Source organism: Narcine bancroftii, chromosome 2 (assembly GCF_036971445.1).
Source record: "Narcine bancroftii isolate sNarBan1 chromosome 2, sNarBan1.hap1, whole genome shotgun sequence".
NCBI classification, from domain to species: domain Eukaryota; kingdom Metazoa; phylum Chordata; class Chondrichthyes; order Torpediniformes; family Narcinidae; genus Narcine; species Narcine bancroftii.
Genome location: NC_091470.1, coordinates 18,797,477 through 18,869,565, shown reverse-complemented (window position 1 = coordinate 18,869,565; position 72,089 = coordinate 18,797,477). Strand labels below are relative to the sequence as shown.

The 72,089-nt window shown below is 43.3% G+C and overlaps 2 long non-coding RNA genes across 3 annotated transcripts in view; both read right to left on the bottom strand.

Annotated features, from left to right (window-relative positions):
* The window catches only part of LOC138752258 (uncharacterized), a 41,385-nt gene extending 23,527 nt beyond the window's left edge, over positions 1 to 17,858 (bottom strand). Inside the window, exons 1-2 of the long non-coding RNA XR_011350454.1 lie at positions 17,819 to 17,858; positions 11,207 to 11,268 (exon numbers count right to left, since the gene is read on the bottom strand). This is a non-coding gene — a long non-coding RNA (uncharacterized lncRNA). The remainder of the gene's footprint in view (positions 1 to 11,206; positions 11,269 to 17,818) is intronic.
* A 13,925-nt stretch (positions 17,859 to 31,783) lies between these two features.
* LOC138752257 (uncharacterized) lies at positions 31,784 to 57,647 on the bottom strand. Of its 2 annotated transcripts, none has more exons than XR_011350452.1 (3): positions 57,419 to 57,647; positions 51,713 to 51,772; positions 31,784 to 32,007 (listed from the first exon to the last, which is right to left on the bottom strand). It is a non-coding gene; the product is annotated as an uncharacterized lncRNA (long non-coding RNA). The 2 variants fall into 2 exon arrangements; XR_011350453.1 differs by having other exon boundaries at positions 57,514 to 57,646.
* Between the last annotated feature and the right edge of the window lie 14,442 nt (positions 57,648 to 72,089).

Sequence of the window (72,089 nt, the reverse complement as noted above, 5' to 3'; positions counted from 1 at the left end):
ATTCTGCCTCATCTGCATGGAAAAGAATCTCAGGGTTGTATGTGATGTGACATATGTACTCTGACAATAAATCTGAAATCCAATATCTGATCTACCAGTTGCACCACTGTGCCTATTGAATATGTAACATGATCATTTATTGATATAATCATTGAATATACCAAAGGCAAGGAATGATAGATATTTAATCTGCAGAAGAACCGAGGGATATTGGGTGCTATGGCTGACTCAATTAGTCATGAACTTATAAAGAGCAAACTAGAGTAGCCAAAATCTATTGTCATGAACATGTATTACAAAATTTGTTATTTCACGGCAGCGTTACAGGTGCAAAACATTGCTATAAATTGGTGCAAAATAAGAGGAAAGTGAGGTAATGTCTATTGTTCATTGTCCATTCAGAAATCTGATGGCTGAGGGGAAGAAGCTATCCTTGCGCTGCTGGGTGCTTACCTCTGGCTCCTCTACCTCCTTCCCGATGGTAGCAGTTAGAAGAGGGTGGTGAGACACCATTTCTTATGCTACTGTAATGGGTTAATGGGTTGGCATAGGGCGTAGGAGTAGTCAACATGGTTTTGTGCGTGGTAGATCATGTTTAACAAATCTTATCGAATTATTCGGGGAGATTACTAAGAACATTAATGAGGGGAAGGATGTGGATGTTGTCTATATGGACTTTTGTAAGGCATTTGACAAGGTTCTGCATAAGAGTATATTTTGGAAGGTTTAATCACTAAGTATTAATGTTGAAGTAGTGAAATGGATTCAACAATGGTTGGATGGGAGATGCCAGAGAGTAGTGGTGGAAGATTGTTTGTCAACTTGAAGGCTGGTGATTAGTGGAGTCCCTCAGGGATCGGTCCTGGGTCAATTGTTGTTTGTCATATATATATTAATGATTTGGATGATAGGGTAGTAAATTATAATTTAATAATTTTTATTGAATTTTATATATGCATCTATAAAAAAACTGTGAGAAGAAGAAAAATATGCTGTACAGGTACAGAGTAATTACAATAAAAATGAACATCAAACCTAATAATAAATAGACAGAATTCAATGTTATATCTTTTGTTCCTGCAGAAAAAAACCAAAAGACTGAAAGACTGTAACGAACTGATTCCAAATCTATAGCCTCTAAACTAAAAAAAAAGAGAAAAGGCCGTTGGGACACTTAAACCACCAAAAGGGATACAGTAACAGTCCGTTGGTGAATTGTCTTAATGTAAATAAGTAAGTTGAGGAAAAGACTCCAAACGCTTTGTATGTTACATACAAAATAGTAAACCACTGTATTATTCATTAAACTTTAAAATATTCCATAAAAGTTTGCACATTTTATTAAACTTAATTTCAGTTTTCAAAACATTACATCTAATCTTCTCGAGGTTCAAGCATGATAAGGTTTGGGTCGTCCATTGTGCATAACTGGGAGAGATAAAGTCCTTCACCTCAGCAAAATACACAGAGTAGTAAATTGGATTAGTAAGTATGCAGATGATACAGGTACATGATCCTTTTTCCGGAACCCTTGGGGGATAGTGTGTTCTGAATTTTGGACTTTTCTGGATTTCGGAAAGCCCACCTGAATTGTGCTGCCTATCCACCCCCACCCCCTTCCAGTCACCCAGCAGTCTCCCACAACGACCGTCTCCCCCAACCACGGTCCCTCGGCCGCCCAGCCACTTGCCTCGGCCGCCCGACTGCCTGCCCTGACCGCTGGTCCCTCAGCTGCCCGGACGCCTCCCCGACTGCTGGTCCCTCAGCAGCCTCCCCCAATCGCCCATCCCTCGGCCGCCCCGCCCATCGGCTGCCTCCCGCAACCGCGGTCCCTCGGCCATCCAGCCATCTCCCCCGACCACCAGTCCTTTGGTTGTCTCCCCTGACCACCAGTCCCTCGGCCGCCGGATGTCTTCCCCCAACCGCTGTTCCCTTGACCACACAGCCGCCTCCCCCAAATGCCGGTCCCTCAACCGCTGGTCCCCCGGCCGCCTCCCCCGACCGCCAGTCCCTCGGCCGCTTCTCCCAACTGCCGGACTCCACTTCCCCGATTTTGGAGATTTCTGGATTTTTGGTGTCCGGATAAAGGATCATGTACCTGTACTAAGATTGGTGGTGTGGACAGTGAGGAAGGTTTTCAAAGTTTGCAGAGGGATATAGGCCAGTTAGAAGAGTGGGCAGAAAGATGGCAGATGGAGTTTAATACTGATAAGTGTAAGGTGCTATGTTTTGGTAGGAATAATCGGCAAAGGTTAAATAGTAAACAATTGCGGAGTGCAGTAGAACAAAGGAGTTTAGGAATCCTGGTACATAATTCCCTGAAAGTTGAGTCACAAGTAGATAGGGTGGTGAAGAAAGGTTTTGGTATGTTGCCCTTCATAAATCAGAGTATTGAGCACAGGAGTCATGCTGAAGTTGTATAAGGCATTGGTGAGGCCAAATTTGGATTATTGTGTGCAGTTTTCGTTGCTAAATTATAGGAAGGATATCAACAAAATAAAAGGTGCAGAGAAGATTTACATGAATTTTGCCTGGATTTCAGGGTCTGAATTACAAGGAAAGATTAAACAGGTTAGGACTTTATTCCCCAGAGAGTAGAAGAATGAGGGATGAGCTGATAGAGGTCTTTAAAATTATGAGGGAGACAGACAGAGTAAATGTAGATAGACTTTTTACATTGAGGGTAGGTAAGATACAAACCAGAGGACATGGGTTAAGGGTGAAAGAGGAAAGGTTTAGGGGGTTCGTGAGGAAAATCTTCTTCACACAGAGGGTGGTGGGAGTGTGGAATGAGCTTCTGGCCAAAGTGGTAGATGTAGACTCGATTTTAATATTTAAGGAAAAGTTGGATAGGTATATGGACAAGAGAGATGTGCAAGGTTATGGGCTGGGTGCGGGTCAATGGGACTAGAAGGTGTTCAGCATGGACGAGAAGGGCCAAACTGGCCTGTTTCTGTGCTGTAATTGCTGTATGGTAGAAAAAGATGACTCAGGGAATTGTTTTCCAGCATTTATTCACTCCCTGCATAAAACAACGTAACAACAATTTCCTTCTGGGTTTTCATCGTTCCTGCACCTTTGCTCCTTTAGCCATGTGAACGGGAGTGTGGGGAACAGGAAGGGAGGGGCTTAGGGGGTGCAGAAGAGGTGTGCACTGCAAAAATAGTTCCCACCAGAAACATTATTAAAATAACAGTAAATACAAATAATTCATTGAGATAAAATTCACAAATACAGAATGGGAATAAAAATTATTAAAACACATCTTAACTCATTTACTCACAAGAACTGAATTCCCATGACAATGTGGCATGGTTCTGAATTTTATGAATTTCTCTGCAGTTGTATTCCTTGGGTTTGTAACACTCTGATACCTGGTACCCCTTCAACCATTCTTGAGAGCCAATCTCCAGCAGTCTGCCACCCGGTGTGCAGACACCACAGTCGCTAGCAACCCACAGCTTTCATATGCTCCTTGCCTCGAGTTGCCAACAGCATGTTGCCTATATGTTCTACAGCCACAGATCTGGTCACTCGTCCCCCACCGTGGTCACCCTCCTTTGGGTCGTCTCCTCTGCTTCTCCTTCTCAAACGGGGGAGGGGGGTGTTCTCCCCATTTTCTAGAGCCCTGCACCAGCCCTCCACTTCCCAGGAATCGGTAACCCTTCGTGGCTTCTGCCGATTATAGACACCAGCATCTTAAGAGCAAAACTACCATCGGCTCCATTAACAGACTGTTTAAAGCCTGTATGGAGCCAACAGTCGGACAGCATTTGGACTACGCGGGAGCACCATGTCTCTGCTCCCTACTCTACGTGGGTCCGCACCAGCATTGCTGTTACAGCAGCTCCAGGAATTCAGAACAGAAATAAGTCCAAAATGAAAATTTAATTTTAAAATAAATTGATGTTAGAAATAGCCAGAGAATCATACAGCACAGAAAGGGTCCCTTCAGCTGAGCTCTTTGCATCTACACTAATCCCACAATCCCGCATTAGGACCCCATCCTTCTGTGCCTTGTCTTTTTACGTGCCTGCATGAAAGTCTATCTGATTCAACCACCTCCTCCAGTAGTTCCAGATATCAACCACTCTCTGTGCAAAAAATACTTAACCCTCAGATCTCCTGTAAAACTCCTTTCTTTCTCCTTAAACCAATGACTTCTTGCTCTTTGTTAATATCGCTACTATGGAAAAAAGATTTTGACTGTCAATCTTATGTATTTGTCATTAAATCGCTTCTCGGCCTCCTCTGCTCGGGGCAAACAAGCCCATCCTGCCCAATCTCTCCCCAAAGTCCTCCAATTTGAAACAAAAACAGGAAGTGCTGCAAGTACTCACGGGTCAGGCAGCATCTGTGGAGAGAGAAAAGCAGAACTTTTCAGGTCACAGATGATCAGAACTGAGTTGTTGACCTCTGATGAAGAGCCGTTGACCTGAATTGTTAACGACCTCTTTCCATAGGGATAGTACCAGGTTAGGACAACAGGCAAGGAGAGCAAAATATCTTGCTTCATCCGGGACAAGGATCCATACCTCATTAAATGGAATAATAAATCATGGAACAGCATATAAAATTTTATAAAAGGTAACAAGCTAACAAAATTCAAAGAGGAAGAGAATATAGATGATAGAAAAGGGTAGGTTTTGAGATGAGATTGAAATTGGTGGTATAGTGGACAGTCAAGAAGGTTTCCCAAGATGCAGGAGGACAGAGATCATCCGGGCATTAGACAAAGAAATAGCAGATGGAATTGAACTCGGACGAGAATATTGGGGGCAGCAAGGTTAACACAATGCTGTTACAATGCCAGAGAAGTGGGTTCGAATCCAGTGCTATCTATAAAGGATTTTGTATGTTCTCCACGAGTCTGTGTGAGTTTCCTGCGGGTATTCTGGTTTTCTCCCACCATTCAAAAACATACCAGGCTTGTAGATCAATTATGTGCAATTGGGCGGCACGGGCTCGTGGGCTGGAAGGGCCCGCAACCATATAATATATATTTACCTCCTCTGGACGCTGTGAGATGAGCATTTCTGTGTGTTTTTTCTTTTAATTCAAAGGGAATAGGCTGGTTATTTCAAAAAGGAATCAGAAAGAGATCGAGTGAAAGTGCAAGCAACTGAGGTTTGAAGAGGAATCTGCAGCTTGAAGAGTTTGCACAGTCACGGACTGTGAGTCTGAGAGCCTCGCTCTGCTGTTGCAATGTCTCAGCATCCATAAACTCTGAGTTCGGCTTCATCTCTGGGTCTGACTTTGCAGCTACATGCAATAAGCATTCAGGGTATTTGTGTCTGCAGCTTTTCTGTTTGATTTGTCTCACCAGTTCTCGCATGTATGCCCACCCGGTTAATGAAATGAGGAAGGATTTGGGGTTCAGTGGCGTTGCAGTCACTTTACTGGATGAAGTGCATTAGGGTCAAGTGAAACACAAAAGAATACAGGTGCTGTGATTGTAGTAAAAGCCCAGAAATGCTGAAGGAACTCAATAGGTCTCACAGCATCCATAGGAGGCAAAGATATTGTATAACCAATGCTTCAGGCCTGAGCCCTTCTTCAAGGTATGAATAAAAAGCAGGTAAGTTCCTGAATAGAAAGGGAGAAGGGAAGACAGGGCAGGGGGAGGAGAGTCAGAATCTGCTGTTCTGCGCATAGAGGCGAGGGTGATCTGTAGGGTAGGTTAAGAGCAGAAGTCAGAGTACCTCCGATCATGATGGGGGCTAAAGTGGGAGGCCTGGAAACGGAGCTGGAATCCACGTGGCACAAGATGGTGGTGGAGACAAGTCGGCAGGAAGGACACATGGCTGTGGAAGCGAATCTGGATGAGTACATGGTTGCAGAGGTTCAGAGCAGCAGGGATTACAGATGGGGAGCAGGGAGAGAGAATCCCACAGAACCTTTGAAGAGTGGAGAATTTCTTCAGTGTAGCATCCCTCGAAGAGATTTCACAGTGGAGCCACTCTTGGTTCATGAGCAGATTATTTCCAGCAGCTATCAGACTCTTGAATCTCCCCTCAGTACACTAATCGTGCTTTATAATTATTCACTGTTTTTGCACTAAAATGAATGTGAATATTGATTATCTACCTTAGGCATTTATTGTCAATGAGTTTACTATCATAGTTTTTCTTTACAAATACCCATTTGGCTACTGCAAGTAAAAACTTTGGTGCATATGTTCGTTGGACAATGCGTAAGACAATGTGTAAACTCCTCATTATCATTTTGAGTAACTCGGGAACTGGAGATAAGAGTTCATATCCCCCACTAAGACAGCTGGGGAGTTTACATTCAGTTAATGAAGTCAATCTGGAGTTGAAGCTTGTCTCTGTAACAATGACTGTGTAAGAAGCCATCTAACACACAGCGATAGGGTCAACTCAACAGATTTCGGAAATGGCGCGGCCAATCACCAGATAAATGTTTGCTCTAAAGCCCATTGTCTTCTGAGTGAATAAGCAATACCGTATCGTGCCTTCTAAAGCATTTTATAGCGAAACAAGCTAGTTTGAACAGAAAACGCAAAAGACCGGCAGAGTGGCACATGTGGTGGAGGCACTGCATCACACCACCAGTGAACCTGGTGCATTCCTGACCTTGGTGCTGACTGTGTGGTGTTTGCATGTTTCCCTGTGACCGCATGAGTTTCTTCTACATGCTCCAGTTTACTCCTGGATTCCACGGGTGAACACATTGGTCAGTTAATTGACCTGTTTCCCTGCAGTACCACTCTATCGTGTGTGCACTGCATAATAGCACAGTCAGCAAAGAGATAACAATCAATGGTAACAGTAACATCACAAAAATGCTGGAGGAACTCAGCGGGTCACGCAGCACCCACGGGAGGTAAAGATTTAGAATCAATTTTTCAGACCTAAGCCCTTCTTCAAGATATGAGTAAAATGCAGGCAGGGGCCCGAATAAATAGGCTGGGGATGAAAGTGTAAGGGGTGAAGCACAGGCCAACATGCAAAAGGTGATCATTGGACATGGGTAGGAGAGGAAAGGTGAGAATTGTATTTGTGAATGCAGATCTGGAAGAAAGGAGACATAGGGATAGAACAAGGGGAAAAATGGAGGGGGGACGGGGTGTGATGGAGAAGCTAATAGAAAGTGGAGAGTCAATGTTAATGCCATCTGGTTGGAGGGTGCCCAGACTGAAGATGAGGTGTTGTTCCTCCACTTTGTGGGTGATCTCAGTCCGGCAGTGAGTGAGACCATTGACAGACATGTCAGCATGGGAATGGGGTAGAAATGGAAATGGGTTGCCAGTGCTAGATCCCCGCTTCTGCAGCAGATCTGTGTTAGCGGTGTGGATTGCACTGAGAGCCTGGGGACCTCTTCAAAACAAAACCATCTCATGTGGTTTGTTTGCCTTCTGGACACTAGGAGGAAATCTTATGAAACAAGGTTGACAGAGCTAGGGCTTTACATTTTGGTACAACAAAGGAGAAGTGACTTAATAGGGATATACAAGATTATGAGGGGCTTAGATAGGGTGGGCAGCCAGCACCATTTTCCCAGGGGCAGCAACAGTAAATACGGGAGGACATCAGTTTAAAGGTGAGAAGAAGAAGTTTTAGGGGAAATGCAGAGGTCTGTTTATTGCTTGGAGTGATGCCTGGAAATGCATTGCCAGGGGTGATGGTGGAAGCTAGGACAGTGCAAACATTCAAAAGACAGATAGGCACATAGAAGTAAGAAAAATAGAAGGTTATGGATGTGAGGGAAGGAAGGATTAGATTGTTGCGGAGTAGTTTTACATAGATCGGCACAACATCATGGGCTGGAGGGCCTGTACTGTCCTGTAATGTTCTATGTACATTAAAACCCCTGACATCTTGAATTCAAGCAACTGGCCATCTCAAGCAACCAGAAAATTTAAAAAAAATTGAGGAAAATAAATAAATAACTTTAAATAAATGTGAATAAATAAAAATTTTAATACATTTAAAATTGTAAAAGTAAATGTTCTCTGAAGTAACACTTAAACCTTTGAGATGGGAGCAAATATCAGACTTGGTCGGGCTTTGTTTGAATAAAGTTGTGTGAAACAGCAATGGCGTCGCCCAGGATGAAGAGCGGGTTGGTGCCGCTCGCTGTTGGGGTGACTCTCTTAACGTTCCTCCTTATCCCTGTTTATTAGTATATTAATAAGGTTTTATCTGTGGACTTGGGGGAGGGGGATTTTAATTATCTATAATGTCATTGTTCATCTATCTATGGCTCCCTGGAGGGGGTGAAATGTTTTCAAAGAATGTGACTGAAATGAAGTAAAATTCTTTAACCCTTTGAACTCTAGCCATTTTTTAACATTTCATAAAATATACTCCAGACTGGGTCCATGTGTAAACCTTTACAGTACAAACACCAGCTGGTGATTTGGTACAAAACCAGACACAGAGTGTATGCCCTTGTTGGTCGTCCCAGAAAACCAGAACACAGATTCCAAAGGGTTAACGTTTATATATTCATGTAAGTGAAGTTTGTTCAATGTAGATTTTATCTTTTAAACTGTTTATTCTTAATGCAGGGATAGTAGTTAGACATTGTAACAGTGAGTCTAAAGCAACCAGAAAACTTGCTTATCCAGCATCTATCAATCCTGTAGGTTCCGGATAGCATGGATTTTGCTGCATTAAGTAAGCATTGCTGGTACATAGGAGATTGCACCTCAATACCCCTTCAGCAATCCCTGAGTACGGACAGACCGTCACCTTCAGCCTGAGATCCTGAAAATGGAACCTTCGCCTCAGCAGTGGTGCAGCTCGCAAACGTAACACAGCTGCACCGTCAATACCACTCATCGACCCTAACCCCAACACTAACCCTAATGAGAGCTACTTGAGCAAAGATAGTGACATTGCGCCTGCCATTCTGACTGCAGCTTTTGATGCAGAATGCATGCAAATTTCCCCTGAAATAATAGAGATATCTGCTGCCATGGCAATGCCTATTGGTATGTGCATTTCTGCGTTATCTGGCAAAAACAGAAGTTGCAGGATATGAAATTGGGATTTCATCATTTCCCCACTGAACTGATTCATATCTTCTTGGCTGAATTTGATTTAAATCCCTGAAGGGTAAAATGTTATTCTTCATTTGATCAAAAATTTAGTTTAGGGCAGAATTAATGAGTGGAAAATATAACCAGTGCTTAGGATTTTTTTGTTTTGTGGTGAATTGCTCAGCCACTTAGGAGAGAACATTCTCTCTGTATCGGAATTCTAAACTCAGGAAGTTGATTTAGGGTGATTTCACCAAAGGTGCCTCAAAGGAATTGTTTAACCGTGAATTGCCTGCAGTGCAAAGTATTACAATTCAAACCAGCAATGACAAGACAATTCAAAAGGGTTAAATCTTAACTATATATATATAAATTAACAATATAATATCTTAACACAATTAATCCCACTATAAGTGTCTATAGCAAATATAAATAGTGTGTATGTGAAAAACCCAGACCATTACAGTCTGTACTCAAAAGGAAAAATCCCCCAAAACTCTAGGTCAGTCAGCCCAAAAAAACAGTCCACAGAATTCAATCTAAAAGTTCGGTGTCCAAATTCAGTCCCTTAACTGATAACAAAGGATGTCGTATTGAATTTTGGAGAAAGAAATGACTGATGGTGTGTTGCAGTAAACTTATGAATCCTCACTTATGAGGCATGTTCACTTTGCACAGCTCTCCAGCTGCCCTCTGCTCAAGAGGTAGGATGCAGGATGCTCAATGTCATCATTATTCTCTGTAACAACACCGCATCCACAGCTTCATCACTGGCATCCGCAGCTAAAGGAAATGGACTCTCTAAGTCATGTGACTTGAGCACAAGTTGGTGGCATAAAATGGCCTTCAATTTTACAAATGCTTCTTGGCAACATTTCGACCAGACCTATTTTTATCCCTTCTTAAGAAGTTTGGTTAGAGGGAATGTAATAGCTGCAAAATTTTTACAAAACTTGCGATAGTAGCCAATCATTCCCAGGAATCTTTGAGGAGTTTTCTTACTAATTGGAACAGGGAACTCAAAGAGAGTCAAAACCTTTGCCTCAACTGGTGCTAACAGCCCGTCCTACAACAAAACCCAGATCAGTAACAGTCACATGACCAAACTCAATTTTACCTAAACTAACTGTAAGGTTTGCTTTTGAAAGTCGATTAAACAATTCTTCTAAATCAAGGACATGCTCTCCCTATGTGACACTAGTTATAACTAAATCATCAAATGTACACACCTGTGTGCTTCAACCCGAATTACAAAATTAATCATTCTTTGAAATGTCCTGGAGCATTCTTCATTCCAAAAGGCATGATATTGTACTCATACAGCCCAGAAGAAGTTACAAATGCAGAAAGCGCTTTACCCCTTACAACAAGTCAATTTTAGTAAGAAATGTTGCCCTCTCCACCTTGTCTATACAATCATCCTCTCTAGTCAGTGCAAAACCTAAAAGCTTAGGCACTAAAACACAAGGTGAACACCAATTTGAAGTAAACTTTCAATTTCCTGATCTACTAATCTGCACTTTTCCATATTCATCCAAGAGGGTAGCAACACCTACATCAACATTATGATATGCTATGGAAATTCCCTGAGGTACATCTGGAAGTAAATTCTCAAATTATAAAAGTAACTGTTATTTTATTTACTTTCTGAAGTTTGGAGATGAGCCAACTTTGTTTCCAAGTCCTGCAAAACCAGGATATTTTCCAACCTCAGACTTATCAATTTTTGTGACCCATGACCTTCTCTGAAAATTGTTTTATTTGTCTCTTCATTATCCTGGTCGATAACCATCACCTCTGGTGAAGGTTTAGTTTCGCTGTGAGACATCTGCTCAAAATGTGGCTTGATCATATTTACACGACAGCCCTCAGTTTCTTATCTGCAATTAGGGTTTCAATAACATAAGTGACCTCATTAATTTTAGACTCAATTTCAAATGGTCCTGAAAACTGAGCCATAAGAGGATTTGAATGTGTAGGAAACAGAACTAACACTTTGTCAGCAGGTTTCAATTTTTTCATCTTTGCCTTGCAATCATACCAAACCTTCATCTTCTGTTATGTGGCCTTTAAATTCTTCTTTGCCATTTTGCAAATTTTATGCAACCAATCCTTAAATTTAAAGACATAATCCAACAAATGTACATGCATATCATTATTAACCCATTGTTTCTTTAATAAGATTACAGGAGCTCTCACCTCATGTCCAGAAACCAACCCGAATGGACTAAAACCAAGTGAATCTTGGACAGACTCCCTCACTGCAAATAAAAGCAAATGAACTCCTTCATCTTAATCCTTTTCATTCTCAAAGCAATAATCATGTTTTTTCAGGGTCAATGGAACTTTTCCAAGGCCTCTCAACTCTCTGGATGGTATGCAAAAGATACAATCTGCTTAAATCTTAATTCATGAATGACTTGTTGGAATAAGCCTGACAGAAAATTACTCCCTTGATCTGACTGAATTTTATAGCAGGCCAACCAAGGTGAAAAACTTTAATAAAGCTTTCACAATTGTCGTAGCTTTAATGTTTCTCAGAGGAATGGCATCTGAAAACATTGTGGCTGCACACATTATTGTCGACAAATAAAGATTCCCAAACACTTTTGAGAAAGGCACAATGAAAGCAATGTAAGGGTGGTACTTTGGGCCCTAATTAGGTTTACCCACCACCTGACAAGTGTGACAGGCCCAGAAAAAGCTTTACAACATCCTTTCCTAAATGAGGCCAATAAAATTGTTTCATTATCTCATCCATAGTTTTCTTTACTCCAAAATGACCACCGAAGGTTGTACTATGAACTAAAGTTATAAATTCATCCCTATAAGCTTTAGGGATCGCAGTATGCTGTACTACTGCCCAATTTTCATTGGCAGGAACATCCTTTGGTCTCCACTTCCTCAACAATACTCCATCTTTGACATAATAACCCATTGGCACTTTCTTAATTTCCTTGTCAGAGAGAGCCTTATTTCTCACCTCAGCAAGATCAGGATTCTCATTTTGCCTTGCCATCAACTCCTGTCTGGATAGCGACAAATCTGTACCCTTAGGTTTATTATCTGTGCTTGGGTCCAATAAAGAAGATTGCTCAACTTTTACCAGGTCATTTCCACCTGAATGCTATTTTTGATTATCACCGACTTTATTTTCCATTAAATCATTTTTCTGCATTGATTTTTTTTAAAAACATTGCCCTTGTTATAGCACAAGCTGGGTAAATATCAGAGTCACTCTCTGTTTCACCAATGACTAGCTTAGCTGTCAGGAACAACCTTACCCTCCACCAAGTCATTGCCTAACAACAGTGAGACTCCTTCCACTGGAAAATTTGACCCAATTCCCATTGTTACAGGTCTATTAACCAAGGCTAGTTTTAATACTATTTTGTGCAAAGGAATGGGATCAATATCACCTCCGATACCTCTAATCAAATTTATTTCACCAGTGTCACTTTCTTCACCAAATTACAAAACACTATCTAACACAAGCAACTGAGAAGCCCCAGTATCTCGCAAGATTTCCAAATCCTCAGTCACAAAAGGTTGGAATACATCCCTAATCTTATCAGTAACTTTGAATCCTCCTTGGTTTCTAAACCACTTCTCACTTTGACTACAAGCATTCGGTGCTACCTCCTTTTCTCTCTTTCATCACAGGATAACTCACAATCACATGACCAGCCTTCTTATTGTAGTGGCAAAGGGAACCTGAAAGTTTTTTTTTTACCAACTTCCATTCTTCTTTGCTCCTAATACTAATTCCAAATTTATTCTCCACCTTACTTGGATTATCCATAGTGTACTTCTGAAAAATTTTGCCTGACATCCACTTAGGCTTATGTGGTAAAGCATATTCATCTGCTAACTTAGCTGACTCCTGCCAAGTTTTCACCTCCTTCTCATCCAAGTATGCTTTAATATATTCAGGAACATCTTTTAATCTCCTCAATTATTATCGATCGATTATAATCATTGTTTACAGTAATCTGTTTAAGATTGGCTTGTTGATTTTGTAAAATTCCTGAACTTCTGTCTGGAAGCCTCTGGAACCAACTCATAAGCTTGGAGTATAGATTGCTTTCACATTTCATAATGATCAGCTTGCTGGGTGGTAAGGGCAGTATAAGCTTGTTGAGCTTTTCCTTTAATTGCATTTTGTAACATAAGAGACCATTGGTTTTGTGGCCAATTTAAATTCACAGCCACTTTCTCAAAGCGCTGAAAATATTTATCTATCTCAGTTTCCTCAAATGGATGAACTTACCTAACTTCTCTACTGGCCATAAACCCCTCACTATGACCAAGAATTTAATCTTGGGTCTCTTCTTCTGTCATTTTCCACTCTAATCTTTTCCAGCTCATGTAGTCTAATTTTCTCATTTTCTAATCTCTTCTGTTCCATTTCGATGTCCAATTTCTTTGTCTCTTGGCTGCATCCAATTCTAATCTCTTTAATTCCAGCTATATTTGCGCAGAAGTTTTCCTCCTGGGAAAGTGATCTAACACTTCTTCAAACTCTCTTGCTTCTATGTTGTATTTTGCAATTTTCCACACTGTCTCCACCTTTTTCATTTGTGGTTTCACTGAAGCAATTGCCAACTCATTGTGCTTTTTTAGCCATTTTCGAATGCCAAAAATCCATCTATATCCATTGCTGTTGGTTTGTTTCTGTTGATTTCTTACACACACACTAGTTTTTAATTATCGTTACCAAAGAAATTTCCAAGGCCAGACTGGAATTCCATCAATCACCAAGCTCCATCTTGTTTCAGACTTAGATGACCGATCACTAAACAATCAACCTCAAAGATGGTCTTGTAGGATTTGTTTGAATCCCAGACGATCCCCCACTTTGTTACGTCTCAAACCAGTAACAACAGAAGACGCAATTCAAAAGGGTTAAATTTTAACTCTATATTTATAAATGACTATTAACAACATAATGTCTTAACACAATTAGCCCCACTATAAGTATCTAGAACAAATATATAGATAGCATATATTTATAAACAGTGTGTATGTGAAAAACCCAGACCATTATAGACTGTACCCAATATTCAAAAAGGAAAAATCCCCCAAAACCCCAGGTCAGTTCGTTAAGTAAATGAGTCCAAAAAACACAGTCCACAGAATTCAATCTCAAAGTTCAATGTCCAAGTTCAGTTCTTTAACCAATAACAAAGTACGTCACATTGAATATTGGAGAGAGAAATGTCTGATGTTGGATTCCAGTAAACGGATGAATCCTCACTTACGAGGCATGTGCATTTCACACAGCTCTCCAGCTGCCCTCTGCCGCTCCAACTGCTGCTTTCTGCTTCACAGCTGGATTCTCTTTTTGTTCTCAAAAGTTCCAAGCACTCAGCTGTACCACAAGTTGCAGAGTGTTCTTAGCAGAAATCTATCCTTTATAATGCCAGTCCATAGTCCAAAAGGTCAGTCCATGGTCCATAGCAAATGAAACACAAGGGCTCAAGACTCTCTATTGCCAATAAAACCTGAGGTGTGGTCACTGACGTCATGTAGGAGACATGTTGGTCAGATACACACAATGGATTTCTCCATGACAATCCATAGAACCAAAGAACATTGCAGCACAGAGAACAAGTCTCTTGGCCTTTCGAGACTGTGCCAAACTATTATTCTCCCTTGTACCACTGACCTGCATCTGTCCATACCCCTCCATACCCCTCTCATCCATGTACTTGTCCAAAATTTTCATAAATGTTAAAATTGAGCCTGCATTCACCACTTCAGCTGGCAGCTCGTTCCACACTCCCACTACTCTGTGTCAAAAAATTCTCCCTAATGTTCCCCCTAAACTTCTCCCTTTCACCCTTAACCAATGTCTTCTAGTTTGTATCTCACCTATCCTCAGTGGAAAAAGCCGACTCTATCTATGCCCATCATAATTTTGTACACCTGTCATTCTTCTACAAAGTGATAATGATTAGACTATCTCATCTTGAGGTGACGTTGGTTGGCTGAAAGGCGATATTTTCCCTGCTCTTCCTCAAAACAATCCCATGATATTGTTTCCTATTTCCTCCCACCCATCCTCCCCCACAATGGTCTTCATTTTAACATCTCACCTGATAGATGACAGTGGAACTTAGACACTGCCTCAGCACTAAAGTGAGTTTGATATCGAAATGACCTGTACTAAATCACCCAGGGAACAAGGGAAATATTAATGGGAGCAGAGTGTTCTTGAAAGAGACTCCATTATATGAATGCATTTTGTTCATGAAAAATATGATCCAGGAGTACAATACAATCATGACATGTTTTTCTTTCCAGTCATTGTACTGTTGAATCAATCCATCTGCTATTCATACTTCCTCTTTAAATAATCCACCCATGAAGTGTTTGAGAGGCTGTTCCATAAGATCCAGTGGTTTTAGAACCTTAAACTACACTCCTTTTTCACAAAGATTTTGCAGTGGCTGGCAAGTATTTCATGTTACATCCTTGAACTGTTTATTGCAATGCCTCTGTAGGGGGTGCAAATGGATTCTCATGTCTGCTCCTTTTAATCCAGGATAAATTAGGCAATTGCATCACCCAAATAATTCCAAAATAATAACTTGTCTCCCTAAATTGCCAACATCACTATTGGCAATGCTAAAACATTGATACCCCTATGGACGCTGCAAGTTCCTCCAGCATTTGTGTTTTTACTACAATCACAGCATCTGTAGATGCACAAAGGAAGTTCTGGGCCAATTGAAATTGATCCAAAGTGTGTCCTAGAGTTTAAAGAGAGGCCAAAGTCCATTCTTCAGGATTGAACAGTGTAAGAGCAGGGCAAGGCTCACAAGTACTGCTTTAACTCCTAATAGTCTGCAGGTTGCCTGTAAAGATTTTAAACAACTATTTTGAGACCTGAAAAGATGTTAGGTCAACATCTTTAAAGGTTTCTTTATGAAAAGTCCCTGGGTCAAAACCTGGAATTCTCTTCCAAACGATATTGTGGGATACTGTCACCACAAGAACGTGGCTCATCTCCTCTTTCTCAGTATGACAATTGAAAGAAGACAATTGAAAATTTCTACAGATGTACCATGGAGAACTTTCTGCCCGGTTGTATCACTGTTTGGCATGAAGGTGCCAACACTCAGGACAGGTAAAACCTCCTGAGGGTTGTTAACTCGGCCAGTGACATCACAGACACCACTCCATGAAGGACATTTACGAGAAGGGGGTGTATTAAGAAGCCAGCCTCTATCCTCAAAGGCCTGCACCACCTAGGCCATGCCCTCTTCACTCTGCTACCATCGGGGAAAAAGGTACAGGAGCCTGAAGATGAGCACACAGCGGCACAAGGACAGCTTCTTCCCCGCTGCCATCAGATCTCTGAATGAACAATGGACCACAGAGAGTACCTCACTGTCTGTTTCTTTGGTTTGCACTAATTTTATTTATTTTAAAATGTGATTGAAATAAATTTTTCCACTCTGATGCTGTTACGTGACATGTTCATGACAATAAATTTTGATTCATACAGCCCTTCCAGCCATAAGCCCTTGTAACCAAAATGCCTCAATTAACCCACAAGGCCCGTAATTTCTGAGGGTTGGGGGGAAACCCAAGCAGACCTGGGGAAGAACATGCAAACTCCTTATAGACGGGGCCAGATTCAAACCAAGGTTGCTGTACTGTAATAGCGTAGCACAGAAACTGAAATCATGGAAAGTTTCATTCCTGCTGTCATCAGGGCTCATCTTTGCCATTTGTCTGAATTCCTTTAATACCCAAAATACATTAATCTTGATAGAACATCAAGCAGGAACAGACCCTCCAGCCGACAATGTCTGCAACGAGCATGATGTTTGTTGAACTACACCTCTGCTCTTTGCACATGGTACATCCTTCTATTCCCTGCATATTTGTGCGTCTATGTAGAAACCTCTAATGCTGGCATCTTTAGTGCTTCCACCACTGGTCCCAACAGTCCATTCCAGGCATCTACCATGCTCAGTGTAAAAAAAAATGTCTTGCTCATCTCCTTATGATTCTTCTACCCTCCCTCCTCCATCTTAAACTCACATCCTTAGTGTATGAAATTATTACCCTGGGAAAATGATTCTGTCCGACTACCATATTATGTCTCCTCTCAGCTTCTGACACTCCAGAAAAAACAATCCAAGTGTGTCAAACCTCTCCCCATAGCTCATACCCTCTCAATCAGGGGACATTTTAAAAAATTCAGACATGCAGCATGGTAACAGGCCCTTTCAGCCCATGAGCTGGTGCCACCCAATTACGCCCAATTGACCTAAAGCCCCGGTATGTTCCGAAGGTTGGGAGGAAACCGGAGCTCCTGGAGGAAACCCACACAGACACGGGAAAGACATACAAACTCCTAACAGATGTCGGATTCATACCCAGGTTGCTGGGGCTGCAGCAGTGTTTCACTAACTGCTACGCTAACCTGGTAAATCTCTTCTGTACCCTTTCCAAAGCCAACCACACCCTCCCTTGTAATGGGGGTGACCAGAATTGAGCATAATTCTCTGTGCGGCTGAACCAAAGTTATGTACAGCTGCAACATAGCTTCTTTACTCTAAAAGCCCATCTTGAATATATTTTATTTTTGAATATGTTCAATGACAAAGATGTCAGTAGAGAATTCCAAAGATTCACTCTCCTTTAGGAAGAAGAAATTCCTTCCCATCTCAGACTTGGATGGCCAAACCCAAACCACCCTAGCCATAGGAAACACAATTCCCGCATCAAACTTTGTAAGAACTTGTTATGTTATGGGGTCAGAGTTGCGGTTGGTGCCCCTATTCCAACACTCACCCAGTACCTGCCACATCTCCTCAGCAGGGGCATATCTAGGGTATGGCAGGCATGTGATGTGCCTGTGACACCACAAAGGGGGATGCCACTTGAAGGTGGGTTCTACTTGAAAGGGAGTTCCATTTGAAGGGGGGCCAGGCTGCACCCCTCCCTCTGTCGTCCTAGCATTTTCTCTCAATTATACAATGCCAAACACAACATGGCGGCCACCAAGTCCAGATCTTGTGAGATCTCCTTGTCACTGTGCATTTTTACACATTGGCTACCCCTGCCATGTAGAGCTCGTCGAAAGAACCAAAGACTTGTTGATCCAAACCAAGGCTTTTATTAGCAAAAGACCGGAGCTCTTCACAGGTGGCCGACCAGTCCGGAATGATCCGACCTGGCTAGGGACACAACCCTTAAAGGCCCAAACAATAGGTGTGGCTTAGCTCTCAGCCAATCGCTGTAAGCACAGTCTAGATACAGTAACTATATACACTATGTACATTGGTGATAGATCTGTACTATCACATGCCATAAGCGCTATTTTGCATAGATACGTCCCTGCTCCTCAGGGCCTTATCAGTCAATAGACAATCCTCAGCTAATCAGCACAGCAAGCTCCCATAAATGACGTAATGATAACGAGCTGTTCTTTTTCTGATGTCAGGTGGAAGATAAATAGTATCCAAGAGAATGGAGTCAAAATGGTGCCCAAAGTGCAGCACAGCTCCCCCTACACTTCCTCCATCACAGTTCTCCTGGGGGGGGGGGGGGATGGAAGGAAGGAGAGAGGAAGAGGATTGGGACCTCTAAATGCGCATTGCACTTTGTTTTAAGTCCTCAGAGGTTGACAACATTTTTCTAGTGACTCAATGAGATGTTTAAAGTGCAAAATAGCTGCTTTTTGTTAAATGATGATGTAATTGCACTCTGTAGCACTGCCAAACCTTTAAAAATCACTCTCAGTGTGTTTGCGGAACAGTCAGTTTGATGCAATGGGAAATGATCACTTAGGAATCTAACAAAACTGCCGCATGAATTTTGGCATAGCTGTCCAGGGACATGCCTTCTGTACAATCACAGCAGCCACCATAAGTCAGAGTCCTGGAAGCCTTCAAAAATAATGTTTTTTCCATCTCTTTGTTTATGTTCAATCTCTTATTTTCTGCCTCGTCTGCCTGAATCTGCAGTCTCCACTAATCAGCTGGGAACTCCTAAAAAATCAGTGTGCACCAGCCATTTATGATAATATTTGTTTCTAATGACCTTGGTGATGAATTTATTCTTATCCTCCTTGGAGTTCAGAAGAATGAGGGAAGAACCTCATAGATGCATTTTGAACGTTGAAAGGCAGAGTAGATGGGGCAAAATTGTTTCCCAGGTTAGGGGAGTCTAGGACAAGGAGGCACAACTTCAGGATTGAAGGGAGCCTATTTAAAACAGAGATGTGAAGGAATTTCTTCAGCCAGGCAGTGGTGAACCTTTGGAAGTTGCTGCCAAGGATGGCTATGGAGGCCAAGTTGTTAAGACAGAGAATGATAGTCAGGGTATCAAAGGTTATGGGGGGGAAGATAAGGGAGTGGGGCTGAGTGGGAGAATGGATCAGCTCCTGATGGAATGGCGGAGTAGTTTTGACGGGCCAAATGACCTTTCTATCTTACGGTTTCTCCTACCTGTCTTTCCACTTCTATTATACCCTATCACCTCTAGATCCTCCTCAGTTTCTACCTCATTCACAAGCAAAATAACACCTTTTTACTTTCATCTCGATAAGGCGCCCCCGACCCGCATCTCTGCCAATGGATGCCACCTGACCTTCTGCGTCCTACATTGTTTATGTTGGTTACCTGTTTGAGAAACACCTTGATTTTAAAGTTCCCAATCTTATTTTCAAATCTTGCAGTGACCTTTAGTCCTTCCCCGCTCTGTGATCTCCTCCCCAGCCTCCCTGGATGTCAGCCATTTCTGGCACGCAGCAATTACAGCCAGAGCAAAGGGTGCCTTGGCATAAGCTCAGGAACTCCTCGCAAATCACACTGCCTCTCTTAATTCTCTTAAAATCTGTTCCCCTGACCTAGTTATTGGTTCTTTGCCCTTACAATTCCTTCTGTGGCTTATTCCTGGCTGGTATTTCAGGGCAATTTTGTTATTTTACATGTGAAATATAAATGGAAGTTGTTATAGCCAAGGAGTCATGTAGAGAAACATCATAAAAACTGACCCTTCGACCCACCAAATTCATGCCAATCATCAACTTCCCATCTATACTAATTAACCATAAGATCATAAGACAATAGACATAGAAACAGAAATAGGTTATTCAGCCCATCAAGTCTACCCCACCATTCAATCATGAGCTGATGCATTTTTCCACTCAGCCTCACTGCCCGGCCTTCTCCCCATAACCCTGGCTAATCAAAATCCTATCAATCTCTGTCTCAAATACACCTGGCCTCCAGAACTGCCTGTGGCAACAAATTCCACAGATTTACCATCCATGGCTGAAGAAATATCTATGCATCTTTGTTCTAAGACGACACCCTTCAATCCTGAAGTTGTGCCCTCCAGTTCTAGACTCTGTCCATACCTTTCAAACATTCGAAATGTTTCATTGAGACTCCCCCTCCTCCCCTCATTTTCCTAAATTCCATTGAATACAGGCCAAGAGCTGTCAAACGCTCCTCATATGATAACCCTTTTATTCCTGGAATTATCCAAGTGAACCTCCTTTGAACCCCCTCCAAAGTCAGCATACCTTTTCTTAAATGAGGAGCCCAACCTGCTCACAATATTCCAGGTGAGGTCTCACCAGCACCTATCATTCTACATCAGCTCGCCCTAGATTCTATCACTCACCTACACAAGAGGGACAACTAACTGCAATCAATGAACCAAGCAGGGCACACATCATTAGGATGTGGGAATAAACTGAAACTTCTGTGGGAGGAAACCGAGCTGGTCACAGCAAGAACTCACCGACTCCACATATCAGCACCTGGGTCTCTGAAAGGAAGTGGCTCTACCTGCTGCTTCACTCTGCCACCCCCTTGAATTGTTATTTGTTGGTCTCATGCTCCTTCTATGAAGATGGTTGATCCACTCACCCACTTCCTACAACTTCCAAAGCTCCTATTAGGAATTATTATCAATCAAACTAGGTTTTATAAGCTATAGAGGGTGTGCAGCGCAGATTTACAAGGTTAGTTCCAGGGATGGCGGGGTTGACATATGCTGAAAGGCTAAAAAAACTGGACTTGTATCCAATGGAGTTTAGAAGGATGAGGGGGGACATGATTGAGGCATACAAAATCATCAGGGGGATAGACAAGGTGAAGTCTGATTACTTGTTCCCAATGATGGGGGAGACGAGGACTAGAGGGCATAGTTTAAGAATACAGGGTAGCCCTTTAGGACGGAGATGAGAAAACATTTTTTTACCCAGAAAAGTGTGAATCTGTGGAATGCTCTGCCACAGAGGGTGGTAGAGGCAGATTCGCTGATTATGTTCAAAAGAGAGTTAGATAAGACTCTAGTGGGCAAAGGAGTTAAGGGTTATGGGGATAAGGCTGGAAAGGGGTACTGATAGTAGTGATCAGCCATGATCTGTAAAATGGTGGTGCTGGCTCGATGGGCCGAAGGGCCTACTCCAGCTCCTATTGTCTATTGTCTATTGAAGATAGACAATAGACTCGCCAAGGCAAATAGCGCCTTTGGAAGACTACACAAAAGAGTCTGGAAAAACAACCAACTGAAAAACTTCACAAAGATAAGCGTATACAGAGCCGTTGTCATACCCACACTCCTGTTCGGCTCCGAATCATGGGTCCTCTACCGGCATCACCTACGGCTCCTAGAACGCTTCCACCAGCGTTGTCTCCGCTCCATCCTCAACATTCACTGGAGCGCTTTCATCCCTAACGTCGAAGTACTCGAGATGGCAGAGGTCGACAGCATCGAGTCCACGCTGCTGAAGATCCAGCTGCGCTGGGTGGGTCACGTCTCCAGAATGGAGGACCATCGCCTTCCCAAGATCGTGTTATATGGCGAGCTCTCCACTGGCCACCGTGACAGAGATGCACCAAAGAAAAGGTACAAGGACTGCCTAAAGAAATCTCTTGGTGCCTGCCACATTGACCACCGCCAGTGGGCTGATATCGCCTCAAACCGTGCATCTTGGCGCCTCACAGTTCGGCGGGCAGCAACCTCCTTTGAAGAAGACCGCAGAGCCCACCTCACTGACAAAAGGCAAAGGAGGAAAAACCCAACACCCAACCCCAACCAACCAATTTTCCCCTGCAACCGCTGCAACCGTGTCTGCCTGTCCCGCATCGGACTTGTCAGCCACAAACGAGCCTGCAGCTGACGTGGACATTTACCCCCTCCATAAATCTTCGTCCGCGAAGCCAAGCCAAAGAAAGAAGATTGAAGATCTACCGGGACCAATGCCTGAAGAGGGCACACAAAATCAGTGAACCGGTGCGGACTCGAAAGGCCAACATGCCCTGTTTCCGCTCCGTTAATGGTTATATGGTTATATGAAAGGTGCCTCAGTAGAGGTCTACAAGGTTATGAGAGACACAGATAGGGTAGACAGCCAGCTCCTTTTTCCCAGGGCAGGAATATCAAACACCAGAGGACATCTGTACAAGGTAAGGGAACAAAGTTTAGAGGGTCAGGTTTTTTTTAAAATATTCACAGAGTGTCTTGGGTGCCTGTGTTGAAATGTAGAAAGTTCTGTTTATCAAATAGCTCCATAAATTGTTTTGACTACCGATAGAGTCAATGAGCTGTCAAAAGGCAGCCCATTCATAAATCAGTTTCCCACCCAAATGCAGCTGATTGAGTTACTACCTGTTAGACGCAACGTATACTGTCAAAGGCTGGGCTGCAATAAGTATCTAGCAGCACTGAGGATGACGTCACTCAGGCCCTGGATAGCAGTGCTTTTGTTCAGAAGTTTTGGCCACCATTGTTAACTTCAATAATTCAAGATTAGAGAGAAATGGGAAACCTACTCATTTATATGTGTTAATTGGAAACCAGAAATCAATCATATTGGCAGGGAACTGATACTGATGTGTACTAAGAGCAAACCTTCCAGATTTTTGTTGATTTTTATGTTTTTGGAGAAAGGATGTCCCTTAATTATAACTTGGAAGTACGATTAAATGACTGACAACAAATCATTTCCCTAGCCCTAGGAAGAGGATATGCAAGTTGTAACAATACAATAAAAGAAATGATATCCAATTTGTATGCAGGGAAATGCCTTAAATATTGTACCCTGTGACTGTGTTCTTTGAATGAGACAAGACAGTCTTCATGAGGTGACTTTGTCTACCCAACACTACAGACTGCTCATTCCTGATAATGTTACTCAAATAAAGTCTGTTTGAATTTTACTGTGTGGCCTGGTTGTACTTTTTATATCTTGACATGGGTGTGGAATGCATTACCAAGGGTGGTGGTTGACGCTGGTGTAATATGGACATTTAAAAGACTCAGATAGGCACATGAATGCTAGAAAAATAGGTTTAGATTCTTAAGTAGCTTCAGAAAGGTTGGCACAACATTATGGGCTGGAGGGCCTGTACTGTGCTGTAATGTTTTATGTTCTATGTAAGTCAATGAGCACAGGGTTAATGGTGAATTGAACAGGATGTGTGTTAAACCTATGTAGCAGTCTTGGTCAATTGGGTGGCAATTTATATCAGAGGTATTTAATGTACATTTTTTGGATTTTCCAATATTCATTATTTCCCTTCCAGAAATATACCACTTCCTTTGAATTACTGAAGGCATTGCAAGGAATCTAAAATACCCTCTGGCCATTGCTCAATGGCAAGCTTTCCATCAAGTCAAGGAGAGAGATACATTTCTCCTTCTCAACAGAATAATCAGTTCAGTGGGCTGAGCCATTCTGAGAGACCTCTAAAGTTCCTCGACACAGCTCAATTGGCTGAACCCACGACAGAGTTAACACACGGGATAATTTGTAAATGCTGTTTGTGGTTAGCAACCGCGGAGAGTCAAGATTATTGTCATCTGATTGTACAAGTACAACCCAACGAAAGAGCATTCTCCAGTCCTCTGTGGAAAGCATGCAGACACACAACCAGACGTAACACACCTACAGACAAACAGTGCATACAGTATGTGGAACAATGCAAATAAATAGATAGATAGATAGATAGATAATGTTTTGTACATACGAGAGTCTCGGATGGTTCGTGTGAGCAGTTCCTTTGGTCGTTCATCATTCTCACTGCCTGTGGGAAGAAGCTGTTCCTCAGTCTGGTGGTGTTGGCTCTGATCCTCCTGCATCTCTTCCCCGATGGGAGCAGCTGAAACGTGCTGTGTACGGGATGGAAGGGGTCCTCAATGATTTTGCTTGCCCTCTTCAGACAACAATCCTGGTAGATCATATTGATGGGGTGGTGGGAGTTTGGAAGAAGACTCCCATGATCCTCTCTGCCACCCTTAAAGTCCTGTGTATTGACCTCCGATCCATTTCTCTGCAGCAAACATACTGGGTGAAGAGAGCTGCATTCAAACCAATATTGTCACATGTGATTGAACCTCTTGTTATTTTGAAGGATTTAGCTCACTTGCAGGTTGGTGCATGTTAAACCTGTTGCTTGGATATATCCTATTTAGACATGTAGCTGGCAGATAAACCCTACAGGAGACAGATGCGCTCAGATGTCGGCAGGCAAAGTAAAATTTTCAGGGGATTTCCTATTGCCAGTGTGTCTTCCCTACCAAGATGTCAGTCTACAGATGGGACAACTAAACTGGAAACCACACCACCTGTTCAGTTAAACAAGGTTCAGTTTGAGGAATGGTGTTTCCTTCTGAGATGCTTTTCTGAACAAACATTACAGAAGGTTAAATTCACTGGCCCTGTTTTTAATCATGTGCATTTTCCAGGCTGATTAACAGCTAGCAAGTCTCTTTTTCCCAAGGGTAGGGAAGTCTCGAACTAGAGGGCACAGGTTTAAGGTAAGGGGAGACATTTCAAAGGGATCTGAAGAAATAAGATTTTCTCACAGAGGTTGATGGTCATATGGAACAAGCTGCCAAAGGAAATGGTAAAGGGAATCACAATGTTTAAAAGACACTGAGTCCGTACTTCGATAGGAAGAACATAAAGGAATATCCCACTCGACCCCAGAATTATTCTTGATTATTGCCCTGTATCTGAACACACTGAGCACTTTAAAATTGGCGCCTGGGTCGCGGGCTGACGATGTCATTGCCACGTTATCAGCCCTCCCCTTTGCAGGCACTTTCAATGGCATTCATTTCGTGCAGGAGGTGAAGCGACTACACTCCACCTTTAAGTGTACCCCCCTAGGTGGATGGAAGCTGGATCATATTCCAGAAGTCCATCTGCCTTCAGATTTTTTATGAAGGTAAGAGCAATCTCTGTCTTTACATTTGCCTTTTTTTCTTCATGTATGAGGATGATGGCATCTTTCTCTGCAATATTAAGCTCGTCTTTCTCTGCAATCTTTAGCTTGAAGCAACTTCTGTGTATCCACTGCTAGGAGGAGGTTTATCTCACCCCTTAACAGAAGAATTTGCTGAGCAATAAAGGGCTCATCTACTGCTATTTTCATTTAGTAATTAATTGCAGGTGAAGCCATGGATTACAAGCAACTGCACGTGGAAGTTAATATAAAAAAATTGAATGTCAATTGTGTAATCTACAATTTAAATAATGAGTTTCTCTTGTAAGGCATTTAACAAATCAAAGAATTTAGAAATCTTTTCTGGCCTCACAAGCTAACATTACTTCATATAAAAACACAGAAATATTGGAGGAACTCATCCGGTTTTGTAGCGTCCATAGGAGGTCAAGATTCATTTATTGTCGTGTAATAAAAACAGTGCAATATTGCACGGAACTTGTTTTTGTCTGCCATAAGCAGACAGATTTGCCATCGGCAGAAATTGGTTGAAGTGCCTCTTACAGTCAGAAAAGGAGAAGCAAAACAGAGTCCCTTCAGCATCCCCAAGTATTTGTGCATTCGCCTCCAGGCAGCCCCGCTGCACCCCTGCAGCCACACAGAGTCCAGTCCGCTCTCCGACCTGAACCTCCAACATGATCAGGAAACCCTCAGCACCCTCAGCACTCTGTTGTATCCTGGTTCCAATACCTGACACCTGTCAGCCAGTCTCGAGCCAGTTTCCAGCAGTCTGCCGCCTGACGTGATTCCCTTGACCGCAATCACCAGCATCCCGCAACCTGTGTGGGTTCCTTGCCTTGAGTCACCAATAGCCCACGGCCTGTGTGTGCTTCACCATAGAGCCCTCACTGGTCTGCCGCCGTGGTCACTGTCCCATGGGTTATCACTTCTGCTTCTCAAACGGTGGGATGTTCTCCCTGCTTTCTGGTGTCCTCTGCTTCCCCGGAGTCTGCATCCCCCCCCCTCCCCCCCCCCCACCCCGGTGTCATATGCACCACCATTTTGGATACAGCCTCTGTGGCTGCAGAATTTTTAAATTAAATCACCATCGACTCCATTAACAGGCCATTAAAAGCCTGTATGGAGCTAAATGCAGTCAGCTGAGCAGTTGGATTCTGCGAAAGCGATGTGTCTATGCTTCCTGCTCTCTGTGGGCCCGCACCAGTGGCAGTCCTGCCATTACAGTGCCCCAATATTTTTGGAGGTAAAGATATATTACCCATGTTTCAGGACTGAGCCCTGCCTCAAGCTATGATCGTTACCTCCTATGGGTACTACGAAACTGGCTGAGTTTGTCCAGCATTTCTGTTTTAACCACAAGCACTGAATCTACAGACTTTTGTGTTTCTCTTCCATTACCTCATGCTAGGAAGCTGTCACTCAAAAGTATTTGGCTTGTGTTACGTTCTCAATATTGCCCTCAAGAACTATCTGCATTAATTCCTGCTCCCAGACTCTCAGATTCTACCATTTGCCTGTCACAATTTTTGTTTTTAAGTTGTGTGTTAGGAGTCGCAAATGAATGGTAGGCATGGCACCGACAACAAAAGCAGATGGAGCAAAAAAATAGTGAAGGTTTAATTATAGTAATTATCCATAGCAGCAGTAGGGCAGGCCATGCAAAGCAGAGGAAGGAAAATAAAATGATCTGGCGGTACGCCATTAGGCAGGCGAACCAGCCCCGCTTGTCACACACGCAGCAGGGCAGCCAGCCAAAATGGCGCCGTCAGGGGTTTCCTCCCGACCTCGGCACTGGGCTCAGAAACCCTCACTTGGGGATCCACGTGATGCCCCGGTGACGTCGGGGGCCCCCCCAGCGCGGTTCTCAGCCAGGACTAGGCTGGGAATATAAGACCAGCCATAAATAAATGCAATAAATCAGTTTTTGCTCACTGAACTCAACCCGTCTGGTGGTGCGATCCTTCAGTTAGCAGTGTAGCCGTTGCTACAACTGGTGAAACCGAAAGGTTCAAACGTCTTTGAACCCAACATGAATGACCCTTCGATCAACGCTATAGCCATCAAGCTTCCTGACTTCAGAGTTCAGGAGCCGGAGACCTGGTTCAGCCACGCAGAGGCTCAGTTTCACTTCTGCCAGATTTCATCGGATTCGACCAAGTTTTACCATGTGGTCGCCGCCCTGGACCAGGCAACCGCCAAACAAGTGCTGCACCTTGTTTAGCACCCACCCGCGGAAGATAAGTATGGGACCATCAAGCGAGTGCTCACTGGTTCCCTCGGCCTCTCCAGGCGCCAGAGTGCTCCTCGGATGCTGTGCCTTGACGCCTTGGGGACAGAACTCCAATCAAGTTGATGGACAAGATGCTCGTGCTCATGGGCGATCACACCAACTGCCCACTCTTCGAGCTTATCTTCCTCGACCATCTGCCTGAAGACATCCAGCCATTACTGTCCCAGGAGAGCTTTGTCGACTCTAGGAAGGTCGCTCAAAAGGCTCAGGAGCTATTGGCTCGAACAATTCCCGGAGGGTTCAGCAGTCCAACAGGTTACGAGTCACGGGCATGACCATGCCTTCTTCTAGCACTGCGGTGGAACACCTGGCCCCTGCAGGGGCCTCAAAGAGCATAGCCAGAAGCAAGTCATCCACTTCAGGCCTCTGCTTCTTCCACCAGTGCTGGGGAGCCAAGGCTCAGAAGTGTCGTCAGCCCTGTTCGTTCCAGGGAAACGAGCAGGCCAGCCGCTGTTAATGGCTGCAGTGGTTGGCCAAGAACACCGCCTTCTCTACCAGAGGGATTCAGTCAGAAGCCGACGCTTCCTCATGGACACCGTGGCCCAGATCAGCGTCATCCCGGCCACAGCCATTGAGTCCCGGAACCAGGCTCTAGGACCTCCCCTCCGTGCAGCCAATTCGACGGAGATCCAAATGTATGGAGACAAGACCATCCACTTCCAGATCAGCCAGCAGAAGTTCTTGTGGAAGTTCACCGTTTCGTCCCTTCCAACCGCCATCCTAGGTGTCGACTTCCTCCTTGCTCACAGACTCCTGGTCGACATTCAAGGTAGGTGACTGGTAGATGCCCGTACCTTCCAATCCATTTGCCTCAATGAGTCCCGCACAGAGCAGCCGCAGATGGCCATGGTCAGCACACCCAAGGACGAGTTTCAGCGTATCCTGGATGAGTTCCCGTCCCTCTTCAAGCCACGCAGTTCTCCGCCGCCTCACCACACCACAGGGTGTTTCATTACATCCCCACTCAAGGCACGCCGGTCCTCGCCAAGGCATGCCGGCTCCCGCCTGATAAGCTTCAGATAGCAAAAGAAGAGTTCTTGCATCTGCAGGAGCTGGGGATCATTCGATGCTCCAACAGTCCTTGGGCATCACCACTCCACCTGGTCCCGAAAGCCTACAGCGCCACTGCGGAGATTATCGATGGTTTAATGACGCAACAGTACTTGACCATTACCCAATCCCTCACATCCAGGGCTTTACAGCCAACTTGCATGGTGCGAGGGTATTCTCCAAGGTCGTCCTGGTGTGCGGGTATCACCAAATCCCGGTGCACCCTGAGGACATACCCAAAATGGCCATCATCACCCCCTTCAGCTTGTTCGAGTTCCTACGCATACTGTTCGGGCTCAAGAATACTGCCAGACCTTCCAGCACCTTATGGACACAATGGGCAGGGACTTGAATTTCGTATTCATTTACCTAGATGACATCCTTGTTGCCAGCAGAGACCGGACACAACACAAGTCTCACCTGCGCACCCTCTTCTCCCGACTGGCCAACTTTGGCCTAACGATCAATCCGGCCAAGTGCCAGTTCGAGAAAGAGTCCGTGCAGTTCCTGGACCTTACAATCACGGCTGAAGGAGCCACACCTGCCACTACGAAGGTCGCTGCAATCAGGGAGCTCCCACGCCCGGATGACCTCAAGGGGCTACAGGAGTTCGTGGGTATAGTCAATTTCTATAACCGCTTCATTCCAGGTGCTGTGCGCATCATGCAGCCACTCTTCGCCCTCATTGCAGCCAAAGTCAAGACACTCGCCTGGACTCCAGAGGCCAGCAGGGCTTTTGAAGCCGCAAAAGATGCCCTCGTGAAGGCTACCCTGCTTGTCCACCCACGCACCGACCTGCATATGGCGCTCTCTGTCGATGTCTCTGCCACAGCCATCGGCGCCGTCCTGGAGCAGCAGGTGAATGGACAGTGGAAATCACTGGTATTCTTTAGCGGACTTCTTCACCCACCAGAGCACAAGTATAGCGCTTTCGATCGTGAGTTGCTGGGCATGTACCTGGCGGTGCATCATTTCCGCTATTTCTTGGAGGGGAGGCCTTTCACCATCTTTACCGACCACAAACTCCTCAATCAGGCGCACACTATGGCAAGAGATCCATGGTTGGCTCGCCAACAGCATCACCTCTCATTCGTGTCGGAGTTCACCACTGGCATTTGGCACAAGGCGGGGAAAAACAATGTGTTGACGGCGCACTCTCATGACCGGCCATTTGTGCGCTGACACCTGGCCTCGACTTCGACCAGCTCGCCTGGGACCAGAAGTCCAACGAGGCCTTCAGGATTGCTATGATGGGCCTGCAGTTCCAGGACCCCACGACTCCTCATGGTGAGGGAACCGTCCTGTGTGATGTCTCCATGGGCACCCCGCGATCAGTGGTTCCCCAGCAGTGGTCTAGGCAAGTCTTCCACCATATCCATGACCTTTCTCATCCTTCCATCAGGTCCACAGTCCATATGGTGGCAGAACATTTCGTCTGGCACGGGCTTCGGAAGCAGATTGCAGACTGGGCCAGAACCTGCAAGCATTGCCAGCTTTCCAAGGTACACAGGCACACCAGAGTGCCCGTACAAGATTTCGTACACATCCAAGAACGGTTCAGCTACATACATATGGACATCGTCGGACCCTTACCCGTTTCCCAAGGTAACCGTTACCTTTTCACAGTGCTAGACTGCTCCACTCGTTGGCCCAAGATGATCCGATGCCAGATGCCTCCACGGACTCCTGCTCCCGAGCGCTTTAGAATGGTTGGGTTGCCTGGTTCGACGCACCAACCTCTCTGTCAATGCCTCTGCCACAGCCGTCGGTGCCATCCTGGAGCAGCAGGTGATTGGGGTGCTCAGTTCACCTCTGCACTCTGGGCACAGCTCACCAACAGGCTGGGAATCGAGCTACATCACACCATGGCCTATCACCCACAAGCCAATGGGCTAGTCGAGCGATTACACCGCCACCTTAAGTCGACACTTATGGCCCGCCTCATCGGCCCGGCTGGGTGGACGAGCTGCCTTGGGTGCTCCTGGGCATCTGCTCAACACGCAAAGAAGACCTACAGGCATCATCAGCCGAGCTGGTCTACGGTGCACCGGTAGCCCTACCCGGTGAGTTCGTCCACGCACCTCACAACCCCCAGCAGTCACCGCACAGTCTACTTCCCCGCCTCTGGGCATAATTGGACTATTTCACAACCCCACCGCCACCCAGACATGGCGCACGGGCCTCTTACGTCCCCAGCAAGCTGTACTCCGCAGAGTACGTTTTTATCAGGCGGGACCCGTCCACAGCACCTCTACAAAGACCATACAAAGGGCCATACAAAGTCGTCCAGCTTTCAGGATCTACTTTCACACTGGACATCGGTGGTAAGAGGGAACTATTTACAGTGGACAGGTTAAAACCAGCCCACCTCGACCCCACTGAACCAGTAGTTGTGCCCTAACCCAAGAAGCGAGGTCACCCGGTAAAAAAGAACATTGACGCTGGTTCTGGTGGGGGCTGTGTGGCGGGCGAACCGGCCCTGCTTGTCACGCAAGCGGCAGGGTAGCCGGCCAAAATGGCACCATGGGTGGTTTCCTCCCGACCTCAGCACCGGGCTCAGAAGCCCGCACTTGGGGACCCACATGACGCCCCGGTGACGTCGGGACCCCCCCAGCGCAGTTCTCAGCCAGGTCTGGGCTGGAAATGTAAGACCAGCCAGGCAGCCTGCAATAAATCAGTTTTTGCTCAGTGAACTCAACCTGTCTGATTGTGCGATCCTGCAGTTAGCAAGTGTAGCCTCCACTACAATGAAACCAAACTAATATACAGTCATATTTTATCTCCTCAACAATAATATTACAATCTGCAAATCTAACACCTTTAGCTTTCAGGAAGATGGATTAGATAGTGGTGTGTACATGGATTTATTGCTTCTCTCTGTATGTTATTTATGTGTTTCGACAGTATTCTATTGTACTGATTTAACAAATGCAAATAGTAGATTCAGGTATTACCTCATCCTTGGAAAACAGCTTATCCTCTGTCTTGCTGCTCTACAAACCTGGTCATTAGCCTGTTGCCTCAGACTTACAAACAGTTCCAGTTGACTTGCCTTCAGTAGATTTTAGGCATGTATAATTACCTCTATTTACCTAGTCGAAGCCCTGGTCTTAAAGGGACAGTCAACGTTAAACATTTCTGCTGTGCTTTAGACCTGAAACAGCCTTAAAGCAATGCTTTCTCAATTATTTGATTTGGGAAGCTATATTGTTTAAATTGCATTGCCCAGATATTTATTGGCTCCCTTTGAGGCATGTTAACAGAATGCCACAGAGAACATGAAAGAAAAATTTGGAAGGATACACTTGGGTGGCTTCAGAGCAGGCATTCTCAACCTTTTTCAGCTATGACCCACTTCAGACTCTAGTCAGAGTTTATGGGCCCATTTCCCTGTGAAGCAGTCAAGTTTTGGTTTCATCTGTCCTTCTCTCCTACCGACAACATAAACAACATAAAAAAAAAAATTCATGGAACATGAGGTGAAAATAAAACAAAGCTTTTACTGAAATGTGCTGTACGCACCCACGGCAACCCCAACCCCCACCCCCCCCCAACTGTTGAGAATGGCTGGTTTAGAGGAATAAGGGTCAAATGCAGGATGTGGGACTAGCATGGGTGAGACATTTTGGTTGGCATGGACAAGTTAGGCCAAAGGGCTTGTTTCCATGCTGTATGACTCTATGGGTTTTGCTTAAAGATACAAAATTTGATGGCATGTTACCCTCAAAGTTATATTTCCAAAAAAGGCCTTACATGTTCAAAGGCTTTTCATCCTTGCCATCCCAGTGGCTCAGCTAGTAGAACCAGTGCCTGAAGACACCAGAGGCCCAGCCTTAATCCTGACTCAGGTGCTGTCAATGTGGAGTTTTCACATTCTCCCTGTCACCTCATGGGTTTTGTCCAGGCACTTCGGTTTCTTCCCACATCTCAAAAGTGTGTGTGTTAGTTGGTTAATTGCTCTTTGCAAATTGCACCTGAACAATGAGCAAGTGATAGAACTTGGGAAAAGTTGATAGAATGTGGGCAAAATGGGATTGAGACAGGATGAATTAAATAAAGCTAGCATGAACTTAGTGGGCTGAAGGGTCAATTCCCATGCTGCATCTAAGTCCATGGCAATGTTCCCTCTAATTTCTAGTTGTCAGTGAGTGCAAAAATCTTACGTTGTGCAATTTTTTTTTCCTGTGACAAACATATGTATGCACTGAATGCTTGCGGAAATGTAAACTTGAAGTTGTTTTAAGGTGAGGTGATATAAATTAGTGCAAATGGGGAATTTGAAAAACCAACCAACTGTTAACCAACTTAGTTAACAGAAACACTTGGTTAAGAGATTATTTTCAATAAATATAATTATTAATTACAACATTATTTTAGGTAACCAACCTTTTGGGCGCCCATTAATTTCCTTTGTGCACTGGTTGTAAGCGTGTGTGTGTGCAGACCTATATACAGCTTAGAGGGAAGAGTGCTCCAAGGGTAGGTTAAGTACTACAGAGCTGAAGACAAAGATCAACCTAAAGCATGTTTTATCCCAGTGTGAATACCCTTGTTTAATTGAGATTACTTGGCCATTGTAGAGGTCCCTAAGGTAATCACAGAATGAATGGGGGTGGGGGTGGGACACAGTGGGAGAGAGAAACTCTAGAGTGGGATGTGAGCAGTCTGAGACATTAGTGTGAAAAATCAGAATGAGAGTTGGTTCTGCACTGTTCTTGCCCTCTTGAAAATAATATAGTAGCATTCGAGTGCTATAAAATCATTTAGATCTTGATTTGTGAGTTGGTGTTTTTAATGGTAGTTTACAGCATCCATGGGAAAGAAATAGCAGACAATTAATAATGAACGTGGAGAAATAACATGGGAACAAAATACACACACACTCGCACGCACATGATGAACTGGCACATACAACGATCAAGAAAAAAAACAATACAATGCCCCACCACCCCTTGACTCAGTGTGGGCATGGCTCTATGCTACAAGGGACACTATTTAAATGCTCCCAATCCTTTTAACAGTGCACATCTTACCAACAGTCTCTCCAGCACCCTTCTACATTTCTAAGCCTGGAGTGAAGCAAGGTGGTCTCAAGCTGACAAAGAGAGAGAAAACAAAGAGCACATGGCACCTTTATAGTGCTGCAGGTTCCAGCCCAGCTCGTTAGCAGGGATAAATGGCTCGGTGCCAGGAGGGTTAATCCAATTACAACAGCTAATGGCCCAAGGCCAAGTACAGGCAGGCTGGAGAGTCCAGTCCAGGTAATTTACATGATTCCAACAGCAAGGTTTGCACTAATAGTTGGGGCAGAACCAAACCTTTATTGGCCCTGTCCTCCGACTAGGTAGGGAGCAGTGCTGTCACAACCCTTCCCAATACACTATCTAAATGCAATGGCATAAAAATACGTGATACAAAAGATGATTTAATTTGAAATGATTGGAAACAAATCCATGCCACAAAAGTAGTCAATCAAAGGTAAGTAAACAGACCATTTATTTATTCTTCGAGAACAGGTGGGCCAATAAACCCACATTTCTACAGTGGTGACCCCCTCCCCCAGTAGTTTGGAGATTGCATAAGTTTTTGGCCTTTCCGTGCAAAAGTCAAAGACTTGAACCCATCAGACAGAGAGGATGAGTGCACCTTGCACTAACAGGATAGGCACATCTCTCCATAACTGCTCCAGTGATCTGCAGACCAAAGCATGGGGCACATTTTTCAGTTCAGCTGAGCTTCAGCTCATTGGTTGAATTTTGTCTTCAGATGGAAAGTCAAAGGTTTGAGTTCCACTCCTAATGACAATGACTTTATTGACATACATGCAAGTAGAAAATACTTATGGACTAAAATTTTTACAAACAGGTACTTCTGTACAACACCTACAATTGTGTGCCATAAATGATCTCTGTATGGAAAGAGACGATGAATATTAAAGATAAATATCCAGAGTTACAGTTAGAGCAAGAAAAAAAAAAGATGTTTCAATACTGCAGACAGGTCTTTTTGTGGTGCCTGAGTAGTTTATAGTGAAGCTTGTTCGGGGACGTTCAAGAGCTTGACAGACTTTGGGAAATAAATTGTCCTTGAACCTAGAGGTGCCGAACTTCAGCTTCTGTTCCTTATTGCAGAAAGTAGCAGCAAGAAATTGGACCAGGGTGATGGGGGTGGGCGTGCCAGCCTTCAAACCAGCTTGTCACCCAGCTAGACACTGTCATCCAATGGGTGACATCCAGTGCACACTCATATCCACCCAACCTATCACTCTCCAGGCTGGTAAACCACCCTCTTAAAGCAATGGCTGTTTCCAAGGCCACTGAGCATCATCTGTTGAACTTAAAGTGGTGAAAGCACTGGGTTGTTCTGTGCCATTGAGCATTGATGAGTTTTTCTTGACTGGGTTCTTCATACATTTACACACACACACACACACACACACACACACACACACACACACACACACACACACACACACACACACACACACACACACACACACACACACACACACACACACACACACACACACACACACACACACACACACTGGGACTGTAATATATATCAATTTACTAGAGTTCATTTCAACAGAAACCTGAATCTGGGCAATAACAGATCTCAATAGACCAGTGAGTGAATGCAAAGAGCAAAGTTATCCGTGAGAGTGGAGACAGCAGACCAGGACATACATGGAGTGAGAGACCAGAGAAGAGAATAAAAAGTGAGAGGTCAATGGGAATTCAGATAGGAAAGCTGATGGAAATTAGAGACGATCAAAACCAGCAGAGATTTGAGAGTAAAGGCTCTAAATTCTCCCATTTCTTAACCTCCCTGCATTCCCAATAGATGGCCGCAGATTCTACCATTCACCCACACAGGGTGGCACCTATATTCCTGATACATCACATGCCCTCCATCACTTCCACAAGTTCCAGTCCCCTGAACTTGACTGCCTCATCTTTATCATGGGCATTCAATCACCTCCATCCCCCATACCGAAGGACTCAAAGCCCATCACTTCTTTCTCAACAACAGACCCAACTAGCCCCTGTTCACCACCCCCCTCCTCCACCGGCAGAACTTGTTTTCACCCTCAGTTACATCTCCTTTGACTCATCCATTTTCTCCCAGTCAAAGGGGTAACCATGGGTACCCACATGAGCCCCAGCTATGCCTGCCTTTTTGTTGGCTATATGGAGCAATCTAAGCTACAAGCCTCCACAGGTGAGGCTCCTCAACTCTTCCTCCACTACATTGATGGCTGCATTGATGCTGCCTCATGTACCCAATGATGAGCTCATAAACTTTATCCACTTTGTTGCCAACATTCACCCTGACCTCAAATTCACTTGGTTAATCTCTGACCACGTTAATCCTTTTCTTGATCTCTCTTTCTCCATCTTGCAGAGATGTCTTCCTTCTTCAATAAACATGGCTTCCCTTCTATTGCCATCAACTTAGCTCTTACCTGCATCTGCTTTACTTCCCATACATGGTCCCTGGACTGCTCTGCCCCAGACACAACAAGGATAGAATTCCCCTTGCCCTCACCTACCACCCCACCAGCCTCCACATCTAATATATTATCCTCTGAATTTTCTGCTACCTACAATGTGATCCCATGACAAGGCAGACCACCCCTCTCTACCCCTTCGCTTTCCATGGTACTGCTCCCTCTGAGACTCCTTCATCCCTTTCCACTAATTGGCCCCTTCGTACCTACCCCTGTGACCAAAGGAGATGCTCTAATTGCATGCACACCTCCTCCCTCAACACTATTTGAAGCCCCAAACAGTCATTCCAAGTGAAGCAGGGGTCATCTATTACATCCATTGCTCCTATTGTGGCCTCCTCTACATCAGCAAGACTGGATGAGCAAATTGGGAAGCAGGCTGAGGTTACCAGAAAGAAGCAGCTTTGAATATGTGATTACAGACATAATGATAATTAAAAGATTTATAACAAACATGTACATCAAGCTGCAAGAGAAAGAGAATGATGAAATAAGCTGTAAACCCAAACAAAAGTGGGAACAAGATCTAAACATAAAGATAAAAAATGAAATATGGGAAAAGCTGTCCTCTGGAACTATGAGAAATACGCATAATACAATATAATTGGTTACACAGGCTATATATCATGCCCCAAAAGTTAAAATAAATGGGACCCAACAGTATCAGATAGATGTTTTCGCTGGAAGAAGGAAACGGGAACAACAATTTGGACATGTGAGAAAGTGGAAAAGTTTTGGGAAGATCTAAATCAGGTATTAAATAAAATCACAAAAAAGCAACATACCAAAAAAATCCAGAGATCTTTCTTCTAAGTGATATAAGTAGAGAATTAGGCCTCAAACTGGATGAAGCACAAAAAAGATTTATTATGATAGCCTTAGCCTTCTGTACCTTCTGCCTGAAGGTGGCCACCAGAAGAGATTGTGAAAGGGAGATCATGTTTGATTAATCTATCAAGAGTTGTATAAGGATGCGACCAGTAGAATAGATAGAGGGGAACAAGATGTCCAGAGGGCTCTTGATGAGGTCCCACCCAGGCAGAGAGTTTGATTGTTGAGTTCATTCAAGAAAGAGAGTGATAGATTTTTGGATATTAAGGGAATCCAGGAATACTGGGAGAGTGCAGTGAACCGGAGCTGAAGTAGATCATCCATGATCTTGATGAATGGCAGAGCAGGCTCGAAGGGACAGATGGTCTCCTCCTAATCTTATGTTCTTAAGTTCTTATGCTTCAGTTTCTCCCATCATCAGCTGAGCAAGGTTTGAGCAGAAATTGCTCTGCAAATAACTTCTGTAATTCCGAATGTCAGTACATCCAACAGAATTATCTGCACAAATATTTATCTAATCCATTAACTCTCCAAAGACTAATCTCTGAAGCAACAAAATATTTCAGCAGTTCTCTTTAATAACAGAATGAGCTTTAGTGGAGAGGAGCTGCTCAGAACTGTAAGTGGGAGGCGGGCAGGGGATGAGCTCATCTGCTTTGTTTTATTCTTCATGGAGCTTTTTCTGCAAATAGGGTTCGATGAAACAAAGTCTTTTCAATCTCATTCAGCAATTATATTGGGCTCCTTATTTAAGGTAGGATGCACTTTGGAGAGGGCTCAGAGAAGAGTCACAAAAAATTATTCTTCTACATGGCCTGTTTCCACGCTGTAAAAGGTTATATGGTTATATGAATGATGGGATTAGCATATGAAGAATATTTGATGGATCTTGGACTGTATCCCTTGGAGTTCAGAAGAACAGGAGGAGGGGGTTGAGGGTGACTTCACAGAAGCTGAAAGGCCTGGACAGAGTAGATATGGCAAAGTTATTTTCCATGGTAGCGGAGTCTAAGATGAGAGGGTAGAACTTCAGGATTGAAGGGTGCCCATTAAACAATTAGAATATGAGAAAATAGAAAGCAGGTTATTTTCTCCACCACTCAATAAGTCCATGATCTGTGTTCTGAACATAGACAAGTTCCATATTTCTACCTGATCCCTCCAAACTTAGATAAGATCAAAACATTTTTCTATCTTAAATCTACCTACCACTCAACTCTGGATTGACAATTCCAAAGATTTGAGAGACAAAATTCATCCTCATCCCATTCCTAAGCTTGGACTCATTCTCCTGAAATTACACCCTCTAGTCCTCGATTTGTCCAAAGGAAAAATATCTCAGCATCCAGCCTGTCTATCTTCGTGTTATACTTCAACAAGATCACCTCTCAATATTCTAAATTCCAGAAAGTGCAGGCCCCTCCAATTCAACTCTTCATCAGTGAACAAGTTTTCATCTCAGGAATCAACCAAGTGATACCTCCCAACACTATTTTCAAGGCAAGCATTTCCTTTTCTATTTCCTCTGCACAGTCCTCCAGATGTGACGTCACCAATGTCCTGCCCAGTTTAGCAAGACTTGCCCTCACTTATATTCTATCCCCTTTGTAAATATTCTATTTACCTAATTATCTTCTGATCTTGAATGTAAACTTTCAGGGTTTCTTGCAGAAGGTCACCCTGATCTCTGAGCACCAACATTTGAAACGTATCGCACCGAGATGTACGACTGTGTTTTGTGGTTCATTGTAGATGTCATCTCCATACATTTACCCTATTCTGAAGCTAGTGTCTGTTGCTTAACCAATTTGATCACTGTTCTCTTTGTTAATACAATACTGTTCAGTAATTCAAATTCCCCATCAATTGGCAGCATGGTTAACGCAGAGGCTAGTGTTAGGATCAGAATTTATTGTCATAAACAAGTTGATGTTTTGTGGAAGCATCATAGTTCAAACATTCATATCAGCCACCTTACAACAATAAATAATAGTAGGGCTCGAAAAGTAAGGCAGTGTCTTTGGTTCATTATTTATTCAGGAATCTGATGGCAGCGGGGAAGAAGCTGTCTTTGCACCGCTGAGTGCGCGTCTTTAGGCTCCTGTACCTTTTCCCCGATGGTAGCAGAGTGAAGAGGGTACGGAGGTTGTGGGGGTCTTTGAGGATAGAGGCTGCTTTATTAAAACACTGTCTCATGAATATATCCTCGATGGAGTGAAATCTGGTGCCTGTAATGTCACAAGCCAAGTTAACAACTTTCTGGAATTTTTTTTTATTGTGCTACAGTTGGTGCCTCCATACCAGGCAGTGATGCAACCACCCAGAATGCTCTCCACGTACTCCTGTAGAAATTTTCGAGAATCGTCAGTGACGTACCAAATCCCCTCAAGCACCTTACAAAGTGTAGCTGCTGGAAAGCCTTCTTCGAGATTGCAAGTTATTGCAAGTGTGATGCTATTACAATGCCAGTGACCCTATGTCTGTGTGGGTTTTTCCCAGGTGCTCTGGTTTCCAAAACGTTTGAGGTTGTAGGTTAATTTGGGTGGCACGGGTCTATATGGCCAGAATCAGCTCCTACTACTTTGTAAATAAAAAATAAAAAAGTTCTCTCTTGATGTGTTTCCATCTAGCTGTAACTCTTCATTGAATGAACTAGTCCACCTTCCTGTGCCAGTCCCAATCCCAGATAAAGTTGAGTAGGGGAAAGGATAAGGGAGAGGGCAGGAAAAGGGTGTTGAGGTAAAAAGTCAGCCATGAGCTTCATGAATGGGAGAGCAGACTTGAAGGGCTGATTGGCCAGCACCTAACTCCATATTCTTATCCAGTATCAGTCAACACACGAAGGAGTTAATGCTAGAGACATCCCTCCTGGTGAAGCGAAAGTCCAAACAGATCAGGTAGAGAGCCAACATCTTTCTATGGATGGGACCGCACAGTCTGAAGCAGTCACTTGACTGCATCATTCCTCATTGTTTTGAAAGTTAACTCCTCAACAACATGTTTGTCTTCTTCAGTCAGGGTTTTGAGTGTAAAGTCAGTAAGTCTCATTGCAGCGGTATAAAACTTTAGTCTGGCCACAAATACAGTATTGGTTGAGGTTCTGGTCAGCACATTACAGGAAGGATGCGGATGCTTTAGAGGGGGTGCAGAAGAGGCTCATCAGGATGTGGCCTGGATTCGAGAGTACAGCAAAAGAAGTCGGACAAATTTGGATTGGATTGTTTTCACTGGAGCATCAAAAGCTCAGGAGAGACAAGAATGGTTTGAAAATAACACGAGGCCTAGATAGGATAAATGGTCAGCATCTTTTTCTCAAGGTCAAAATGTCAAATCCTAAAGAGCATAGGCTTAAGGTGAAAGGAGGGAAGTTTAAAGGAGATGGAGAGCGATAGGTGCCTGGTTGAGACTACCAGGGAAGGTAGGAAAATAAGATAAGGTAGTGGTGTTAAGGGACACATAGAAGGGCAAAAAATTGGATAAATACGGAATCAGTCAAAAACAAACAGGGGTTAGAGGTCAATTGAGTGCAATTGGATGCCACGGGTTCTTAGGCCGAAAGGGTCAGTTATTGTGCTGTCTGTCTGAACTTAAATCTAAATTTAAATGCAATCTGTGAAATTCCATACCCAAGGAAACAGTAGAGACTGCCTCATTAAATATATCTAAGAAACAGATAGATAGATTTCTGCATAGTGGGGGAATTCAGGGTTGTGGGGAAAAGGTAGGTAGATAGAGCTGAGTCCATGGCCATGATTTTATTGAATTGCAGAGCAGCTTCAATCAACCAAATGGCCAACCTGTGCACCTATTTCTTGCATTAGATTGACATTATGGTCAGTGCAGACCTGATGAGCTGAAGGGCCTGTACCTGTACTATTCAATGTTCCATCCATTGGGTTTTTTAAATCTATGGAATGTGGCAATATGAACAAAGCTGTCATCCCACCAAAGGCAGGCAAAAGAAACCTTTTCACGACATACAAGAGTAATAATAAATCTAAGTGTAAATCTATCGAGATATACCTTTCTTTAAATGAACAAAAGCCCAAATTAAAAATTATATGGCAGCACGGTTACCGAGGTGGCTAACATCACACTGTTATAGCACCATCACCCAGGTTTGAATCTAGCACAGTATGTTCTCCCCGTGTCTGTGTGGATTTTATCTGGATGCCTCTGGTTTCCTCCCACCCTTCAAAATGCACAGGGTGGGGGGTGGGGGGGGGGGAAAATAGGTGGTTGTAGGTTAATTGGGTGTTATTGGGGCAGCACTGTCTCTGTGGCCGGAATCAGCTTCTACCGTGTTGTAGATTAAATAAAAAATATTGTTTATGGGATGTCGAAGCGTGCAAACATTTCCCACAGCACAACAGTGAACAACATTCCAAAGAGGACCCTCAACCTGCTCCAACACAGTAGCCTGCCCACATTCATCAAGGTTCCTCTGCTTGATGAACACTGAAGCAAAATATTCATTAAGGACCACCCTTACCTCTTTGGCTATCTGCCTTAGAAAAGTATCAGCCCCTTAAAATAGACTCCCCAGAGCAGACAGAAAACAAAATAACACACACAGTGGATACCATGGAGGAGAGAGAGGCAGCAGGCAAGAGGCAGAGAGCTCCCAGATTCACTCAGAAGGACTTGGAAGTCCTTATCACAGAGGCATTGATCAGCAGGAAGGTGTTGTATTCTGTGAAAGGTTGACAGGAGGGCGTACATAAGATTTGTTGACAGCAGATTCACAAAGTCAGAGACATACAACATGAAATAAATTCCATTTCAAGAAGGTAAATGAGGTGAAACTGGACAAAAGACTAGCAGAAAGGAAAAAAGTAGCCAAATTTATGGTTAAATCGATGCAGGAAATGCAACTTTTGGATATAAGGAGGAGACAACACCCATAGGAGAAGGAATACTCATATTATTTGAGTAGACAAAAAACATACTCAAGGATAGACCTGTTCCTGTTGTCAGCCCATATCCAAGAGAGAGTTAGGAAAACTGAATATAAAGCTAAATTGTTATCTGATCACTCACCCCTGTTAACCATATAGCCATATAACCACTTATAGCACAGAACAGGCCAGTTCGGCCCTACTAGTCCATGCCGTAACAAATCCCCACCCTCCTAGTCCCACTGACCAGCACCCGGTCCATACCCCTCCAGTCCTCTCCTATCCATGTAACTATCCAGTCTTTCCTTAAATGTAACCAATGATCCCGCCTCGACCACGTCTGTCAGAAGCTCATTCCACATCCCCACCACCCTTTGCGTAAAGAAATTTCCCCTCATGTTCCCCTTATAGTTTTCCCCTTTCAATCTTAAACCATGCCCTCTAGTTTGAATCTCCCCCACTCTTAATTTAAAAAGCATATCCACGTTTACTCTGTCTGTCCCTTTTAAAATCTTAAACACCTCTATCAAGTCCCCTCTCAATCTTCTACGCTCCAGAGAAAAAAGCCCCAGTCTGCACAACCTTTCCCTGTAACTCAAACCTTGAAATCCTGTCAACATTCTCGTGAACCTTCTCTGCACTCTCTATTTTGTTTATATCTTTCCTATAATTTGGTGACTAAAACTGTACACAGTACTCCAAATTTGGCCTCACCAATGCCTTGTACAATTTCATCATAACCTCCCTACTCTTGAATTCAATACTCCGATTTATGAAGGCCAACATTCCAAATGCCTTCTTCACCACACCATCTACCTGAATATCAGCCTTAAGGGTATTATTTACCATCACTCCTAAATCCCTTTTTGCTCTACACATCTCAATAGCCTACCATTTAATGCATATGACCTATTTAGATTTGCCTTTCCAAAATGTAACACCTCACACTTATCTGTATTAAATTCCATCAGCCATTTCTCAGCCCACACCTCCAGGCTTCCTAAATCACCTTTTAATCTACGGTAATCTTCTTCACTGTCCACAACACCACCAATCTTTGTATCATCCACAAACTTGCTTATCCAATTCTCCACCCCTACTTCCAGATCGTTAATATATATAACAAACAATAGTGGACCCAGGACCGATCCCTGAGGAACTCCACTAGTCACCGGCCTCCAATTGGACAAACAATTTTCTACCACTACTCTCTGACACCTCCCATCCAACCATTGCTGAATCCATTTCACTACCTCCTCATTTATACCTAATGCCTCCAACTTTTTTCCTAACCTCCTGTGGGGAACTTTTCAAAAGCTTTACTAAAGTCTAAATAGACAACATCCACAGCTTTCCCTTCATCAACCTATATTTGTAACTCCCCCTCGAAAAACTCAATCAGGTTTGTCAAGCATGATCTACCCCTGACAAAACCATGCTGATTACGCCCTAGCAATCCCTGTACCTCCAAATAATTGTAAATACCATCCCTCAGAACACTTTCCATCAACTTGACCACCACAGACGTCAGATTCACGGGCCTATAATTCCCAGGTTTACATTTAGACCCTTTCTTAAACAGCGGAACCAAATGCGCCATCCTCCAATCCTTTGGCACTACCCCCGTGGCCAGTGACATCCTAAATATCTCTGTTAATGGCCCCACTATCTGTCCACTAGCCTCCCTGAGTGTCCTTGGGAATATTTTCTCTGGTCCCGGAGATTTATCCACCTTTATCTTTTTCAACACAGCCATAACTACCTCCTCGGTTATCCTTATATGCTTCATTATCTCCCCACTATTTTTCTTTACCTCAACTGGTTCAACATTTTTTTCCCTAGTGAATACCGAGGCAAAGAAATCATTCAAAATTTCCCCCATTTCCTCTGACTTCTCATTCAGCCTACCCTCACTGTTATTAGCAATAGAACTGGAGGACATCCCACCAAGAACATATAGATGGAGATTAAACTCCATGCTACTTAAAAGAGGAATTTAGAGAATTTATTGAGCGCCAAATTAAAATGTTCTTTGAAATAAATACGGAATCAGTGAAAGACAAATTTATATTATGGGATGCAATGAAAGCCTTCATCAGAGGGCAGATAATATAACTAAGGTGAAGAAGGACTACAATCGGGAAATAGAACAGCTGGAAAGGGAAATAGTAAGTACAGAAAAAGAACTATCAACAAGGAAAGATACAATGAAAAGAAGAGAATTGGCAGACAAAAAAATAAAATACGAAACACTACAAACATATAAGGTGGAGAAGAACATAATGAAAATAAAGCAGAAGTATTATGAGCTAGGAGAAAAAACGCACAAAATATTGGTTTGGCAGCTTAAAACAGAACAAGCTAAAAGAACGGTATTGGCATCAAGGAAAAAGGACAAACAAATTACATATAACCCAGCAGAGATCAATGAAAACTTTAAGGAATTCTACGAGCAATTATACCGAACTGAGAACGAAGGGGAAGAAGACAAAATAGATGAGTTTCTAGCTAAAATTGAACTACCGAAATTGGAAGAAGAGCAAAACAAATTGATAAAACCATTTGAAATAGAGGAAATACAAAATATATTAAAAAAGCTACCGAACAATAAAATGCCTGGAGAGGACAGACTCCCAATAGAATTCTATAAAACATTTAAAGAGTTATTTCTCCTGGAAGTAATGAACCAGACTGAAGAAACACAAAACATGCCAGATTCATGTAAAACAGCAATAATTACAGTAATACCAAAGATGTGGAAAGATCCACTAACACCAGCATCGTATAGACCAGTATCTCTACTTAACTCAGATTATAAGATAATAGCAAAACTATTAGCAAACAGATTGGCCAACTGTGTACCAAAAATAGTAAAACTAGATCAAACTGGATTTATTAAGAAAAGACGAACAATGGACAATGTCTGTAAGTTCATTAACTTAATCCATGCAGTACAAGGAAATAAGATACCAACAGTGGCTGTTGCCTTGGACGCAGAGAAAGCCTTTGATGGGGTAGAATGGAATTATTTATTCAAAGTATTACAGAGGTTCAACCAACCAGAGAAAGATATTAATTGGATCAAAGCATTATATAAGGGGTCCAATGGTGAAGGTGACAGTAAATGGATATATATCGAACCAATTTAAATTAAGCAGGTCAACTAGGCAGGGATGTCCACTATCTCCCTCACTGTTTGCTTTAGCAATAGAACCATTGGCAGAACTGATAAGAACAGAAAATAAAATAAAAGGGATAAAAATAAAAGAGAAGGAATACAAAATCAGTCTATTTGCAGATGACATCATAGTATACTTAACAGAACCAATAAAAGAAGTACATAAGAAATTGAAGGAATATGGAGAAATATCGGGGTACAAGATCAATGCAAATAAAAGTGAAGCGATGCCAATGAATAATGTGGATTTCACAAAGTTTAAGAAACAATCACCATTTAAATGGCAAACACAAGCAATCCGATACCTAGGTATTCGACTGGATAATAATCTAGGCCATCTATACAAATTAAATTATCAGCCATTAATGAAGAAATTACAAGATGACTTAGAAGATTGGAAAGATTTACCACTAACACTGATAGGAAGGGTAAATTGCATTAAAATGAATATCTTCCCAAGGATACAATACCTATTTCAATCGTTACCAATTCCTTTAACAGAGAAATTCTTCAATGAGCTAAAGAAAATAATAAGAAAATTCTTATGGGAAGGGGGGAAACCAAGGATAGCGCTAGATAAATTAACAGAATGGTACAAACAAGGGGCCGTACAGCTACCAAACTTTAAGAATTATTATAGAGCAGCACAATTAAGATATCTTATCAGATTTTTATCAAACAAGGGGAAAACCAGATTGGACCAGGCTAGAGCTAGATAAAATAGGGGAGAAGGTACCAGAACATATACTTTATAAGTGGGGTGAAAAACTGGTGCAATATAGAAGTTCACCAGTACTGCACCATCTGCTCAACATTTGGAAGAAGATTCACGTAGAAAGTAAAAAAACAAATTACCAACTGCCAAACTTAATATTGACGCAAAATCAATGAATCCTTTTCACCATAGATAACCTTTCCTTTAGAGAATGGGAGAGAAAAGGGATCAAAAGAATAGAAAATTGTTTTTTGGGAAATAATTTATTATCTTTTGAACAAATGAAGTACAAATATGGAATAACTCACGGTTCAATGTTTGCATACCACCAACTGAAAACCTACTTAAAGGGCAAATGGGGAAGCAGGCTGAGATTACCAGAAAGGAAGCAGCTTTGAATATGTGATTACAGACACAATAATAATAAAAAGATTTATAATAAACATGTACATCAAACTGCAAGAGAAAGAGAACGATGAAATAAGCTGTAAACCCAAAAAAAAGTGGGAACAAGATCTAAACATAAAGATAAAAAATGAAATATGGGAAAACCTATGCTCCGGAACTATGAAAAATACAATAAACACGAGGTTACACATGATACAATATAATTGGTTACACAGGCTATACACCACGCCCCAAAAGTTAAATAAATGGGACCCAACAGTATCAGACAGATGTTTTCGCTGTAAGAAGGAAACGGGAACAACAGTACATGCAATTTGGGCATGTGAGGAAGTGGAAAAGTTTTGGGAAGATCTAAATCAGGTATTAAATAAAATCACAAAAAGCAACATACCAAAAAATCCAGCGATCATTTTTCTAAGTAATACAAGAAGTAAAGAACTTGGCCTCGATTTGGATGAAGCATGAAAAAGATTTATGATGATAGCCTTAGCTGTAGCAAAAAAATGTATAACGTCAACCTGGAAATCAGAAGAGAGCCTGAGAGTACAGCAATGGTACATAGAAATGAATAAATGTATTTCAATGGAAAACATAACATATAATTAAAAAAAATAAAGTCACATTATTCAAACAAATTTGGGAACCGTACATGGAACACAACAGAGAGGGACTACCGTGGATCTCCCCCCCCCCTAAAATGATAGAATGAGAAGAAGACTAAATGAACTGACCCAGTGTGTAAAAGTTGATGAAACAATTTTCTTGTTTATTTTGTGTGATGACATTGTTTAATGGGTTTATTGTATTGTGTATGTTGAACGTTTAGAGGGTAGGGAGGGGGTGGGAAGAAGGGAGTGAAGGGAGGGGGGAAAAGGGGAGAAAATGACACTGTGTATATTCAAGAGGGAAATGTTTGTGTGTATTTTGGTTAATATGGTTCATAGTGTGAAAAAAAAATTTAAAAAGAAGGTAAATGTGAGTGAACTACAGACTTCCACACGGAGTTGTAGGGATCTTTGTTATTTAGTGGAATGGAGATTTGTTATCCATGTGCTGTGGTCATGCAGGTGGCCCTGCAAAGGAGAACATGAGGGTATGGATTGTGTCACCTGAGCTCCCTTTGTATGACTATTGATGCTGTGTGCTAGTGTAAAGGAATGAAGTACAGACAAGGTCTGTGACATGCACAGTCAATAAGCAGCCTACTCCTGGAAGGTTGTTTCAATCAGAGTCCTCCCCACTGTTTGGACTGACGGATTTCTGCCAGGACATCACCAAGTAACCTTCCTCCTTCTTAAGGCCCAAGGAAGAATATCCTTTCTTCTGTTCCTCAGATACTGATGCAGGTACTGAAATGTTCCTAGTAAAAATGCAAAGCTGGGGAAATTCAACAGGTCAAACAGTGTATTTCATATAGCAAAGATAAAGATACAGAACCAATGTTTTGGACTTGAGCCCTTCCTGAAGTACACTGTTTGACCTGCTGGGTTTCTCCAGCTTTGTGTTTTTACTTCCTTCACGGTGTTTGCGGACTTTCGTGTTTTGCACCAGAATCTAACTTCCTGAAATCCTGTGGTTCCTGCTGCCTGCTCTCCACGTAGCTTCATCAAGCTCCTGCAGTTACTGCAAATTGGCAAAAAGGTCAGTGGCACTCCCTGCCTTCTGGGCTCAAAAAACCTGTGGATGGTTTGAGGATGTATGCGCTTGAGCAAATACTTCTGGTGACCCCCCCCCCCCCCCAACCTGTGCACATTATTTTATGATTTGTTCACAAGGCTACCTGAATGTAATCAAAGGCTACCTGAACTTTTGGGAATTCAGCAAGTCCTAGTACCCAAGATTCCACTTGTTCCAAGAACATAAAAAATAAGGACAGGAGTCGGCCATCTGGCCCGTCAAGCCTGCTCCGCCATTCAATCAGATCATGGCTCATCTCCACCTTCCTGCCTTTTTCCCATATCCCTTAATTGCCTTACGATGTAAAAGTCGATCCAACCGTGTCTTAAATATATTTACTGAGATCGCCTCCACTGCCTCAATAGGCAGCAAATTCCTCAGATTCACCACCCTCTGGGAAAAGCAGTTCCTCCTCATCTCCATCCTAAATCTACTCCCCCAAATTCTGTGCTTATGTACCCTAGATCTATTCTCCCCAACCAATGTTAACAACCTGCTTACCTCTATCTTTTTGATGCCTTTCATAATTTTAAACATTTCTATAAGATCCTCTCTCATTCTTCTAAATTCCATCGAGTACAATCCCAGACAACTTAATTTCTCTTCACAGACTAATCGCATCATCACTGGAATCAACCTGGTGAACCTCTTCCGGGCCTCCTCCCAATCCAGTACATCCTTCCTCAAGTAAAGAGACCACAAAATCAAAATAAAATAAATCTATTTATTCTTGACATAACCTTCTGGGCGAATCAGAGGACAGCGCACAGGCTGAGATCCTGCTGAGACTAATTGGGAAGAATCCAGTGATAAGGAAGCTGAGAATTGAGATGAACTTGACCTCCTTGGAGAGAACAGTTCGGGTGAAAGGATTTCCTTGTAGAGTACCCTGTGTTTCGATAATGGCCACCTCAGTCAGGATCCTGAGCGTGGGAGTGCCTTGTTCATCAGGGAGGTTGAGGTAGGATATGGTGGTCTCTGAGAACTCTGTTGAAGTGGACTGAGGGCATGTCAGCCCAGGGTGAGTGTCTATATTGGATATACTGATGTGTCCAGCATCACCACTAAGGCCCTCATTGTATGAATCATTCATTGATTGAAAGAAACTTTGCTGACTGCTAGTTGTGCAATTCAGGTGTTCGAGTAACCTGGAGTCATTTCTGAAAATGCCTCGTCAGGTCTACGATGTCAGCAGTGTCCCTTGAGAAAATGATGCAAGCAGCAAAGCAAAACATTGTGTTCCTCGTTCTACGCTGAGTGATGAAGGTCACAGGAAGCAGCTGCAAACTCCGACGTATGCCAGCAAGTGAGAAATTATAATGCAAATGGTGATATCTAACACTGGAGAAGTGTACAATGCACACAGTGTAAACCATGCACAGTAACACCCAGCACAATTTCTCCTAAAAATTCTCCGTATTTTCTCATGACAAGGAAGGAGACCATTCAGCCCTTCATCTGAGGTAGATCACAGAGCAGTCCAATCCTCTCACCATATTTTCCCTATAACCTAGTTTTCCATCAAATGCCCCCAGGTTCCATTACCTAAGTGCATCAGGGGTGATTTACAGTGACTAATTAATCTGTCAATCCACACATTATTTTTGGGATGTGGGAGGAAACTAAGGCATACAGAGAAAGCCTGAGCAAATACTTCTGGCGACCCACCCCCCCCCTCCCCCCCCCACCTGTGCACATTATTTTATGTTTTGTTCACAAGGCTACCTGAATGTAATCAAAGGCTACCTGAACTTTTGGGAATTCAGCAAGTCCTAGTACCCAAGATTCCACTTGTTCCAAGAACATAAAAAAATAAGGACAGGAGTCGGCCATCTGGCCCATCAAGCCTGCTCCGCCATTCAATCAGATCATGGCTCATCTCCACCTTCCTGCCTTTTTGAGTGGGGAACATGCAAACACCACACAGACAGCTAAGGATCAAACTGGGGCCACTGGAGCTGTGAGGCTGCAGATCTACCAGCTGTATCACTGTGCCATACTGAATACCAAGTCCCAACAGCAACCTCTGTGTGGATTCACCAGGCAGGCCGTGCTTTTGGTCAGAAGGTTACGAATTTGGGTCCAATGTAGCACCGAGGGAATTCAACAACACTGTCTTTCAGTGGAGTTGACACACAGCTTCCTATTCAACCTTCTACCAGAGCTCTATCGAAAGTATCCTGGCCAACTGCATCACAGTGTGGTACAGTTGCTGCAGAGAAATGGATCGAGGTCAATCCACAGGACCATAAGAGAGAATCACTGAAGTATTTCCCCCCCACCCCCCACCCCCCACCATTGACATGGATCTGGAGCTTGGCTTGTCGATGAATTAAACAGGTGCCTGTGCAGGATCACTCTGAGGGAACTCTCTTTTGCTTCTCTTCCTTCTCTCATCTCCCACAGGGATTCAGCACTCTCATGGGATCCAACAGGTGAATCGACTGCTATCTGCCCACACGGGCTTTGAACAACCCGTTGATGAAGCCAACGATGGTTTTAGTTGAAATCCCAAGACCGCTGGCATGCACCCAAGATGGCGGCGCCTATTAATCGGCTGCAGGCTCTGGGGAAACGGAAGACTGGAGCAGGGCACTAGAGGATGGGAAGGTCACCCTCCCCCTGACTGAGAAGGAGAAGCAGAAGAGGTGACCTGCGGGGACGGTGATCACGGTGGCGGATCAGTGAGGGGGCTCTGCAGCTGAAAGACCAACATGGTGGGCTGCTGGAGACTGGCTCGAACTGGCTGGTATCAGAACTAGGATGCAAGTATGTTCCAAGGGCACTGAAGGGTTCTGGCCCATGTTGGAGGTTTGGATCTGGAGCTTGAGTCGCTAATGGTTTGCACTGGACTCTGTGTGACTGCGGAAGCACTGGAGGCAAATCTATGGACACTCGGTGATTCTGGGGGGGACGCTTTTGCTTCTCTCTCTCTGACTGTAAGAGGCACTTAGGCGATTCCTGCCCATAGTGAATCTGTCTCCCTACAACACTGTTTTATTACTATGAGAATAAATTGAATCTTGAACCTATTCTCCTATGGGTGGCAAGGTTAGCGTAGCAGTTAGCGCAATGCTGTTACAGCACCAGTGACTGGGACTGGGGTTCAAATCCTGCACAGTCTGTAAGGAGTTTATACCTTCTCCCCATGTCTGCATGGGTTTTCTCCATTTCTCCCACCCTTCAAAATGTTCCTGGGATGTAGGTCAATTGGCTGTAATTGGGTAGCACAGGCTCGTGGGCCCAAAGGACCTGTTAGTGTGCTGTATGTCTAAATCTAAATTTAAAATAAATATATTGTTAGGAGTGCCAGTTGAAGTAAATCATATATTACAGGTATTACATTTTTAATGTATTATTTTGTTATAATAAAAGGAACCTTTGACCTTTGAGACACAAAACCAATTGTTTCTTCTGCCACTGACCCTGTCCAGTCCACTGAGAAATTCCAGCATTCTATTTCATTCCAGATTTCCACCAGTTTTTGCTTTTCAAATATAATCCTAGTGCCTTTTTCTTTGATGGCTGCCAACAAAATCAGCTCAAGAAAATTGCACAATTTGATGCACAGATTGAAAATATGCAGAACACCAAGCCACGCTATAATTTTAACAGAAGTTAAAATGCCAGACTGTGTCTAATGTTTCAAAACATCAGCAAAGCCACAGAAGCATCTGACCAAAATTCTGGGCACCTTGATCCTTTAATGTAATTTAAACATGATCTTCAAGATTTAATCTACCAAAGATAATTTGCTTTGCTACACTAAAAACAAGGGCTGAGGTAAGCTACGAATATTAAAACACAAGAACGAATGTCAGGTAGGTTAATTAAGGTTTGGAAATATTCCAGTCTGTGATTTTCAGTCGAGGAAGATTTAACCTTTCGGCTGATGTTCTGCATGCTGCTCACCCACCTCTTTGGATCCAATAACAGCGTGATGACATCATTAACTTGGAAAGTGTTGGTTCATTTCCTGCAGGGGCAACGGAAGGAATTAAATGTAGTACCCTGAATGTAGAACAGCACAGAAACAAGCCCTTCATCCCACAATGTATGCCCTGACCATGAGGCCCAAATTAAACATCTCTTCTACTTGCATATGATGCATAACCCTCCATTCCCTGCATATCTGAGTGATTACGCTGGACAACAATTTTTTTCAAAGGGTTTCCTTCCTTCAAAGAAATAGGGGATTATGATTGAAAACTTCAAGATGAACACAAAGGTAATTTCAGATTTGCTGTATAATGAAGGAAGTTGGAGAAACATTAAATGAACTTTTATTGAATTTAGCATGTTTAAGCGCATAATGATGAAGACATATTGCGTCAGTTCAACCGACTTAAAAATGTTTTTTTGAGCAGTTCATCTAGGCATCTTAGACACAGTACAACGAGTTGGACACAGGACAGAAGTGCAGAGTTACAGAGGGAGATCAGATGGTGCAGGGCAAGGGCAACATAATTTTACAAATATGAGGTTCATTCAGAAGTCTGATAACAGCAGCGCGGTTAGCATAGCGGGTAGCACAATGCTATTACAGCTTTCTCCGGTTTGAACCCTGCGCTGTCTGTAAGGAGTTTGAACATTCTTCCTATGTCTGTGTGGGTTTCCTCTGGGTGCACTGGTTTCCTCCCACCCTCCAAAAATATGCAAAGCTTCAAGGTTAATTGGTATATTTGGCCAATACTGGCTTGTAGGACAGAAGGGCCTGTTACTGTTCTGTATGTTTAAATTTAAAAATTGTCCTTGATTGTTTTCGGAGAACCAGTAATTTTAAAAGGGAGTTTATAGTTGTCTCATTAACAGCATTCTCTTCTTTAAATGGTTAAGGCTACAACTCCCAATAAGAAAAGATTGAGATTCCATATATTGTCATATACAAAAGAACAACATACAGATGCAGTAAAATTCTTCCTGCAGCCACAAAGGATACACCAAAAACAAGCTTTTAAATACAATCAGCCATTCTCAACAGGGGCCACAGCTCATTGAGTTAAAAGCCTCACTTTCTTTTCACCTCACAGAACATAAATATTTTTAAATGTTTTTTTTAATGTAGTCAGTAGAAGTATGGAAGGAACCAAAACTTGAATGCTTCATATAACCATATAACCATATAACCACTTACAGCACAGAACAGGCCAGTTCGGCCCTACTAGTCCATGCCGTAGCAAATCCCCACCATCCTAGTCCCACTGACCAGCACCCGGTCCATACCCCTCCAGTCCTCTCCTATCCATGTAAATATAACCATATAACCACTTACAGCACAGAACAGGCCAGTTCGGCCCTACTAGTCCATGCCGGAGAAAATCCCCACCCTCCTAGTCCCACTGACCAGCACCCGGTCCATACCCCTCCAGTCCTCTCCTCTCCATGTAAATATAACCATATAACCACTTACAGCCCAGAACAGGCCAGTTCGGGCCTACTAGTCCATGTCGTAGCAAATCCCCACCATCCTAGTCCCACTGACCAGCACCCGGTCCATACCCCTCCAGTCCTCTCCTATCCATGTAAATATAACCATATAACCACTTACAGTACAGAACAGGCCACTTCGGCCCTACTAGTCCGTGCCGTAACAAATCCCCACCCTCCTAGTCCCACTGACCAGCACCCGGTCCATACCCCTCCAGTCCTCTCCTCTCCATGTAAATATAACCATATAACCACTTACAGCACAGAACAGGCCAGTTCGGCCCTACTAGTCCATGCCGTAACAAATCCCCACCCTCCTAGTCCCACTGACCAGCACCCGGTCCATACCCCTCTAGTCCCCTCCTATCCATGTAACGATCCAGTCTTTCCTTAAATGTAACCAATGATCCCGCCTCGACCACGTCTGACGGAAGCTCATTCCACATCCCCACCACCCTCTGCGTAAAGAAATTTCCCCTCATGTTCCCCTTATAATTTTCCCCCTTCAATCTTAAACCATGTCCTCTAGTTTGAATCTCCCCCTTTCTTAATTGAAAAAGCCTATCCACATTTACTCTCTGTCCCTTTTAAAATCTTAAACACCTCTATCAAGTCCCCTCTCAATCTTCTACACTCCAGAGAAAAAAGCCCTAGTTTGCACAACCTTTCCCTGTAACTCAGACCCTGAAATCCTGTCAACATTCTCGTGAACCTTCTCTGCACTCTCTCTATTTTGTTTATATTTTTCCTATAATTTTGTGACCAAAACTGTACACAGTACTCCAAATTTGGCCTCACCAATGCCTTGTACAATTTCATCATAACCTCCCTACTCTTGAATTCAATACTCCGATTTATGAAGGCCAACATTCCAAATGCCTTCTTCACCACACCATCTACCTGAGTATCAGCCTTGAGGGTACTATTTACCATAACTCCTAAATCCCTTTGTTGCTCTGCACTCCTCAATTGTCTACCATTCAATGTATATGACCTATTTAAATTTGCCTTTCCAAAATGCAGCACCTCACATTTATCTGTATTAAATTCCATCAGCCATTTCTCAGCCCACACCTCCAGCCTTCCTAAATCACCTTTTAATCTACGGTAATCTACCTCACTGTCCACAACACCACCAATCTTTGTGTCATCCGCAAACTTGCTTATCCAATTCTCTACCCCTACATCCAGATCGTTAATATATATAACAAATAATAGTGAACCCAGGACCGAACCCTGAGGAACTCCACTAGTCACCGGCATCCAATTGGACAAACAATTTTCTACCACTACTCTCTGACACCTTCCATCCAACCACTGCTGAATCCATTTCACTACCTCCTTATTTATACCTAATGCCTCCATCTTTTTTCCTAACCTCCTGTGGGGAACTTTGTCAAAAGCTTTACTAAAGTCCAAATAGACAACGTCCACAGCTTTCCCTTCATCAACCTTTTTTGTAACCCCCTCGAAGAACTCAATCAGGTTTGTCAAGCATGATCCACCCCTGACAAAACCATGCTGATTACTCCCTATCAATCCTTGTACCTCCAAAAATTTGTAAATAGCATCCCTCAGAACACTTTCCATCAACTTACCCACCACAGACGTCAGACTTACAGGCCTATAATTCCCAGGTTTGCATTTAGACCCTTTCTTAAACAGAGGAACCACATGTGCCACCCTCCAATCCTTTGGTACCACCCCCGTGGCCAGTGACGCCCTAAATATCTCTGTTAATGGCCCCACTAACTGTCCACTAGCCTCCCTGAGTGTCCTAGGGAATATTTTGTCCAGTCCGGGAGATTTATCCACCTTTATCTTTTTTAACACAGCCATCACTACCTCCTCGGTTATCCTTATATGCTTCATGACCTCCCCACTATTTTTCTTTACTTCAACTGGTTCAACATTTTTTTCCCTAGTGGCAAAGAAATCATTCAAAATTTCCCCCATTTCCTCAGACTTCTCACTCAGCCTACCCTCGCTATCTACAAGGGGTCCAATTTTATCTCTCACTAATCTTTTACTTTTAATGTACTTATAGAAACCCTTTGGATTTATTTCTACTCTGTCAGCCAAAGCCTCTTCATGCCTTTTTTTGGCCTTTCTAATTTCTTTCTTAAGATTCCTTCTACATTCCTTGTAGTCCTCCTTCAACTTCTCAGCTCCCTGCTTTTTATACCTCTTGTACACCTCTCTTTTTCTCCTAACCAAATTTCCAATATTCCTGTAAACTTTGAGCAGAGTCCAAATGGGCCATAGTCAAAAAAGGCTGAGAGTGGCAGAATTAAATTATCGATCATGAGACAGAAAAAAATATGCAAAATGATGGATAAATGATCACAGTTGCAGGATGTGAAAACGTGATGTCTCAAGACTGTGGACGGAATTTTTGGTTGGCTAGTTCTAGTTAGGGTTAGGATAGTAGGGTGAGTTTCAAAAGTCTGATAGCTGAAAACTGGAGAGGACCAGTCAATGATTTATTTAAGATGAAAATGGTTGAATTTTTATGTTAAGTGGTGTGGAGTGAAACATAAAAGTCTGCAGATGCTGTGATTGTAGTAAGAACTCAAAAATGCTGGAGGAGCTCAGCCAGTCTCACAAGCCTTCTTCAAGGAAGCGCTTGGGCCTGAAAAGTTGAAAGACCGGCTGAATTCCTCCAACATTTTGGTGTATTTTTATTAAGTGGTGTGGGAAGAGATCAGGAATATTGCTTTGAGATACATGATCATCCATAATCAATCTGAATCACATCTAAAAAGCTGGATAACAGGGACAGGAGATCCTGTTTTGATGGTCATCTGCCCCTATAGAACAAATGACAGGGAAGTTGAGGATTCAAGATTCTTTTATTGTCATTTAATAAACAGATTAAATATTACATGAAAATGCATTTAATCTGCCATAAGGCAGACAAGGATTTACCATCAGCAGAATTTGCCCAGCACCCCTTACAGTAAAGGTAAAAAAGGTTCCATTATTATAACCATATAACCATATAACAATTACAGTACAGAAACAGACTATATTGGCCCCTCTAGTCCACACCGATTTAAGTGAACTCCTCTAGTACCACCTACCTGTTCCCTGCCCATAACCCCTCACATTCATGTACTCATCTAACCTCCTCTTAAATGACAGAATTGACCCTGCTGCAACTACCTCTTCCGGAAGATCATTCCACTCAGCCACCACTCTCTGAGTGAAGAAGCTTCCTCTCATGTTACTCCTAAAGTTTTGCCTCCTAACCCTTAACTTATGACCCATCGTTCAAATCTCTCCTACCCTCAAGGGGAAGAGCCTATTTACGTCTACTCTATCTATTCCCCTCATAATTTTAAATACCTCTATCAAATCCCGCCTCAACCTCCTTCTCTCCAATGAATAAAGACCCAGTCTATTCAGTCTTTCTCCATATTCTAGATACTGCAATCCTGGCAACATTCTAGTAAATCTTCTCTGCACCTCTCTACCAAATTATTGTCATGTAATACAGCATTTAGAATCTAACACACATGAAATTCTTTAACTTTTGTCTACCATAAGGCAGACAGAGAGTCGTCACTTTGTCCAGCACCTCTCACAGAGATCTACAGCACCTGGTGTTCCTAGGCAGTCTCCCCTCCAAGTACTGACCAGGCCTGAGCCAGTCAGAGAAAGGCAACCAAAAGAGAATCTTCAGTCATCGAGTGTCCGTGTCCAGCGCTCCCACAGCCTCTGCAGCTACACAGACCAGTCCAAACCATTGGCAACCTGAGTTCCAGATCCAAACCTCCGACATGATCAGGAAACCTTCAGCCCTCGAGGACCGTTGGAAGCTCCTCCTGCCCTCGCCACCCTCTTGCCTCCTGGTTTCCATACCTGGTACCCCTTCAGCCAGTCTCAAGCCAGTCTCTAGCAGTTCACAGCCTGGTGTGAGTCCTTTGATTGCAAGTCGCCAGCGGCCCGCAGGCTGCGTGGGTTCCTCTCCTCGAGTCACCAACAGCCGCCCCCTGAATTCTTCAGACGCAGAGCCCCTCAGTTAGACTGAGGTGAGGATAACAAGTTTATTGCCAAATATATTGTACGATGTTCATATGCACTGAAATTCCTATTTGCTACAGATGAACAGGTATTACATTAAAAATATGATAATACATTAAACTAAAAATGGATAATAAATGACAGGTAGTTTAAAAATATTCTCAGTTACCTTAGCGCAGGAGAAATGAAAAGATGATGTAATAATAGTATAGACAGTCATTTATGATAGTTTATGACGAGGGTAGTTAGAGGAAGGTCATTAACCTGTTAGTTGGAAATAAACTGTTCTTGAATAGAGATGTCTTCAGGTTTCTGTACCTTCCTGCCTGAAGGTAGCAATGAGAAGATGTTGTGAAGATGGGGATCCTTTATGATGTTGGCTGCTTTCTTGAGGCAGAGTCTCATTTTGATGTCATCAATTGATGGGAGATGGGAGCCAGTGATAGACCTGGCTATGCTTGCTAACTGGGCACTTGATTGCCAGACAGTGCACAAATAAAAGTTTAATATTCAACTTAATGCCAAATCTTCCTCAACTTCTCAGGAAGTAGAGGTGCTGGTGTGCCTTTTTCTCTTCTTTCAGGGGGCTGTGAAACTCTGGAATTCTGCTTGCCAGGTCTGCACTCTGAGAAAGATGGAATTTAGGACCTCAGGGTTATAGGGAAGGTATGTGAGGTCAAGATTTCGATAGCTTCAATCCACTGTTTGTTGGAGCAGGCACAAGAGGCTGTGTGGTTCCTCACAAGAGCACAATAGGAGCAGGAATAGGTCCTTCAAGCCGGCCCCACCATTTGTATGATCATGGTTAATCTGCCCTGAGCCTCTTCTGGATCACTCCCATGACCTTTAATTTTGAGCTCATTCAAAACTTTACCTTCTTTTTAAATACCTCTGATGATCGCCACCTCTGGGGAAGAGAAATCCAGAGATTTGCCACCGCCTGAGAGAAGAAACATCTACCTACCTGCTTTAAATGACAGTCTCCTAATCTTGTCACTATGTCCCCTAATACAATAATCTCCCACTAGTAGGAGCATCTCATCATCTACCTTGTCATAACCCCTTAGAAACCTGTTTCAATAAGACTACCTTCATTCTTTCTGCTCCTACTTCTTATTGAGAATATAGAGCACTGCAGCACAGTACAGGCCCTTCAGCCCACATCATAGTGCTGATCCATGTAAACCTACTCCACAACATTCTAATTTTTCAGTACCTCACACCCATGACCCTCTATTTTTCTTGCATCCATGTACCAATCTAAGAGCCCTTTGAATGTCCCAATTGTACTAGGCTCCAATGCATTCCAGGCACCCACCACTCTCTGAGTAAAAGGACTACCTTTGACATCTCCCCTAAATTTTCCTCCCCTCACCTTAAACAGATGTCCTCTGGTATTTATTATTGTCGGCCCCCGAAAAAGGTGCTGGTTCTCCACCCTTATCCAGGCCTCTCATAATCTTTCTCTTCACACACCTCTCATTGTTCATCGCTCCAAAGAGAAAAGCCCTTGTTATGTCAACCTTCCTCCTCAGGAAATGTCGAATACAACAGCCATACACAAAAGTGCTGGAGAAACTCAGTAGTTCAAGCAACATTTATTGGAAGTAAAGGGTCAACCAATGTTTTGGGCCTGAGCATTCTGTCAAGATATGAGCAAAAAGCAGGCAGGTTCCTGAATAAAAAGGTGGGGTGGGGGGGGGTGAGAAAAGGAGAGAAGGGCAGTGGGAGGAGAACAGCTAAACAGGTCAAAGGTGGAAGGGTAAAAGAGAAATGAGATAAGGTAAAGGGGAGGCTCTCTGAATGGAGAGGGAAGGGGTGGGAAGCTGGAGGCAAGGGGACAGAGGGACAGGGAAAGAAAGAGACTCGGGGAGGGGTTTAATGGAAACTGGAGAAATTGGCTGCAAAAAGAGTCATCTTGCTCCTCAAACCGCTTTGGAGAAGCATGAGAGTAAGTTGCAAAGTTGTTATCATGGTAAGAGATCTGAGCTTTCCTGGGATGTACTGCTTCATTAGAAATGGTCTGGAATGTGGCTGCATGGAGTCTAAATTGGTGAGAGCCCCACCTATCCGTCAGACTCTTTCGACAGAACAGTCGCAATGAAGCACGAGGTGCCCAAAATACAGGCTCTTTCCTTCTCTCCATTGCAAGATTACCCCGAAATAAAGATCCGTGCTCCTTCAAGTTCAGCCTTCAAACCTCCTGCCAAAAACGACCATTGCAAGCATTTCAAGAGTACTGTGAAAAGCCACATCCCAAAATGTTCCTCCACAAACCCCTTGTGTGGGGGCCAAAGGGTTAGCTCGAGGGCCTAACATTTATTTTTAGGAGGAATCAATTAAATCAAACTTTTTATAGTCCTGATTTCATTCTGGCTGAAATCCCAGATAAATCAACAAATTAAAAAGATTAGCAGAGTTTGCTGACGCAGTTGTACTCTAACCACATTCAATATTAATAGGCTGGGCAGATCTTGGTTTCTATTTTCTAACAAATTTGATTGATAACATTGATGTTTATTTTTAGGCATTTATTTTGACTTCTATTGATTTGAATGTTCATGTTTGGGCAAAATTAGTACAAGGACAGAAACATTATAAATGCTAGAATACCATTAAAAGCTTTTTATAATCATCTGTCAAAACAAAAAATATACATAAATATATAAAGCTTACTTGAATGCATTGTATTCATTTGGCAACTGCAAAAGTCTTGCATTCATGTACCAATCTAAGAGCCCTTTGAATGTCCCAATTGTACCAGGCTCCAATGCATTCCAGGCACCCACCACTCTCTGAGTAAAATACTACCTTTGACATCTCCCCTAAATTTTCCTCCCTTCACCTTAAACAGAAGTCCTCTGGTATTTACAACAGAGAAGTCCTAACGCGGACCTCCACCCCCTAAAATGACAGAATGAGAAGAAGGCAAAATGAATTGAACCAGTGTGTAAATTTTCTTGTTTATTTTCATTGTGTGATGACATTGTTTAATGGGTTTAATGTATCGGATATGTTGAACGTTGAGTGGGTTGGGAGGGGGGTGGGAAGGAGGGAGGGAAGGGAGGGGGGAAAAGGGGAGAAAATGACACTGTGTATATTCAAGAGGGAAATGTTTGTGTGTAGTTTGGTTAATAGTGTGAAAAAAAAAGAGACTGGTTAAGTAACTAAAACCATTTACTGTGTGTTTTTATTGAGTTAAATGTAACAGGCCCTTTTGGCCTTCAAACCTGTGCTGCTCAATTACACCCAATTGACCTACACCCCTGGTATGTTTCTTGAGTGATGGGAGGAAACCCACACAGGCGCGGGGAGAAGGTACGAACTCCTTACATGCAGTGCCAGATTGCCGATGCTGTAACAGCGTGGCGCTAACCACTATGTTACTCGTTTCATTGCGAAAAGACCCAAGGCTATAGGATACCATTCATCAATCTCACAGCTGGAGGAAGAAGCTATTTCCCTGATTGGATCCTCCTGCACCTCCTTCCCTATTGTAACAGGTCTAAGTTATTGGAGAGCAGTCATTGTGAGGTGAGAGAGGAAAATGACAGTTATTGATTTGTGTCACTAAAAGTCAAAATCTGAAAAGCCTCAACATGGATTGTGGATTGCCAAAGGGGTCCTGTCTGTTAACACCAGGAACATCAGACATGTGGGTCAGTATTGATCACCGCATTCTTTCACAGGAGAATTTCCTGATGTTCTATGAAGTGTCAGTGTGTTTGTTTTGTGCTCTTCAGAAAGCTGCTAAGAAAAATGTACATCATGTGACCAGAGCTGACACCAAATCAGCAATTTAATTATTAGTTGGATGGGTTGTATTCGTCATGAATGCACGTCTTATCTTAATCTGACACCTACTTTCCCCTGTCATTTTTCATAATGAATAGATCCTCATTTAATGGGTTTCACGGGACCACCTCTAACCAAAGCTAAAATTAACAGATTAGTATCGCCATTTAAACGCCATACAAAGAAACGTCATATGAAGGTTTGCAGTTATTTTATTGATAATAACGGGCAATAGTATTTTTTGGGGGGCTGAGGCCCTAAGCTTCTAACAATTCATTCAACCTGCTTTTACCTGACGGCCCAACAAGTCTTTCATTTCCTCCTGATTGAGTCCAACAAAAGATATTTGTAGCGAATAATTCATTTTAAACACAGGGTGTTTTCAGGAAAAGCTAGTTTCTAATATTTTATTTTCAAGATTTTCAAGTTCATTGTTGCAGTATATCTAGGATAGAGAAGGGTTCTTCTGTGAGTGTTTTCGCATGTCAACTCTAACATTCATTCAGTCGTGCAAAGTAGCAGGGCAAGGACCAGTTAGGGTTACAATGAGAATTCTGTCTGGTTGCATCACTAGGTGCTTTCAAATTGCCTTGTAAAATGGGGTTAACCGGGCAATTGGTCTGATTAGCGCCCACTCACAAGGCAGCTTAAAAGGTCTGACCTGGTCACCATCGTCCAAAGTCAACCGGATCCCTGCCCTACCTCAAAGGTAGTCAGGGAACGCAATTAAACTCATCCAGGACACATCCATCAGCGGCTTGAACAGCAAAATGGCCGACCTAGTTACTCCTGTGACTGCTGGCGTCACAGGGAAACCCTTGCTGAAGTGTCTTTAGTGATTCGTGGGCCCGGGGTGGAGAAGTTGGGGGTGAGTGAGAGGTCACTGCCATGGGGGGAGCGGTTGATGTCACGGGGGGGGGCAGAGGGGTCACGGCCATGGGGGAGAGAGGAGTCAACTGCTGCGGGTTGTGGGGGGAGACTGATAGCTGGTGGTGGGGAGACTGACAGCTGGGGTGGGCAAATGGGGTAGACTAATTTGCCTGAAACGTCACTTACCGTGCCATCGTGGGGGCGGGATCCCCCTTAAATCACCGGGTTGGCAATTTACTGGGGCTATCCCCCCCTCAGCTTAAAAGGTCCTGGAGGCACCTTCGCCCCACTAATCACACCTGGGTCCCAGGAGGGCTACCCAGGGGCTGCAGCTTAAAAGCACCTATTGTCAATGCACAGGACAAAAACAACTCATCCACTGACATCACAGGCATCAGCCTTCACATCATCAAGGACATTTACAGTAGGTGGTATCTGAAGAAAGCAGCCTCTATCCTCATGGAAGGCCACTGCTACCATCAGGAAAAAGTACAGGAGCCTGAAGATAAACTCCCAGCAACTCAAAAACAGGTTCTTCCCCTCCGCCAACAGATTTCTGAATGGACAATGAACTACAGACACCACCTCTCTTTCTCCTATTTTCTTGCACTATTTATTTATTTTTATAATATAATTTACAGCAACATTTGCACTGTAACGCTGCCGCAAATCAACAAATTTTGGGTCACGTTCATGACAATAAATTCTAATTCTGATTGAGATCGATCAAGGGCAGCATGAGAGGGGGATCGTCAGGAGCCTAATGGCTGCAGGAATGAAACTTTAAGGCCAAAGGAGAATAGAATGGGATGTGATAGGTCCTTCAGCATGTTGACTGCCTTACTGAGGCACTTGGAGGTATAGATGGAGTTGATGGAGTGAAGGAAGGTTTGCATTACACTGAGCTGCATTCACCACCACCTTCTGCAGGTTGTTGCAATCTTGGGCGGAGCAGCTTCCCATACCTCACTGTGATACATCCAGCAAGAGTGCTTTTGATGGTGAACCTGCAGAGGTTGATGATGGACATGTTGAACTTCCTTGGTCTTCCATGAAAGAGGAGGTGTTGGTGCACTTTCTTGACTGTTGCATCAATGTACTTGGTCCAGGTCAGGCTATTGGAGATGCTTGATTTAGCATCTTCATGGTAAGATAAATCTTCAAGAAAGATTCAAGATTCATAATTCCTTTATTGTCAAGTGATAAAAACAGTGTAATATTAATTGGAATTTGCTTTCGTCTGTCCTAAACCAGATAAATTCGCCATCAGCAAAAATTGCCCAAAAGCGCCTCTTACATTCAGAAAAAAAGAAGCAAAACCAAGTCCCCTTAGAGTCACCAAGTATCCATGTTTTCACCTCCCGCTCTCTCTGCAGCCACACAGAGTCCAATCCAAACCCTCAGCAGCCCGAGCTCCAGATCCCAACCTCCAAATCAGGAAACTTTCAGTGCTCTTGGTACCCTCTCGTATCCCGGTTCCAATACCTGGTGCCCCTTCAGTTAGTCTCGAGCCAGTTTCCAGCAGTCTGCCAACTGGTGTGAATTCCTCGACCACATATGCCAGCTGCGTGGTTTCCTCGCCTCGAGTCACCAACAGCCTACCACCTGTGTGTTCTTCTGTCACAGAACACCTCGCTGGTCCACCGCCGAGGTAACTGTCCCATGGGTCATCTCCTCTGCTTCTCCTTCTCAAACGGTGGCCGTTCTTCCTGTTTTCTGCTGCCCTGCACCAGTCTTCTGCTTCCCCAGAGCCTGCAGCCCTTCATGACCGTTACTGATCATAAGTACCGCCATCATCGGTGCAGACCCCGTGGTCACAGAATATTCTAAATAAAGCCACCGTCTGCTTCATTAATCGGCCATTTGAAGCCCGTATGGAGCTGACGGCCGTCACTGGGCTTTTGGACCCCACGAGAGCACTGTGTCTCTGCTCCCTGCGGATCCGCACCAGTGGCAATCCCTCTGTTCCAGCAGCTCCAGCAGCGCTGCCATATTCAACATTTAAATAAAGCTTATTTGTTTAAATTAAATTAATTCAAATAGCAAAGCAACTCTCCAGTTGCTGTGTAACCTGTTCATTTGCACCTGCTCTTAATTTGGGGTTAGAAATGGAAATTCAATATGTTGAAAGACATTTCTCAGCCTTGTACTTATCATAGAACAGATTCTGTGGACTTGATCATTGATCTGGAGAAGAGAGTTTATCCCCCATAGCAGAAGCTTGGAAGATGACTTTAATGAAGGATGAGAGGAAACTTCATCGAGGCGTAGATAAGGTGGACGGCCAGCGCCTTGTTCCAAAGGCAGGAATAGCAAACACCAGGGGAAATCTCCAAAGAATGAAGGGAGGGAAGTTTCGGGGAGACATCAGGGGTAAGTTTTTCATACAAAGTGTTGTGGGTGCCAGGAAGGCCAGGTGGCGGTGGAGACTGAGACATCAGGGACATTTAAGAGACTCTTAGACAGGCACGTGGATGAAAGGAAAATCGAGGGTTACGAGGCAGGGAGGGTAGCGTACTTTTTCATGGCAAGAATATATAAATTAAAGAGCTTGTACTGTGTTGCAATGGCCTGTGGTCTATGGCATACAACCCTGAGATTCTTTTTTCCTGCAGACCAGGCAGAATTTCAACATCGGTAGTGCAAAAAAATTGTATTCAGGAAAAAAGTACATGTGCAAAAGAGAGAAATGTAAACAGAGAAAAAGTGCGAACAAACGGACTATAAAAATTCAGACAACAAATCACATTTAGTAATAAATAATGTGTAAAGTAGGAGATCTTAAATGAGTTCTGATTGAATCTGTTGTTTCGGAATCTGATGGTGGAGGCATTGCCACTGTTACTGAACCTGGGGTGGTGCAAGACTTGTGGCACCTAGACCTCTTTCCTGATGGCAGCAGCGAGAACAGAGCATGTGCTGGGTGGTGTGGATCCTGGATGATCGCTGCTGCCATTTAAACTCAATTTATCAGAAAAAGTAAAGCTGTCAAGCTTATTGTCATTTGACTGTACAAGTACAACGCGAAGATGCAGAGTTCTCTGGTCCTCGGTGCAAAACATACAGTCACACAACTAGACATAACACACATACATACAGACAAACAATTCATATGCAGGACAAGTATTTCATCTATACAAATAAATAAACATTGTTTCATGAACATGAGAGTTTCAGATGGTTCGTGTGAGCAGTTCCTTTGGTCATTCAGCGTTCTCACTGCCCGTGAGAAGTTGTTCCTCAGCATGGTGGGGTTGGCTCTGATCCTCCTGTGTCTCTTCCCCAATGGGAGCAGCTGAAAGATGCTGTGTGCAGAGTGGAAAGGGTCCTCAATGATTCTGTGCACCCTCTTCAGTCAACGATCCCGATAGATCATGTAGATGGGGGGTAGGGAGGACAGTAGTGATCCTCTCTGCCACTCTTAAGGTCCTGTGGATTGACCTCTGATCCATTTCTCTGCAGCAACCATACCACGCTGTGATGCAGCTGGCCAGGACGCTCTCAATGGAACTCCTGTAGAAGTTTGACATACTGGTGGCCAGCAGTCTTCTCAGGAAATGCAGTCCCAGGAAGTAAAATCTGAACATAGTAATAAATAAGCACAAAAATTCTCCTAGTTCATCCTGGCCTTTAGAGAAGGAAATTTGCCTGGTCTGGCAAGTCACTTGATTCATGGGCAATAACCAATGGCCATTACCAGCCCAATCAGACATGTCCACATGCAATCAATTGATAAATAATAACAAATCACCCTGCACACAGCATCTTTCAGCTGCTCCCATCGGGGAAGAGATCCAGGAGGATCAGAGCCAGCCCCACCAGGCTGAGGAACAGCTTCTTCCCACGGGCAGTGAGAATGGTGAACGACCAAAGGAACTGCTCACACTCACCATCTGGGACTCTCATATTCACCCCAAAAAAAAATTTATTTATTTTGATGAAATATTTGTCCTGCATATGTATTGTCTGTTTGCATGTGTGTTATGTCTGGCTGCGTGTCTACATGTTTTGCACCAAGGACTGGAGAACACTGTTTCTCCAGGTTGTACTTGTACAATCAGATGACAATGAATTTAACAACTTAACTTGAAATTGCGAGTGCAAGCAATTAAGCTTGCACCAATGTGCTGCATTTTTACAAATGCATTGTCCCTGCACAGGTGCGCACGCAAAGGGAATCTGCTCACACATATAGAGACATTGGAGAGGGTGCAAATAAAAAGTTTTACAAGAATAATACCCAAAGTGGAAGGGAACTCAATGACATCCAGAATTTGTAAACCATCCAATGCACTAAACATTCATCCTCTTCTCCACCAGCACACCACAGCTAAATTGTGTATTGTCTGCAAAATGCACTGCATTTACTTGTCCATCATCTCCCAAACTGGTGACATCTGTCAGTGTGAAGGGTCTCGAGCAGTGATTCTCAACCTTCCCTTCCCACTCACATCCCACCTGAAGCAATTCCTTACTAATCACAGAGCACCGATGGCAATGGGATTGCTTCAAGTGGAATGTGAGTGGAAAAAAAAGGTTGAGAACCACTGCTCGAGAGCACGTCCTATCTGCTTTTGGCCACAACCTCTCTTTGTATGTCTCACCTAAAGTTATTTCAAGGACCTTTAGATCCCTCTACGAGAGAGCTCTACTAGGGATAAATGGTTTCATTCTGTGCAATACAGTGGAATGAGGTTAGATTAACTCAATTCAAGTTGCCTTGGTGGGAGATGAATACGTACTATGAATTTAAAAAAGAAAAATTACTCTAAATCCTTTCATTGCTTCACAGGAGATGCAGTGAATTATGAAGGGAGCATCGTACTAATTATGTTTTAAAAGAGGCTGGTAAACATAATGGAATTACCATTGGTAAGGTTGGGCAATACATTAATTTTTAAATGTTACACAACTTTTAATCTCTGTGGATGATGGCTGACTGATGTCAATTTAAATTATGTTAAATATTTGTCCAAGGACAAAACTGAAACTTAACTAATCCTGAATGATCCAATCATATTCTCGAACCAAATGAGCTGTTGATAATGGAGGAAGTTTCAAATCCCAGTGGCTACACAATAAGGGCCAAGGAATAAGTTTCCTGCAACGCCCAAAGTGTGGGGACAATATCAATAGTACCGGGGATCTTCGACTGCTTTAGAAGTTTTCTGGCATGAACAGTTAGAAATATTTTGATTTTTTAAAAACATTTTAGTAATGCTTTTGGTTCAACAATTATACAGCAATAATTATAATTTGTTGAAATTGAACAATAGTAGGGAGGGCGGAATCTGGTTTGGACAAATAAATTCTCAGAAGCGTCGAGTGACACGGTTAGCACAACACTATAATAGCGCCAGTGACCCGGGTTGAAACCGGTGCTGTCTGTGAGGAGTTATCCCCATGAGCTGCGTGGGTTTCCTCCGGTTGCTCTGGTTTCCTATCACCCTTGATAAACATATGGGAGTTGTATGTTAATTGACATATTTGAGCGGCACAGACTCATGGGCTAGAAGGGCCTGTCACTGTGCTGTAAGTCTATATTCAAATTTTAAAATTAATTAAAAATATTTATGTACTTTGCATTGTTGTTTATTAAGGAAAATAATATAAACAAAATAAAAATGTTGATGGAGATATTCAGAGGAGAAAATTGGTCAGTGATTGGGGTGGGTCAGTCACTCACTGGGTCTGCATCCAAAAATTGGTATGTGGGGAATAGGGTGGGGAGATTCCAGAAGACATCCTAAGTTTCTCATATTCTCCAAATAGCATAAGGGGTGCCAATGGGTTGGAAAGCGGTGAACATGACCTCTTTAGAACATGGAGGGATATGGTCTAGGTGTGCATCAGTGTGATTAGGCTGAAAAATAGTTCGGCACAGACTAGCAGGGCCAAAATAGATCCATAGATCCATGTTTCTGTGTTGTAAGTCTAAGTCCATGCTTGACAGCTTGGACCATGAGGGTGGTGAGCTCTGGCAGGTGAGGGGAGCTGGGAAACACAGGGCATGATAGTGGGACAATGCCGTCTTGCTGAGATGGTGAAGCCTGGGAGAGGACCCCAGCAGTGGACCAGTGAAGGGGCTCCACAGCCAAAGGACTCACGCTGCTGGTGGCCAGCAGGCTTCTGGAGGTGGGTTAGTGGAAACCAGTTTCCAGGATAGACAGGGGGCCATGAGAATATGAAGGTTAGGGGGGCATAGGAGATGGCAGCATCGCATCAAAAGAAGTGGTGGGATCCATGGACATGGTATCTCTGAAAGGACTCTCTTTTGTTTCTCTTACTTGTGCTGGCCAGGGCGCTGGATTAGTAGCACCACTTTTTGAGCCTTTAGAGAATAGAAAAGGGGTGGAAAATCTCACAAAATTGTGCAATAGTAAAAATCTGAGTCTCAACTTGGACAAGATGAAAGAGATGATCGTGGACCTCAGGAGGACTAGGAACGACCACCATCTACTACACAACTCAGTAGGGGAGAGAGTGAAGAACACCAAGTTCCTTGGAGTTCACTTATCTAATGACTTCTCATGGACACTCAATATCTCCTCGCTTGTCAGGAAGGTGCAAGAGCAACTGCGCTTCCTGAGAAGACTGAAGCAGTCAAGGCTACCGGCATCCTTCTACAAGAGCTCTATCAAGAGCATCCTGGTCGGCTGCATCACAATGTGGTACAGTTGCCGAAGAGAAATTAATCAGAGGTTAATCCACAGGACCATTAATGTGGCAGAGAGGCTCACTGAAGTCTTCCTCGCCCCCATCGATGTGATCTACCAAGATCGTTGTCTGGAGATGGGGCTCAAAATCATTGAGGATCCCTTCCACTCTGCACACAGTGTCTTTCAGCTGCTCCCATTAGGAAAGAGGTACAGAAGTATCAGAGCCAGAACCACCAGGCTGCAGAACAGTTTCTTCCCACGGGCAGTGAGACTGCTGTACGTCCAAAGGAATAGCTCACACTAACCATCCGAGACTCTCTCTTATTCATGAAATAATATGTATCTATATTTTTGTTTGTATATATGAATACTTGTCCTGCATATGTTCTGTTTGTCTGTATGCATGTTATGTCCGGTTGTGTGTCTGCATGTTTTGCACTGAGGACCGGAGAACGTTGTTTCGTCGGGTTGTATTTGTGCAATCGGATGACAATAAACTTCACTTGACTTTACGGGTAGACAAAAGTAAACAGATTTGTCCACTTCGTTCATGACCATAGAAGAACCTTGAACCTCGGTCCAGTTCTCCTCTCATACATACTTATTGACCCTGTATCTTGGACCTATCCCTCTTGTATTTAAAGGCTATTTTCACATTTAATAGTTTAAAAATTAATTTAAAACTCTTTAATTAATACATTTGCCAAGTGTGTACACAGATTTCCTGAATGGGAGAATTTAAAAACATTGAGAAACAGGAGCAGGCATGGGCTACTTATTCTCAAACCTGTTCTCCCATTCAAAAAGATGGTAGCTGATGCAGTCTTGGTATCAATACCATTTCGAGAGGAGAGATTAAGTGGACAACACTCATTATTCAGAGGCTATTCACCAAGTTCCATGTAACCCTACAAGGGGAAACATCCTTTCAGTATCTCTCCTGTCAATCCTCCTCAGAACCTAATGAAAATGCAAATGTGAAATAAAAAGGAAAATATTCTGGAATGTTCAGCAGGTCAGGCAGAATCTGTGAACAGAGAACCAGCCAACATTTCATGTCTAGGGGGCCTTCATCACAATTTACAGCCAGGATCATTTTCCCAGGGTAAAACTGTTATGTGACTGGAGAATACGTGTTTAAAGTGTGGAGGAGAGAGATTTTAAAGATGTACAGGATACAAAGTGAAGGGAGGAAAATTTAGGAGAAACATCAGGGGTAAGTTTTTTACACAGAGGATTGTGGGTGCCTTGAATGGTTTCCCAGGGGTGGTAGTGGAGGCTGGAACAATAGGGACATTTCAGAGACTCTTAGACAGCCACATGGATAAAAGAAAAATAGAAGGTTATGAGGTACAGAGCTTTTAGTTTTTTTTTGGTAAGTAAGTAGGGTTTGGCACAACATTGTGGGCTGGTGGGCCTGTACTGTGCTGTGATGTTCTGTGTTCCATAATTTTTTTAAACAGGCTGGCAGGGCTGCTGGCAGAAGCTGGGAGGGCTGCTGGCAGAAGCCCCTTAGATGTGCAGATGCGTGGGGATTCGAGGTGATGTATCATGTGTAAGCAGCAGAGTTTTTAGATTAATTTGGATATCATGTTCAGCACAGATATTGTGGGCCGAATGGCCTGAGCCTGTTCTGCACTGTTTGGTGTCCATGCTCTAACCCAGAATCGACGATTTTCATTAAACACATCATGTTTTTTGACTCCCTTTACCACAGTCTTTTCTGTCTGTATTCTCCCCCCAAAAAATTTTTTAACTTCTTTCCTCTCCTGTCACACACATTAAGTTAAGAAAATGAATGGCCAGGGCTTTCTCATCTCCACCAATGTCAAAGAAAAGGATGAGATCACTGCATTTCAATGCAGAGAGAATGTTCTGGCTTTGTCCCTTCAGTAGCACAGAAAGTTCCTGTTCAGTGAGAAACATTAGACTCACTTAAACTCAAGCTTCACCTTCTCATTTTTTAAAAACAAAATGTGTTTATTACCTAAGTGCTTCCTGCAAAGTTGTGTACAAGGTGTCTCAGCAGTTAGGAAAGGTGACTGACTCACCAAACCCTTTTCATAGAGCACAGCTCTGCAGTTTGTGGAGCTCAGAGTAATTGAGAACAGCCAGGAGAAGAAAAAAAATAAAGGCAAAATGCAAGAGCTCAAAAGACACTTAGTTAGGCATAAGGATGGAAGAAAAATAAAGAGTTATGGCTGCAAGGTCTGGAAAAATTTGATTGGAGTAGATCAGTACATCATGGGCTGAAAGGCCTGTAATGTATGCTGGAACAAAAACAAATTCAGGTCAGACAACATCTGTGGAGAGAGAAAGTTTCATGTTTTGAGTCTGCGACTCTTTACCAGAAGGATAGGATGGGTGGGTGAGCAGATGAAGAGGAGATGTGTAGAGAATATATTAGACCACGGACTTTTAAAAAATGCAGTCACTCAGTTTCTGGGTGTTGTTGACTGGGCAAGCATTTAATATCAGGTTGACCACTTCGGAGGGTAGGTAAGAGTCATTCGCATTAGTGGAGGTGTCACCTATGGGGCAGTCCAGTTTGTGATTTACCTAGTACAGTGAGAAGAGTTCTTCCATTCTAACAGGATAACACTGACATTCAAGCAACCACATGATGTAGAATAGCACAAGGGAAGAGTACACAATAAAAACAAGAGGAGCATGAGGGCACTGTTGCGGGGTTCAACCAGGTTAGGATGGCAGATTTTTTTTGTCCCCAAATAATGTTAAGGCATCTAACTTTCTCAGAACAGTACCATCAATTAATTCCAAATGTATTTTATTAATTGAAAATTTAGATTGCCTGCCTGCTGTGGATTCTGGATTGCTAGTCCAATATTTTGGCTTTCTACCATTGCCTGTTTATCTGCACTCTGAGCTGAGTCGTCTTTCCCTGCTGCAAATTCACGTCACACCCTTCCTGGAGTCGTGCAGGATAGAAGCAAACTCCTCAGCCCACTCTGTGCTTTCCAGCTATTATACACACCAAACCATAGACCCATAGAACACTACAGCACAGAAAACAGGCTATTAGGCCCTTCCAATCACTCAGCATACAGCCTTCCATGTCTCTGTGTCTTTATGTTTCAATTTCTCATCTAAATACTTCTTAAACACTGCTACCCCACCAATGTCAGACTCCTCAACAACAAACTCAATCACGAACTCATTTAAGGACTCTTACTTTTGAACTTGATTGTTTTTTTCTCTCTCTGTATTGTACAGTCAGTTGGTTTACATTTCTTTAGTTGTTTACACGTGTGCATTGTGTACTGTTGTTTTTGCATGACCAGTAAGTGACAATTCTTCCTCGACCACAAGAAAAAGAATCTCAGGATTGTATGTGATGTTATGTATGTACTCTGACAATAAATCTGAAATCTGAGTACCTGCCTCCACCATCCCCCCTAGGCAGTGGGTTCCAGATTCCAGCCACCCATTGGGTCCCTCTGATGGGACAATGTCCCCAGTTCTTCCCAGAAGGGCCTCATCTTTGATATTTGAAGT